This window comes from Perognathus longimembris, chromosome 28, assembly GCF_023159225.1.
Source record: "Perognathus longimembris pacificus isolate PPM17 chromosome 28, ASM2315922v1, whole genome shotgun sequence".
NCBI classification, from domain to species: Eukaryota; Metazoa; Chordata; class Mammalia; order Rodentia; family Heteromyidae; genus Perognathus; species Perognathus longimembris.
This window is the reverse complement of record NC_063188.1, coordinates 104976539-105032791: the sequence shown is the minus strand read 5'-3', so window position 1 is coordinate 105032791 and position 56253 is coordinate 104976539. Positions and strand designations below refer to the sequence as shown.

The following is a 56253-nucleotide window of genomic DNA, read 5'->3' as shown; positions in this document are numbered from 1 at the left end:
AAACAAAAACAACAAAAATAAAACACAAATTTTATTGTTGTATTTTTAAGAACATTCCTAGAATCCTCCACAAGCAAAATACTCTTGGCTATGAAAGGTGGATTCATCTCTAAGCCAGAGAAACAGAGAAATTTAGGTGAATAATTCCCCTGATACTTACCTCAATTACTCTGATAACCTTTCTCAGTTTTCAGCTTTTGTAAAGTGTGTCTTCTGACCAAATAAAGGCTTCTTTGGAGATTAAAATAAGTATTAGAATTAATGAGAGAACTAACTTGAAGTAACTTCTAGTTAATATAATGCCTGTGGTATATGATATCAGCCTATGAATGACATATGCATTGAAACTGCCAAAAACAGCAGTAAGAGTTAGGTGACAGTGGTTCAAGCATACAGTCTTAGTTACTTTGGAGGCTGAGATTGAGGATCACAGTGTCAGAAAAGCCTAGGACTGTCAGCCACTGTGGAAAACAAATAGGAGGATGATAGTCTAGACCTGTCTTGGCAAAAGCAAGAGCCTATGCTAAAAATAACCAGAGCAGCTAGTGGTTCACATTCTAGCTATTTTGAAGCCAGAAAAGTCCATGGGACTCCATCTCTAATTAAACCACCAGAAAGCTTAGCTAGAGACCCAGAATGTATGACTAAAAGTGTCTGACGAGCAAGCATGAAGCCTTCAGTTCGAACTCCAGTATGGCCCAAACCAATAAAAATGAAAACAATGCCATCAATAACAGTAGTAACAGTTAAGTGAACTGATGATTAATAGGTACATGACAAACAAAATATAGTAAAATGTTAGATAATTTATACAGTGGTCTATGAGTCCTTCAACTTCTTTTTAGTTTTCCTAAATGTGGAGTTTCCATAATAAAATTTGGGGAAATATCATTTAAATCCAGTGAGAATTAAGGTTGGAGAACATCCATTAAAAAGTAGCATCTTGCAACTTTTTGCTTCCAATTCAGTGAATACCTATGGAATACAACTGTTAAGCTTAATTCCAAGCTCCTAGGTCACTTCCATAGCTGGCAGAAATCTTGCCCTGGGACATTTTTTGCACCATAGGCCATTTGAATATTATAACATAATTCACAGGCCATGCAAAATCATCAATACAGGCAGATAGGCTGTGGGAAGCTGACAAGACAAATACGTCTGTTTCATCATGTATCAAGTGACTTCGTGAGCCTTATATGACCCACCAACCAGACAGGTATTCCTCACCCCTCTTAACTGAAAATTAGTAGATTTTTTTCTGTTAAGATCAGACAGTAAATATTTGAGTCTCTGCAGGCATACAGTCTCTGTCACAGCTCCTCAACTTTGCCACTGTAGAGTGAAGACAGCCCGATAAGACAAACAAAGGGTGGCTCCATTCCAATAAATGCTATTTACAAAAACAGTTGACACTTAACAGTTTTCCAATCCCTTCTAAACCCCAAATCTTTACTTCCCACTCAAATCTGGGAGAAAAATTGACTTACTGTCCATAGTCTATGCAAAGATTTCATAGATGTCAGGAAAGGTGACAACAAAATGAACCAACAAACCTTTTGGTGTAGCCTTTTACCTCCTCCCTGCTTACCTCTTTCTCGTCCTAAGATGAAGGTCACTACTGAACTAGGTTTGATAAGCAAGCATCCTCAGGACAATTGATACATTAACCAGGAAGTATGCACGTTTCCTATCAGATCCCAACCTCTATGCAGATGATTTTAGCACCAGAAGAAGTGAGTGCAGGAGGTGGTAGACCAAGAAAACCAGAAGCTCAGGCTGTAGAGAAGCCATTGGAGCTCTTGTAGGCTCTTTTGGACGTAGGCAATAAATAATAAGTAAGGCACATATTGTGTTATAAATTGATAGTTACTATGGTGAAAAGATAAAGTAGAGGAGGAAGGAAGATTGGGTGTGCTGGCTAAGGGTGAGGTTGTAATATTTAATCAAATGGTCTGGGCAGTCCATTTGAAGCAGAGCCTAGAAATCGGTAAATGAACTAGGCAGATTTCTGGCACAGTTAAGCAAAGGATACTACCAATGCAAAGGCCCTCAGAGTGTTGAAGAAGTCACAAGAATCCAGTTTTAGGAGTAATAAGGTGAAATAAAATAATCATGGGAACATTTTCTTACTGTACTAGGGAATCAGAAGAGCAGAGACTACTGGAGAATTCAGAGTGCAGAAGTGGTCAGATTTAGCTTACTATTTTCCCTCCCTCCCTCCCTCCCTCCCTCCCTCCCTCCCTCCCTCCCTCCCTCCCTTCCTCCCTCCCTCCCTCCCTTCTTTCCTTTGTTTTATTTGTTTTCCAGTGCTAGGAATCAAACTGAGGGGTTTCAAACATACTAGACAAATGGCTACCACTGAGCAATACCACCAGTCCAGCCTTTGGAGTTTGGGGATATGATCTGTTTATGTAGCCCAATCTGGCTTAGAATACTCTATACAGGCCAGGGAAGTCTTCAATTAGAGATCTTTCTGCCTCAGACTGGGTTTTAGGTCTGTGCTACCATGCCCAGCTTGACTTACATTTCAAAGAACCACTCTGACTACTTAGTGGAACTAGACAGAGGGGGATCAGGACAGAATGAAGGCAAACAGTCAGGTGCTTGGTGCAAAACTTCAGGAGAGGGTTTGTGACCATTTAGAGCAGGAGGTAGAAGTAGAGGAAGTAAAAATTGGCCACATTTTGAAAACAGAACTAACCCTGAAGGACTGAACACTTTAATCAAGAAGCTGAGATCTGAAGATTCGAGTTCAAAATCAGCTTGGGCAGGAAAGCCTGTGAGACTCTTATCTTCACTTAACCAAACAATAAAAGCTGTACTGGAGACTTGGCTCAAGTGGAAGAATGCCAGTCATGGGTGGAAAAACTGAGCAAGAGTGTGAGGCCCTGAGTTCAAAGGGTAAGTTATTCTTTGGCCTGAACAACTGTAAGGATGGAGTAGCTATTAGCTGGGAAAAAGAGAGTTATAGGAGGGTTAATGGGAGATCGTTTTTGGACAGTTCAATCTGACTCATTAGATATTCCAAACAGAAATAGGTAAATTGCCAGTGTGTTGAGTCTGGAATTCAGAGTTGAGGTCCTGGCTGCAATTTGGAATCATAAGCATATAGATATTGTTTAAACCCAAGAGTCAAATGAAATTTGTAAATGACAAAAATAGATATCAAGCACAAAGAGAGAGATGCTGTCTACCTAAAACAGATAGTGGCAGACAGCTTCTTTCTTATTCTCAAACTAAAAGCACAAGAGAACAAGCTTGTTCATGTAATAAAGTCACATGATCCCATGATGTGTCCCTTTGACTTCTGCTTGCTGAAGGCTTGCGGGAACAAGTTTTAAAGAAAATGTTTCAAGTGTCTCACTGGTGGAAGCTGACAATGCAGTCTATAATTCCAGTGAATTAAATCATGCAACTGAAATGGTAGGTTGCCAAAAAGTTAGAAATTAACTAAATACATGGAAAATACAGAGCCAAAGAAAGAGGCTTGGGAGAAGTAACAGGAAGTGAATGAACAGAACAAAGCAATAAATCAGTGACATTCTGACTTAGAGGAAACCACTCCTCCCCACTGCTGTGGAAGTGTTTTAAGCCCCAAGAAGGCATGAAAATCCCAAGCGATTGTACCCAGGTGTTTCCACACTTATACCACCCTGTCCCTTCTCAAGTTTATTTTTTATTTTCAAGTTGATATCTTACTATGCTACCATATATAAGCAGTGGAGTAAATACAAATCATCATATGAGAAAGGAAGATAATTAACAGATGATTGCATGGTTTTCTTTGCCTAAATTTAAGTAGTTGTACAAAGACTTGCCATTTAACACAGCACTTTATAAATACAATATGTCTTGATTATTGTCATCCCTTTCAATTCTTACAAATCCCTCCTCTATCTACCCCTGCCCTTGTTTTTCTTAATTTTGTAGGTATATATTAGATTCTTAGTGGCATTCTCCCCCTCTTCTCTTCATTCATCTACCCCTCTCCCCTTGATCCCACCAGATCCCTTTCAAATACCCAATTCCTGGTGTTTTATTTTGCTAAACTTGCCTTTGCCTTTCTAAGGAATTATACTATTTGAATTTGCCATATTTCAATTAATATATTGTATATACTTTCATACCACCCACCATATTTACTTGTAAGTTTATAGCTGAATCTAGCTTCCACATATAAGGGATGACATGCATCCTTTGTCTCTCTGGGCCTGACTTATTTCACTTAATTTTTTCTGGGTCTCTCCAGTTCTTTATCATAGTACAGTATCATACTCTGGATGAGTAGAATTCCATTGTGTATATAAACCACATTTTCTTGATCCATTCGTCCACTGAGGAGCATCTGGGCAGATTCCACACCTTGGTTATAGTGACTAGTTCTGCAATAAATATGGTTGTACTGTGGTTTTCCTGAAACCTGGGTTATAATTTCTTTGGGTAAATACTCAAGAATGGAATTGCTGGATTATAGGGTATTTCTATGTTTAGCTTTTTGAGGAACCTCCACGCTGCTTTCCAGAGTGGTTGAACAAGTTTATATTCCCACTAACACTGTATTAGGATTCCTTTTGGCTGCATCCTTACCAGTATCTGTTATCATTTGGATTTTTGATAATGACCATCCTAATTTGGGTAAGGTAGAATCTCAGTGTTGTTTTGATTTGCATTTCCTTTATGGTCAGAGATGTTGTTCATGTGTTTATTGGCCATTTTTACTTCTTTTGAGAAGATTTATTCCTAGCAGATAGACAGCTGTTCGGAATTGATCAGTGACTTTGATTTGCTATTAAGGTATAATCTATACTCCCAAATTCTTCTGAAGACCCTCTGCCCTCCTCCGAATTCCATTTTCGTTTTAAATTTAATTTTATTGTCAAGGTGATGTATAGAGGAGTTACAGAGTGATTACATTTCTTGTCACCCTCTCCCTCAGTTTTCTTCCACTTTCCCTCCCACCCAACACATTCCATTTTCTAAATAGAAATATTTTAAGAAAATACACTTTGGGTAGTTTTCACACACTATTATAATTAAGTCTTTACTTGGGCTTTTCCCTCTTTAGACATAAGTCTCCTGAAAATGCAGGCTGCTGCTGTCATGTATTCTGTTTTGTACCCGGTGCCTAACAGAATGGTCAGTACATGGCAGGCTCTAAATAAGACTTGATCATCTGAATGAAAAGAAATGTCAGTAATCCCAGGTGTCCTTTCAAAATAATAGCTCTTTAAAGGTCAGGAACATCACTATTCTCTGCCAACCCAAATCTTCATCAAACATTAGGTGCTGAGGAATGAATCAAAGTATATAATAATTCATACATTAATTCAATGTGTCAATGCATGCCCCCAAATGAATGATGGGTGATATATCCAGAGAAGAGCAAAAATGAATCCTGACATTCAGTATATATGACTAACCAGTTTGCACCAGAAAAAATGGTGAATGTTTAAAGCTAATTGGTGGGATGTTGTCATAGCAATGTAAAGAGACAATCACACTTTTTCACTGTAATCTTGGCCTATATATTTCCATTTCTGGATTCTTAACCACTGAAGCTGTGGAAATGTGCTCTTTTTGTGTCATATTCACTGTTTTCTCATGCATCCCTCTTTGGGTTCCTTTTGTCCAAGTGTTGAGTTGATGTTTTCATTGCTTCTTTTCTGTGCACTTTGGTGTTACCTAATGGTTTCCTGAGTCTGCCTCCTCTGAGAGAAGTCAACGTCAGCGGCTGAGTTTTGCCTATTTTCTTGTCCTTTCCAGAACACAGCTCTATAAACAAAAGCAGGGTTATCACATGTACCCATGAGTGGCCTGGAAAAGGCAGGAGTTGCAGTTATCAAAGTTGGAACCTTTATGAAATATGCTTTTGTCTCTGTTCTTGTTGCATTCAATCAGATCAACAAGTGTTGGCTAAGTGCAGAGCGTGGTTTCCTGTGGGATTGCGTAAGGCCCTACAGGACAATAAAGCATGGGGGGGGGGCACTGAGTAATGTAGCCATTTCTGACCCAATAGCTGAGAAAATGTAAAACAATTGGCTGGGACTGGAAAGAGGACAACTGAGACTGAGAAAGAACAGAATAGATTGACTTCGCTGCAGAGGCCCCCAGTGATGGAACAAGCCAAAATGGTACGTGTGAGTGGCAGGTGGCTATGGAGTGGATATTATACCCTACAGGAACTAAGTTCAGGTCCAGGGGTTGTGGGGCTTGAAGTTTTCAAAGTGTGGAGAAGCCATCCTAAGAAATATATGTACTCAATTCTGAACAATTCTGAAATTGTTGGGGCATCCTTGAGGCATTTTGAAGGCATTGTGTCATTTGGAAACCAGAAATGTAAGCTGCCGTGGTTTGTCAGTTCACCCCCTTGCTTGAAAACCTCACTCCAGACTGTATGTATATCATCACCAGCGTCATCTAACTGTTTCTTCTGCTGCCTTTTGTCCATGCTATTCTTTGGGCACTGTCCTTGTGTGGTGTTTTCATATTACTTTGGTGACTGTTTCTCAAAAGACAAAGACATTTTAGTTGTGCCTTCTTCATTATATATTATTTTAGCTACAAACATTTGTTCACAAGTTCCTGAAATCTCCTTAAGTTGGAGACTTGGAGCTATTTTAGATGGATATTGAAAGATGAGAGGGAGATAAACTATATAGTAGTACCCAAGTCTATGTGATTTGAATGTTCTTATGGACCGTGATGATTTCATTGGACTTAAAAATATTCCAACTATATTTTTGTCTACATCCGTGATTCTCAAGCTCTCGTGTGTTCCAGTACCTGGGGATCCTCCTGAAGTGCACATCAGGTGTACAGTGTCTGGGTGAGAGCTGAACCCACGTGCTGCTAGTACTCCCAGACCGTGGACCACACCTCGGTAACGCACATGCATTCTTTCTTCTTTTTTCTCTTTGTGCCAGTCCTGGGGCTTGAACTCTGAGACCTTCAGCTTTTTTGTTCAAAACTAGTGCTCTACCACCTGAGCCACAGCTCCACTTCTGGCTTTTTAGTGATTAAAGTCCCACAGACTTTACTGCCCAGGCTGGCTTCGAACCATCTTCAGGTCTCAGTCTCCTAAATAGCTAAGATTATAGGCATAGAGCCATTGGCATCTGGTGCATGTGTTCTTTTGTAAGACATATGGTGGCACAAATGCAGTCAATAAAGGGTTGGCTCATTCCAATTGTAAGATGTCCTTATGCATTCTCAAAGTTAACTTGTCTTCTGTCTTTTAACTTTGCTGTGGTTTATTTTAAGCTTTACCTAAGAGGATGAGAAGTGACATTATGTCTTTGAGGATGGTTTCATTGTCTTCAGTCTTAGAACATTCCCCATAGCTTATTGGAAGCTTTACTTGGGGGGATGAGGAGAAAGAGCATGTTTCCAGCACATCTACTAGTGTGCTGGGCCCTGCATATTTTTCTTGATTCCTCATGATATATGTGGGTTTTGTTTGTTTGTTGGGATTGGTTTTTGTTGGGTTTGTTCTCTCTCATTATAGATGAGGAAGCTGCGGTTTTGTAAGTTTAAGTAACATACATGCCCAGTTGCGTAGGAACAGAGCAAGGATTTGAACACACTGAAATATGGCATTTTCTTCCACACTAGCCTGTAAAGCTGAAGCAGTATTCTATACTTAACTAATTCTCCGAGATTTATTACTTTTTTTGCTTTTCTTCTAAGAAAGGTAATGCCCTGAGCAGAGGGAAGGGAGCAGAAGAAAGAGGCTCCTCAAAATACTGAAGTTCCTCCACTGGTATTGTACTAGCCAGTGAGCGAAAGTGGCAGCTACCAAGTTTGAGTACTGGTCTCAGACCAAAAAAACAAAACACAGGGAATTAAAGGCTAGTTTTCATCCCAACAGGAATAGCATTGGAATTCTGTCTTCTCCCTTTGGAAGAAAGTGATCTTTCCCAAATGTCTTGTTTTTTTGGTACATTCCTTTTGAAACAATTAAGGTACCGTGTTCCCAAATACCAAGGATATGAGCATTCATGTTAAAAGATTTCTGTTCAGGACAGAGCCAAGATCAAATGTAACTCTCTCTGGCCTGCATAACATCATGTGAAACAAAGGTTTATCAGAGTCTGCGGAGTTGGTATTTGTCATTGCCAACATCTTAAGGCATTATAATCCACTTTACCTGATTCTGAGTTGAGCTTTTTGTTCCTGTTTAAACTACCCATCATATTTTGTTCTGTTGTTTAGCGGGATGATAAGCAGGCCTGGCTTTGGGTGGATGTCTGAAGATTAAGTTTGTCAGAGTCCTCCAGTTTCCCTTTCAGACCCATAGCCAGCCTGTGCTTGAAGCATCTACTTCCTCTTCCCGTCCCTCCCCCTCCACTGCCTGCCCAGCACATGGATTATTTCACTCTCTTGGCACCAATCCAAATTTTTAGCTAAATGACATGTAAAATGTAAAAGAAGATAACTGAACTGAGAAAAGGGGTAAAGAATTGCTGCCCTCGCCTCTCAAGACACAGCTTTAACAAGACCAACATCTTTTACCAGTCAGGAAATAATTATTTTGGTTGAGAGAACTCTGCAATGGCTTCTTTTTTTTTTCTCAAATTTTTATTATCAAACTGATATACAGAGAGTTTACAGTATCATACGTTGGGCATTGGATACATTTCTTGTACTGTTTGTTGCCTTGTCCCTCATGCCCTCTGCAATGGCTTCTTTTAGCTGTCAATACCTTTCTTCCTTTCCTGCCTTCTGCTTCTCCTCTGTACTAATGAAAATTGACCCCAGCTTTTCAAGTTGCAAGTTCTCACCAGGTTTCAAAATGTGGGTTCAAGTTTTGCTATCTTTCGGTGAGTGTAGTACTAGGGATTGAATCCAGGGTTTTGCACATGTTGTAGGCTGCACCTCCAACCCAGAGGTTTGCTACTTAAAGCTGCCTTAACGGGTCCTTTGAAACATTAATTACCAGTGATACATGTCTTGAAGCCCTATCAAAAGGTCCTTTGCACAGGACTGAGAAGACCCAAATTTAGGCCTTGTTTTATCTATGGTATGCTTTACTTAGTGTCTTATTGCCACTGAGTGGACAATGTACCAATCAGGACACCATAATCTAGTTCCTTGCACTATGTCTCTTCATTCACCGGTTCATGGTCCTAATTCATAGGCCATAGGTTCAACATCCCACTTTCCACAGGCTGCTGGGGCTCAAAGCTGCGTATGTGAGAGGATTCCAAGGGTTCCTGCCAACTTTAACATGCTATGGCTGCCTTCTTGTAAATAAAAGATAGCGTCTTCTCTGGTTTGAGAGATATGCTTGTTCCTCTCTACACTGGTGTCATAATCAAGAATGTGAGCTACGGAATTAAATTGCCAGGATTGAAATTCCAACTCTATCACATTTACCATAATGTGACTTTTGTTGGTGATGCTGGTCGTGGGCCTTGTACACAGGCCTTGGGTGCTGTCCCTGAGCATTTTCACTCAAGGCTAGTGCTCTACACTTTTAACCACAGTGCCACTTCCAGTTTTCCAGTGATTGATTGAACAAAAACTTCCCACAGACTTTCCTGCCCAGGCTGGCTTTGAACCGTGATCTTCAACATCTCAGCCTTTTGAGTAGGAACCACTAGCACCCACCTATGTGACTTTTTTTCAGCATTATCAGGTATAGGCAGAGAATGAAGGTACAGCCTACTGTATAGTGTGACTCTGTTACAACCTATTCATAGGATGGGAATATCACATATTACCCAACAGGATGGCTGTGTTATGGTATGCCTCCTAAAAGAGGGGGACTTGGCTTTACCTCATAATGTGGAAGGTGTTATAAACTTCCTCATAGGATACTTGTGACTAGTAAGCAAATTGACATTTGTTAAGTGTTCTAAATAATGTCCAGTTTGTGGTGATTTTTCCATAAATTTGTCTAAGGTTATTATTTCTAAAATCATTTTGTCATCCTTCAAAGTCCAATGATCATGTCCTCCCTCACATAATACCTTTTGTGTTTTTTTTTTAAAGGAAACAAACAAAACTTTTATCTGGGAACTGTAAATCATGCCAGTAATCAGAGATTAAGGAGCTTGTGGTCATTTTTTAAGACCAGCCTAGGCAAAAAGTTCACAAGAACCCATTTCAACCAATAAAAAGCTAAGTAGATTTTTTTTTTTTTTTTTTTTTTTTTTTGGCCAGTCCTGGGGCTAGGACTCAGGGCCTGAGCTCTGTCCCTGGCTTCTTTTTGCTCAAGGCCAGCACTCTGCCACTTGAGCCACAGCGCCACTTCTGGCCATTTTCTGTCTATGTGGTGCTGGGGAATTGAACTCAGGGCCTCATGTATACGAGGCAAGCACTCTTGCCACTAGGCCATATCCCCAGCCCCTAAGTAGATTCTTACACAGGAAGTGTAAATAGAAAGATTGTGATCTAGGCTATCCCCAGCCAAAAAAAACACCCCAAAAATAATTGGAGGCATGGCTCAAGTGGAAGACCACTTAGCTGGCAAGTACTTCAAACCCTGAGCTCAAACCTCAGTAATAGCCTCCCAATCAAAAAACAGAAAAATTAGTTTTCCTCAGATAGCTCACAGTAAAGCAAACAAGTTCCACTGTAGCATTTGAGTTGATTCTTATCACGTTTTACCCCCACCCAGGACTAGTGCTCTAGTGCTTGAGCCATATTTCCACCCCACTTATAGGTTTTTCCTGGTTAATTAGAGAGAAAAGTCTCATGGACTTTCTTGCCCAGGCTGGCTTTGAACTCCAATCCTTAAGATCTCAGCCTCCTGAGTAGCTAGGATTACAGGCATGAGCCACTGGTGCCCAGCTATTTCTGTGCCAAGTATTTTCCCATAAGGTTTTTCATTTGTTATGAACTTTAGAGTAGAAAAGGAACTTAGTCAGGATAATCAGGCTGACAAATAAAAGTCCTGCAATATCCTTTAAGCCTCTGAGTCTACCACTCCACAGCAGTCTTCCATATTGATTAGTTATGAAACCCACTTTAAACTTGTTTGTTGACACTCAGGGCTATGGAAATCTAATCTTTATTTCTGGAAGCAACATTGGATATCAGGCATACTGAAAGTTTAAAGTCAAGTGTGCAAAATAGAACTTCTAAACTGACCTGCATATTTTTATGATGTTTCTCTTATACAGTCTAAATGACCTTAGTGATTATGAGTCATTTTAATTTATATGGATGGTATAGGTTATATTATGGCTATCAGCTTCCTTGTACAAAATTCAATATTGATTTCTGTTAGGTATAGATTTTGGGGTTTTGTTTTGCCTCCCCTGTGTTTTAATCTCTCTCTAGTTTCATGTTCTATGGAAATAGGCAGTGTGGCTATTTGGTAAGCAAATTGATGTTTCTATTCTTTGTACTTGTCAATATGAGAGTCCAGCCCAATCCTACCAGCTCCTCTATGGAAATACATTTTTGCTTAATACTGACTAGGTTTAGGAACTCGTTTTATTTTAAAAGAGATTATTTTTTCATCTATCTTCCCAATTGAACTTTCCTTAAATATGGGTGGACAGAGCAAGAGTCTTCTAGTCTCTTGGCAAGCATTTGAGCAGATGATTGTACCTGAGCTCCTTTTGGTATCACCATAATGAAAGCAAAGAAATATAATGTTTTGACATAGAAAGCATCACCAATTCTATTCTCTCATACCAAATGAGACCATAGAAATACCTTCAAGTTGCCATCAAGACTATATGGAGGAGAAAGGAGACATAAAGAACAGGAACAACTAGAAGGAGAAAGCAAGTCCAAGCCTAGTTTGACTTAGAAGAAACTGATCTAGTGGTGACAAAAGTATGAATCCTCAAAACGGGGCTCATCCAATTTGTAAAGAAAGCCTCAGAGCACACCTTAGCGAGTGGAGCTTTGATGATCTGGCTCTCCTGGGTAGAACTTTGAAGCATGTGGCTACAGGCATTTGTCACTTGACAACCAGAGATTGCAGGTGTGTGCTAGCACACTACTTTAAGGAATTGGGTTTTAACTAGTTATACACCCAAATTTGGCAAGAGATTTTTACAATTTTTAAAATGTACAAGCATAACAATAGAACAGTGTTCTAGCCAGATACTTGTAGCTCAGGCCTGTAATCCTAGCTACTCAGGAGGTTGAGATCTGCAGATCATGGTTCAAAGCCACCTTAGGCAGGCAAATCCATGAGGATCTTATCTCTTATTAACCACCAGAAAACTGGAAGTGGGACTGTGACTCTAAATGATAGGTTGCTATCCTTCAGTGAAAGAGCTTGGGGACAGCACCCAGGCTCAGAGATCAAGCCCCACAACTGACCAAAAAAAAAGTATTCTGTAACTTTGTCTAGTGTTCAGCTCCCCACAAAGAGTCTTTAAGTCACAAAAAGTATAGCTTCGTAGTTTTCAAGCTAATTATCTCATCATAGATTTTTTTTTTTTTTTTTTTTGGCCAGTCCTGGGCCTTGGACTCAGGGCCTGAGCACTGTCCCTGGCTTCTTCCCGCTCAAGGCTAGCACTCTGCCACTTGAGCCACAGCGCCGCTTCTGGCCGTTTTCTGTATATGTGGTGCTGGGGAATCGAACCTAGGGCCTCGTGTATCCGAGGCAGGCACTCTTGCCACTAGGCTATATCCCCAGCCCCTCATCATAGATTTTGCATGTAGAAAATATGCTTATCTGGGCAAGCATTTGTGTGAAATTTCCAGTGAAGGCAGAGGTAAAAGATAGGTCTGATACTTACTTCCTCCAGTCCTGCTGGCTCCACTGTACCCTGATTTTACCCTGTTTTCTAGACCCAAGCAAAAAATAATAATAAAACGATGCAGTGGGCACAGTAATTAACACCCATTGCGCTAAAAAAGGACCCCACTGTATGTGGTTACCTTTATAACAAAATTATCCCATTTTTAAAAAATCAATAAAAACAATATGCAGAGAAAAAATGACCAAGATTTCATTATATGAAATGGTTAAGATTTCTACTACTTCTGTCCATAAATCAAAACTACTCTTACAGGATACTTGGGGTATTCTAATACTCTTTTGACCTATGTAGATTTCAAAATTCTTGCTTTTAGAGTTGCACAGCTTATATTAAGAAGGAAGGAGCTGAGACTTGTGGTGGTTTATTCAACTGTCTTTGGTAGTCTCCTTCTCATTCTACCCTGATGCCACAGTGGACACATCATGATGCTGGGCCATTAAGAAATGCCCTCTAGTAATTGGATGGGTTCCCTTGGCACCTGCCTTGATCTAGAGAGAGCAGTCTGTGTGGGTACTTCCTGATCAACGGTGCTAAATAGGATGCAAATACCTTTTCTTTAAATGCATGACCTGGTGTAGCCAGAGGCAATACGAGTGATGGTGCTTCAGAGCAGTGACTTTTTTCTTTGAGTTTGAGACTTGAAATTAAGGACACCCATCAACTTTGGCTGCAGAGTGCCTAAGGTGAGCGAAGTTACTTATGTTCAGATCATCAACCAACAGGTTTAGGTATTGGGCTTCAAACTGCAAATAAAAATGCAGTTTCACAAGCCCACTCTTTACCATTGTGATTTTTCATTATCAGACTGACACTGATACTAAAACTCAGTGGAACCAGGAATATCAAGGATAAAGAAAGAGTTAAGATAAAATCAGGATAAACAAATTAAAAATATTAGTTAACTGCCAAAGTGAATTAAACCTCAATTGAAGAAAATGAAGGCATTTATTATTGCAGAAATGTTTTAAAATAAAAATTAAGAGTGTTTTTACTTTGCTTAAATGTACTCATTTTTGTAGTTCTTTTATATTGCTTGAGTATTCATTTTGATTTCAAATTCTGTTCGTTGTGTTTAACATTTGGTCATGATCAGGGATTGGGTTGTTGCATGATGACTTGGATAATTTGGTCAGTCTACTGACCACAGTAACAGAGGAAAGTTTCAGATGATTAATACCTTCATACCTGGTGAGCTACCTAAAGTATAATTTTTAGAGTCTTATTCTATCCTATTCAGATCAACAAAAACATTTAGAATGTTAGAGTAAAGAACATTTTGTTGAGGCAGTCCAGAGGATGGTATAAAGATGCTAAATCCAGACTAGAAGGTGACTGAATGTATGAAATACTCTCGTAAATCAATGGCATTATAGAACCCCAGAACAACACCCTTAGGGAAAAAATAAGTGTAGGTATGTATATATTTTGTTAAATAATCCTAAGTAATCATATTTATAAAAGTTAGGATTTATACTATCCTAAAAGTTAGGATTTATAATATCCCTGAATGAAAAACAGTTGAGTAAGATATAGGGAGGCTAAAGCTGAAAACCCAGGTAGATATCACAATCAATTTAATTCTTTGGTTTGATTTGATTTAGGACGATAGTATGAACACAAAATCTATTCTTGAAGAACTTCTTCTCAAAAGGTCACAGCAAAAGAAGAAAATGTCACCAAATAATTACAAAGAGCGCCTTTTTGTTCTGACCAAAACAAACCTTTCCTACTATGAATATGACAAAATGGTGAGTCTCTACTTACTCCATTGTCTTCGTAGTATTTATTATCATTCCTAAGTATCTACAAAGTCTTTGATCATAATGAAAAATATCAAATTTCTCAGTTTCTGCAATGAAGATGACCTGCATCTAAATATTACACTGCTTTTTTTACCCAAAGTATAATAAATTCAAGATAAAGGATTTTGTGATATTAGTTAACTTCAATAAAATGTATTACGCCTAAATGGAAGCATATTTTTGTGTCCTCAGGGACATTGGTCAATGGCTGGAGCCATTTTTGGTTGCCACAACTGCTGATGGGGGAAGGGATGAAAACTAGTGGGGTCCAGTGGGTAGATTGTAGCAATGTGAACAAAGATCCTACAATAGAAGAACTGCTCCCACAGCAAAGATTTTTCCAGCCCCAAGTGTTACTAACACTAAGGATCCAAAATGATGCCAGAAACTAAAACAGTATTGGAAAGAAGATGATCTCATTACAGTTGAAAATTCTATCATAGTAGAAACACTGAAATACTCCCATAAAACTGAATCAAAGCAGGTTCCTTGCACAATTAAATATTGACTTTCCTGACTATATTTGCTTCATGGAAAGTGACAAGACACATTTTCTGATTCTCAAGCAAGTTATTAACTCTTCCTTAAACACTTGCTTTTGGAGGACTATGTTTGTGGTCACACTTGAGAAAATATTCTGTGCTTAGACTTTGTTTTACTATTATGGGGTAATTGGAAGCAATTCTCTCCTGACCACCCCAAGCTGCAGACTCCCTTCTGGGCAAAACTTTAGCTTTATGATTTTCCTTGCTCACTAAAGTGTGTCATATGACATAACTTATATTTGGTAAAGAGAGTGACTTTTTTCAGTATTGGCACTTTGCACTTACAAGGGAGATGTTGGGGTTTTTAGCCTCCCGCGCTCTCCTGACCTGCGGGAGAGATGGGAAAAGACGCCCCAACGGGGGGAGCCAAGAAGAGGAAAAAAGGGCAGACAGACTGCCACCCAAGCCCCCCTTTCGTTGGGGTACAAACAGACAGTCCGGGAGCCAAGTCAGCGCTAAGACTCAGTTTAATGGTGGAAATGAGCTGCTTTTTAAACAGGTCAGAGAGTGTCGGAAGGGGAGGGGTACGTGCACCTACGTAGGGGCTGTGAATGGATGCCTGAGCTGTCGGTCAAGGGCAGAGAGCCGAGGGACCACCCTAAGGGTGGCCTAATTCTACGTCACAGCCCACAGGACCGCCACTGGGTTCACCACCAGGCACCATCTTGGCTACACGTGGTCCCAAGGCTGGGAGGCAGGGCCAGCTAGAACCGCCTTTCCCATTCTGCGGATCCCGGAAGGCAGGCGGGGGCTATCCACGTGGCCCCAGGGCTGGGAAAACAGGTGGTGCCAGCTAGAATCGCCTCTTAATGATGCAAGGTGTCCGGGCAGGCGTGCCACACAGGGAGAGACTACCACTTGAGTCACACCCCAGCCCTTCTTGTTTTAAGGGTTTTCTTTTTGATAGTTTCACTTTTTCCCCCTGGGCCAGCCTAGCGTGTGCTCTTCCTACATAGCTGTGGTTTAAGATGAGGTCTCAACTGCTTTTTGCCCAACCTGACTTCAAATAGTGATTTTTTTTTTCCTCTCTGTGCATCCCAAGTAGCTGAAATTATTGGAATTGTAGGTGGGAGCCCTCATATCCAGCCTCCCCCCTTTATGTCTCTATCTAATATTTATTATATTATTTTTATAATTATGTTATTTATTTTTATTTTATTATTACTACTGTATTATTTTATATTGTTTATAATATATTCTTATTATATTTTATATTTGTTTTATTGTATATATATATGACAGAAAAGAGGCAGCAGAAAAGGATCAATTGAAATTAAGAAAATCAGATGTGTGGAGAAAGTCAATCTAGAGGAGCAAACTCCTGTGGAAAGACAATACCCATTTCAGGTAAAGAAGTGATATTGCATTGGATTGGTGATTCTCCCTTTAATATTTTGTATTATGAATTTAATGTAGCTATGAAAAAATAATGATACTTCAAAATGATCCATGAAGACAATGATAAGACTGAAGCTCCAGTAACTCACACCTGGAATCAGAACTACTCAGGTGGCTAAGATCCAGAGGATCAAGTCCAGCCTGGCCATAAAAGTTTGCCAAACTCCAACTCCAAAAATAACCAGCAAAATACACTCTACAAGTGGTAGTGCACCAGGCTAGTGAGCATAAGGACTTCTGTTCAAACCCCAAAGCCACCAACACAGATACACACACACACACACACACACACACACACACACACAGAGCAAGAGAGAGAGAGAGAGAGAGAGAGAGAGAGAGAGAGAGAGAATGATAAAACTTGAAATATTCCCAAATGCGAGCTGGACTTTTTGCCAAAAATTATTTCTATCTGCCTTCCCCGAAGAGAGGAAAGCAAAATGAATGTATAAACTGACACATTCTTGTGGTCTAACTTGTCTTGGCTCTGACAAACATGGTTGAGTATTCTGTAGTAGGAACACCACACAGAAGAAAATCCAGACCCTTCCCAAAGGGATTTGCATTACATGACAAAACAGACTAAGAAATAGACTATTATAATGAAGCAAGGGTGTGTTAAGAGAGAGGTTGCCCCAGGAAGCAGAACCTTTGCTCATTACAGTGTGATGGGGAAAACAAATGAGTTTAGCTCGGCAGGAGAGGTAACAGGACAAAGACAGCAGGTCTCAAAGTACTGATGGGTAAAAATAATGCCCCCCAAAGAAAGCCGATCTATGAGGAGAAAGCAATGGGCTGGACTAGACCATGAAGGAGTTTGCACTCCCTGCCAAGGAATTTTAATTTTACTCTGCAGTGTCTTAAACAGTGGCATATTATGGAGTATACAATACCTTTTGGAATTGTCTTAATCTAAATCATGTCCTACTTGTATCTTTCTGATTTAAAAGCAGATAGGTTGTCTTTAAATGGCCAGACTACCTTGTGCTAGAATTAGAGAACTATGGCAAAAAAAAAGAGGAGATAACAATGACTCTGTTGAGTAACAGCCAGTACCTCCCACTATAAAAATATTTTCCAATTGGGAGAAGATAGGGAAGAATGTACTCAGGGAAGAGAATGCAAACTCACAGAAAGGAGATATGGGCTTCTTAAAAGCACACAGGTTATGGAACACTGCAGAGACTTAATCCCACCATTGTTCTTTGTATAGCCATAAATAGATATTTATCTTTTCTCTGAGTGCTTCCTCATTTGTGAAAAGGCATACCCATAGATATTTTATAAATTAAAATATGAAAGTAGCTAAGAGGGAGCCCAGCAACTAATAGTTCTTCAATAAATGAGATGGAGTATTTGTCAACAGTAGACTAAGATAGAGATCTGAGAAGAACATTGCAATCTTCAAATATTTAAACAATGGTCCTGAAGAATAGGATTCTAGGGATTCTTGAATGCCCTGTGGCACAACAGACCAAAGGAACGAGCAGGCATAGTTTTACTCCATGCAAACATGATCAGAGGATATTAGAACTGACAAACCTGGCCTAGAAAAGTAAAGGACACTCCATCCCTGGAGATATTTTAAGGGCAGAACACTTAAAAGATTTTTACAATGGGCTATAACTGTCCACTGGTTAAGCAAACCAACCTGAACACTCGGAAGCCATATGTAATGCCTCGCATGGAGAGAATCATAATTCACGATGGTCCAGAACATCCCTATAGAGATCTCAGTATTCATCTCCGTCATTATTGCTATTGCTGTGAGTTCCCAATTGTACTGAAGTCTGGGATAAAATGAATTGAGGGATGGGAGGTTCAAAAACTGAACTGTTTTTATCTAGTCCCAAAGTATGTATATATGTATGTATATTCCAAATATATATGCTTTGGAATTAGATAATATGAATAATATATATCCATATATATATTGCTTTGGAATATATGACAAATATATGTGAATCTAAAATTAATATAATGAATGATATATAAATATAATGAATATATTCCAAAACATGGAATTTATATATCAATATATTTGCTTTAGAATATATGAGTGTGTTAGAATACATAAGAAATGTATATATATATTTGGGATATGCAAAAGTGCCTGAGTGACATTTGATGTTATTACATCAAAGTGCATTACATCTCTTCTTTTCCTTTGCAGATTGTCTATAAAGATGGACTTCTCTATGTCTATGCATCCAATGAAGAGAGCAGAAGTCAGTGGCTGAAAGCATTACAAAAAGGTAATTCGAAACTCAGAAAAAGAGAGTGCTAGATTAACTTGTGGAGAAAAGAGAGCAGTAAAAGGACCCCAGATTTTCCTACCAACCTTAAAGAATGTACCAGATGCATCTACATTTTGTATTCTCATTATTATCCACAGGAAGCCTGTGGATCGGATTCCCAGTGCTGCTTAGCACAGAGCTGGCTATTATGTGTTCCCCGCAGGTCTGGGGAAAGCACTTTGCCTACTCTCTACCGCTGGGCTCACCTGCACCAGTGTGAAGTCTAAATCTTCTTGGAACTGTGTCAAGTCCTGCGCTGTTTAGAGAAAACTATGTCTAACGTTTAACTAAGCACTTCATCACTTACTTGCTAGAATTTTTATTACTAATTCTAAAGGATTTTGTTAGATAAACTTCTTGACAACTATATAGGAAGGGGAAATGTTATTGTGTACTTTTAAGAGGAGTGAAGTTAATGGCAACCAAGAAACAGCCAATATCATAAATCTAACAATGAGTCTCACAACTCAAGTACCCAAACTCCATTTTAACCAGTACATTGTAAAACAAAAGCAAAATCAGCCATTAGACAAAACTAGAGATTGAAAGCAGCTTGTATTCAGTGATCTTTTTAGGCTGCCATGATAACAATCTTTGGAAAAGAAAGAAAAATTGTCATTAATAATTTGGCACTGAGAAATTTCCTTCTTCAATGTTTTTATTTTGAAAGTGGATAATGATGTGGGGAAAATACCCCAGATGAATTCTTATGTTTGTAAAGGAAGATTTTATTTTTAGTTTACTTTATTAAAATTTAAATTATGGGGCTGGGAATATGGCCTAGTGGCAAGAGTGCTTGCTTCGTAAAATTTAAATTATGGCTCTTTCTCAGTATGCCTGAAATTACATACATATATTCTACTTTAATACAAAAATATCTTTGTTCTCATATAAAGCTTAGTTTTTCCTTTTCCTGAAAGGATTTAATGAATAATTCTGTAGTGATAGTCAAGTGATCCATTTGGGGAAGAAATTTCTCTTTGCCTACTACCACTTCAATGAAGTGGGAGAGGTCTTGCACTCTCACTTGGTTTTTTTTACTCAAGACTGCCTCTCTTACACTTGAGCCACACCTCCACTTCTGGATTTTTATTGTTTCACTGGACATAAATCTCATGGACTTTTCTACACAGACTGGCTTGGAACCAAGATCCTCAGATCTCAACCTCCTGAGTAGCTAGGATTACAGACATGAGCCACGAATGCCCAGATCAATTAGAATTTTTCACTAGCATCTAGTCCTACCATCCAACATCCTTTTGTCACAAGACAGTGCCATGTGCTATAACCCATTACTTATTTTTATGGATATAGTTCTAAAATCTAACAGCAACATGAACAGTATATGCATGTTTCCTAACTTTTAAAAACATTTATGGGTGATAAGTGGCTATGGTTTTCTCACTGGATATGTGGTAAGATTATCCTTTTTGGTTTATTAACTTTGGGGTGAATAAATTATATACTTGGGAACCATTGGCTCTTACCCTGGCTGTAGACAGACAGAGGTTTGTATTGTTGTGTAATGGCTGTATTTTCCGAATGTGTATCTTCTCTTTGGCGAATGTGTACTTATGTCTTGCATCCTTCCTGTTCCTCAGAGATAAGAGGAAACCCCCACCTGCTCATCAAGTACCACAGTGGCTTCTTTGTGGACGGGAAGTTCCTGTGCTGCCAGCAGAGTTGCAAAGCAGCCCCTGGATGCACCCTCTGGGAAGCATGTAATGTGTGACCCCTTGTTGGGCTGGGTCATTCAACCCAGTCTGCCAGATACCAAAATAACTTGTCAGGCAACCAAATGGACCATGCTGGTTGGTTTGAAAATCCAGCCTTGAAGATGCTGGATTGTGAATGAAGTCTAATGCTAGGGTCAATGAAAAGAATGACATTAGTATATGCCTTTTAGGAGAAATATTTTTAACATTGGAAACATGAACAAGCCATGGCCTTTTACTTTCTTACATAATGAGTTCTAGTTTAAAATAAGCTCTAAGGACATAAAAGGTGGTGAATATACCACGATGGTTCAAACAACTAAATTTTGCACTTGATAAGAAAATCAGAGCTGGGCATGGTGGTGAACACATGTAATCCCAATAGATAGGAAGCTACGACAGAGAAATCTGAAGTTTGAGGCCAACCTGGGGTGCAGAGTGAGAACCTATAAAAAAAACTCAACTCTTTGTTCTCATTATAAACTTAAATTTAAAAAACCATAAGCAAAAAAAACAGCCATTTTTTCAAATATGTGAAGATTTAAATAATACTGTTAACTTCTGTATGTACAAACATACTGTCTAAAATTTTAAAAGATATACTTAGAGTGACTTGTCATTCTAAACAAGTGTGTTGATTTTTTTTGCTGGTCCTGGGGCTTGAACTCAGGGCCAGGGTGGTGTCCCTAAGCTTTTGTGCTCAAAACTGGCAGTCCACCACTTAAGCTACAGCTTCACTTAGGATTTTTTTTGAAAGTTCATTGAAGATAAAGAGTCTCATAAACTTTCTTGCCTGTGGTGGCTTGGAATTGCAATCCTCAGATCTCAGCCTCCTGAGTAACTAGGATTACAGGCGTGAGCCACCAGCGCCTGGTGGTCTGTTAATTTTTAAATAACATCAGACAACTGTTTTTATAAAGGTACAATCAGATTCTGATATTCAGTGTTATATTGTTAGGGAAATGAGGGCCTTATATGATGTAATAGATTATAAATTTTAAAGATTTAGAATTGTTTAATGGCATGATGTTGATACATTGAAAAGGAACAACTATTTTAGTAGCAGTTTCTCCAGTCTGGACAAAATATGCCTGGATTATGATGGGATGGATGTAAAGTATTGATATCAGCAAATGGTATGAAATGGCAGTATTTCATCAACTAGAAGGTACATATTTACATGAATTATTCAAATTCAGCCCATAACAGTTTTGTTAACCAACAGTGGTGTGCATATTACTACTGGTAATTTTACCAAAAACATCAATCAATAAATATTCTTTTTTTCTGCCTCAATTAGACTAGGAAATGAATACTTCTTTATCTCAATTAGATCACATTGCCCTTTATACTGGTGAATGATAGCCATTACTTGAACTCTACAAATTTTAGTTCATGTAGGTCCTTTTGCCACTGTGCAGGGCTAAGGAATAATGGCTTCTTACAATATTAATCATTTTCCCCAGTGTTTCTATCTGTGATCTGGCAATCTTAGCTGTCTGGACAGATGACAGCTCTGACCTTGCCCTACCTCACCGGGAAAGAGCAGAAAAAAGTGGAGAAGGTATTTCCTTAGGATTCGTGTCCTAGACTCCATGTTCAAGGCATTCCCCACAAGTCCTGGGCGCTACAGTTTCTTTGCCAGACTCTGAGGATAACTGTGAAATGTAGACATATTGTGACTCATGAGCAGCTGTGATGTTTTCTATCTGCCCAAATAGAATGCTCTCTCTCAGCTTCCTCTGTTGTGCGACTGGACACAGGGACTAGAAAAGAAACACAGTGCTGCTTTATGATGCCTTCAGGATGCTCTTGTTCACCCTCTTCACAAGATACATAGCCTATGAGTAGATTGGCCATAGACCCCAGGTGCTTTAGAACATTTTGATTTTGTGTTTGAGCATCTGGCATAATTATTCATGTGTGACCTTTCTACTAGGGATTCAAGCTGGACCAGTACACCATATGACCACCTCACCAATAAGGCAAATATAATTACTTTAGGGCTTGTATTTATTCCCATGTGAGAGTGGAAAGAAGAATCAACAATTATCATAAGAATATGAAAAGCATATAATACAGTTATTGTTATATTTAGCAATTACAAATTGATTTTAAATAATTATCAAAGTAGATTGTATGAGCCAATCAAAGATGAATCAGGCATGGATACTGAACCCTATGATCATCTATACTGCTCAATAAGATTAGATATTAGTAACTCAAACACAAGGTTTGAATGAGGTATAAATGAATAGCTTATAGGATTTAGAGAAAGTTAAATTTTCAATCCAGATTTGAGGAATTATCAGATGATGAAGTTGGTGTTAGAGCATTCTAAAAAGAAAGCTATATAACCACTTCAAATATGTCTAAATTCTCTGCATCTAGAATGTTGCTTGTATAAGCTGGTTTGCTCTTTTAATTCTTAGCATTGGGTATTCTTTTCCTACATTTTATTTAAAGTCCTTTCTAACATTATTTGGCTTTACTTTTCAGATGCTGATTTGAATGTTGCGGCCAATGAAGAGAAACACAGAACTCCCATATGTCCAGATAGAGTGGTAAGTCAACATTTAAAAGTGTTTTTGTAGTCTTCATGGATTAGATAAACCAAGAGATGGCAGATTCAAAACTAGAAAATAAAATGCACTTGTGACTCAAGTTGTATAGTGCTATCTTGAGCCACAAATCTCAGGGACAGTGCTCAATTCCTGAGTTCAAGCCCCAGAATTGAGACACCCTCCCCCAACATGGGATGCAGATTGTTCAACAAAGAAAAAATTACTATGGTTTTCATTAATAGTAGGTGCATGTGAGACAAGACTTTAACATGATATCATACATAACAAGTAAGGGCAATTAGCTGTCATTCTTTCCCTACCACCAGCATGGCCAAGACTGCCTCATGGAAGTATCTTGGTAATGGAATAGAATGGGATTCTATGGGCCAGAGTCATTTGTTTAAAATGTAATTCTTTAGCACCATTATTTCTTCAAAGCCACTCAGTGAGATTTGTTTTTTGTCTCCAGAAAAAGTCTTAGGTAGATTATAGAGTTTTCCAATGGCTCTCAGAAGATAAAAATGTTTCCAGTGACTAATAGACATGAGAACAACCTCTAAATTGTCCTATCCAATGACTCTGAACATTCTATGTTATGGTCTCTCCTTTTGACCTTGCTTGGGTCTGTATCAGCTGCCACCCTGTTTTGGGGGACATGTCATGGAGAAACTGGGATTGCTTACTCTTTCAGGGTTAGAATCAAGGAATAAAGTGTAAGGACAAAGAGATCATAGATAGCTGGTCCTATCATGATTTGGTAATGGTGGCTTGTGAGTGAGTTTTCCAATGGGTATCTGGGAGAATTGTGTGAGTTTCCCAGAAGAGTGAGTTATTAACAATTAGCTCTAGGGTTTTATTCAGCCCTCAGTCTTTCCACTGAGTTGATTCACTCATCTTGGGCAGAGTTCCTTGAAAGATGGCTCTTAGCCAACTCTCTTAAGGATAAAGTTAGTCAATAGGAAGACAAAACTTTAATTGTTCTTGTTAATTCAACTATGTGCAGCTTGTTCTCCCAGTCCTGTTGTACTATATGGGCTCTGCTTTCTTCAAATTAGAGCTACAACATTCTGCTTTTTGGCTTCGCAGGCAGGTAGGTGTCAGCCTCTTCAAATGACAGGAAGCACTTTCAGTGGTTTTCTGAAGGCACATCTGAAGTAATGGGACCTTTCCACATGCACACAAATCTGGTCTATGATAACTTGGGTACTGATTTTTTCAGCCACACACATTTACCTATACTTTCTTCTCTCTAAATAAAAACCATTTTTTCACAAAATTTTTGTGAACCATTTTTGAAAGGAAAAATAATCCACTATTGTATTAGATTAAAGAGCATCTCAAGTTTCATGTTCACAGAGAACATAAAAAACTTGACCTTAGGGGCTGGGAATGTGGCTTAGCAGTAGAGTGTTTGCCTAGCATGCACAAAGCCCTGGGTTTGATTCCTCAGCATCACATAAACAGAAAAGGCCAGAAGTGGTGCTGTGGCTCAAGTGGTAGATTGCTAGCCTTGAGCAAAAAGAAGTCAGGAACAGTGCTCAGGCTCTGAGTTCAAGCCGGAGGACTAGCAAAAAAAAAAAAAACACACTAAAAACAAAAACCTTGACTTTAGGCTGGGCACTGGTGGCTTACACCTATAATCCTAGCAGCTCAGATGGCTGAGATCTGCAATTCCAGTTCAAAGCCAGCCCGGGCAGGAAAGTGCATGAGACTCTTATATCCCTATCTCCATTTAACCACCAGAAACTGGAAGTAGCACTGTGGCTCAAAGTGGTAGAGCACCAGCCTTGAGGGAAGGAGCTCAGGGACAGTGTCTTGGTGCTGAATTCAAGCCCCACGACTGACCCAAAACAAAAGAACAAAACGAAAAGGAACCCTTGAATTTATTTGGAAACAGATTTTTTTTGGATTGTACTGGGATTCTTGTTTTTTGAATATGGCAACAGGTTTTTGTAGACATAATTTATACCTAATGAAATCATACAGGATAAGAAAAGGCCATAAATCCCAAGACTGGTGTCCTTGTCAGAAGATGAGGAGACATAGAGATAACTAGAGAAGAGGACCATGCAAAGACCTAGGCAGAGTGTGGATTTATGATCCTACAACTGATGAACCTCTACATCCACCAGAAACCAGAAGAGGAAAGGGAATATTGTACCCGAGAGCCTTCAAAAAGGAATCCTTGATTTTGTGCTTTTAGCCTTTCCACTAAATGTGTGGTAATTTGTTATGGGAACCCTACAAAACAATTCTGATGGTTTAGAACTTTTACTTCACGGTTAGTGACATTGTTCTTTGGGTTTTGATACTTATTCCAGTCCTAAAGCTTATAATTATAGCCTGTGGGCTGTAATGTAGCTCAGTGGTAGACAACTTGTCTAGAATAGAAAAGCCCTAGATTTTATCCCCAGCATAGAAGCATGCGTGAGCATGTGTGCGCTCGAACACACACACACACACACACACACACACACACACACACACACACACAAAACAGTGTGTAGAATAGAAAATCTACAGAGATGGATGCTTTCTTAGTAGTTGCTTGGGGCCAAAATAGGAATGAGGTCTTATTGGGGTGATGGATTGTGGTCCTGATCACACAACTTGATACAATTAGTAAGGATTACATAATCCTACAGTTAAGTGTATGAACTCCCAATACAGTTTGCTTTAAACAAATCTACGTGCAAAGGATAATTTAGGAGTTAGAACCCATTGTATCTCATCTTTGACAAGGAATTCTTTGGGAAATATTTCGAAAATTATCACTCAAGCCAGTCAGTGACCAAGACTTCCTAAGCTTGTTTTGATTATCAGCTACCTAATTGAGCCGGGAATCAGAGAGGATATTGTAAAAAGCATATTTCCTTATGTTTTGTTAGAACCAGAGCACTCCAAAGAGAACTTATTATGTAGTTTACTAGCCATTCTGTTCAGATTTCCATTGAAGGAACTTTTCAATGTGTTTTCCTTACATCACTCACATTTCTAGAAAGTGGAAGCCTCAACTCTAAATAATGAAATTCCTGGAAAAAAATAAAACACAATGTGGAAAAATATAGTTAGATCATGCTTACACACAAAGTGAATTTCAAATAAAATATGGCATACACTTAGAAATCTTGTGTTCATATTGATAAATTTTCACAAACGAAACACATCTGTATAAGACAGAATCATCTTAACAAACAGAACATGACAACACCCCTAAGGCACCCTTATAGTCTCTTCTAGTCATGGCAACCTGCCAAGAATAATTGATAGCCTGACTTAGAACATCATAGGTTGTATCCCTTCCTTTGACCTTTGTATAAATAAGATATAGTCATGCATTGCCTGTCTTCTTTGTTTAGCCTATAATATACTTAGATTTTAATATTTAGTCCTGTTTTTTTATTGTTCATAGAATTCTATTGTATGAACATACCACTGTATCATTTCCTTATTGTTGTTCTAACAAATTGCCTCAAATCAATGGCTTAATAAACATAAATGTATCCCCTGATAGTTCCAAAGAATCTGGTTACTTGTTTTTCCCAGCCTCTGTAGCCTGCCTGCAATCCTGCACTCCTAGTCCCCATCCTTCACCTTCAGAGTCTGAAGGGTAGCAGCGTCTCCTCCACTCTCCGACCCCTGTTTCTATCCAGATGTCACCTCCCTAATTCTTCACCAACTCACTTCCCTTTACATTGCACCCTTCTGATTATATCAGAAGCATCTCTGAAATCCAGAATTATCTTCCCATTTCAGATGTCTTAATGTGATCAGAATCTGCAAAGTCCTTTTTTGGTAGGTTCTGAGAACCTGGACACGAACATCCTTGGGCAGCGATTATTCCTCTTATTGCAATTGTACTATATGTATTCTTCTATCTTCTTAAGGAATACTTGGTTCCGATTTGATCTAATTCAAATGATTCTGCTATGAACATTGTTTCACACATTTTTAGGTTGCACTGTTGAGCATCTGTACATATAATTTCAGAGTCATGAAGTATATATACATCCAGCTTTTAGTTCTTCTATAAATGAGTTTCCAATGTGGTTTTAACACTTTATACTCCAATGAACAAAAGTATGATTACAGGTGTTCAGAAAGCCTTGGAAATACTTACTATTGCCTCTTTTCTTCCTTCTTTATTTTCTAGTCAAGACTCAATATGCTTCAGTTGTCTGTTTCCAGTTTCTGAATCTGTGCCTCACTCTGATATACTTACATCTCTTGTCCTTCCAAGCTGAAGATTCCACGGGCAGTTCCTATTCTTCAAATGAATGCACCATCTTCAAGTGCCATTCTACCACTGCATGATATGGACTCAAAGAGAAGCTATGGTTCCCAGCCAAATGTCAACATGCGTTATATTCCACGGGAAGACTGTCCTGACTGGTGGCAATTAAGAAAGCTGAAAAGGTAAACCTCCGCCTCCAAACCCAGTAAGAGGAAGAGAATAACTGCTGTGGACCCCAACCTCAAAGCTGTTGATACAGCACTTAGCTTCCATGGGATTACCCTCTTGGAAATTGTTTAGTAATTAAGCTTAAGACAGGGGTCAGCAAATGGCCTCTCTGGGATTGAGTGGCATAGACTTTCTATATAGACTGTTCAGTCGAATGTCCTGAATAATACTTAGGTGCCCCATTCTCTCACCATAATTCCTCCACTTCCCCGCTTAACTACACACTCCAGAACACAGAATCTTTAAAATCTATCCTTTCCATGAAAAAATAGAGGTTCAGGGTGCTTGATTAGCCCTTCCAAGTTTTTCAGCCTCAACTAAAGCCAGAATTTAAAACACCTTGAAGGCAGTATATTCGATGTGCAGATCCCTGGAGTGGGATGCTGATTCTGCCCCATACTTGATACTCAGTAAATATGGAATTCAATTGCAGGATGGTCATATAGAAATGGTCACGTATCTGCTATTTGTTCATTGCTGCCTTAGACGTCTTCCCTATCATGGGCTGTCACTGTCTGCCATTCTCACCAAGGTGTCAGCCTCCCTACAGGAAATGCGGAGTATCTCCTTGACTCAGCCTCTTTTGCCCTCTTATTCCTTTATTCTTTCCATCTTCATTATTTTTATCTGAAGCAAATGCTTCACTGTGCCAATGATACAACCACAAAGCATTATGGAACTTGAAAGAATGTAAGTGCATCCTTCCAGATTCTTTTCTTTTTCAAATATAACAAGCTGTGGTGGTCCCTTTCATTCAGCTAGAATCATGTGTACAGGATGTCTAAGGGAGAAAGTTGCATTTATTTACCTATAGCTTGGCCTTCTTTTTATTTATTTGTTTCTTTAGCTAGTTGATTGTTTGGTTTCTTTTGTTTTAAAATATTTCTCAGAGTATATTAATTGTACAAAATAATAGGCCTCATCATGACATTTTCATGAACGTATATAATGTACTTTGAACATATAGCAAGAGATAAGCCCAGACCAAGGAGTCTGTCTTGTTGAGTCTGTAACCAGTCCCTTCCCTGAGAGAAAGCCTAGTGATTCATTGGAAATCATCAGTTTCTAAATAACTAGGAAAAGCCCTTGATTTACATGTGCTTGTTGTAGAGCTGCCAATTCATATTTAGCAAGAACTTTTTGCATTAATCTCAGTTTGAAGAATATTTCATAAAGAACTATTCATCTCAATTACTGAGCTTTTGACACACCCTTACATTTTTTGTGGTCCCTTAAGTTTAGTCCTGGCTCTGAATTTCATACCAGAACTTTAGAAAGCTATTTGTACAACATTTTTTGTATAAGTTACCTGTACAATAGATTCATCACTAAGTTCACGGTATCAGCAGTATAGCATCAGTAGGTGAATTGTAGCTATTGCCACATGGTTTTTATTGGGCTAGTATTTTTAATAGGCATAATTCTTATTAATAGATTAGATGAGTTTTATCAAATTGGTCATTTTAATACCTTCTTCAGAGATACTTTACAATTTCCCTGGTTTTTGTGATTACTAAAGTACTACTGTTCCCATTAAAAACAATCAAGTATTGTGGAATATTTGTGCATTCCTCACTGCACAATCTTCTTGGCTCTTTGTTCTTTTCAGTTGATATCTTTGACAGGTTTCCCATTTAAATATATGAGGTTCAATTTTTTTATTTTTATTTCTATTATGGTAAAATAGACTTGACACTTGCCATCTTAATAATTTTAAATGTGAGGTTCAGTGGTATTACAGCAATTCACATTGTTGTGTAACCTACCTAGTTCTTTTTAATGTTTATAGAGTAGTCTATTATGTGGATATATGGATAAACATGACACACTATTGATAGCCATTCTTCATGATCTCTTAAATAAAAGGCTTGCCATGCACATGATTCATACCTATAATCCTAGCTATTCAGGAAGCTGACATCTGAGGATCACAGTTCAAAGCCAGCCTGATCAGGAAAGCCTATGAGATTCTTATCTCCAATTAAACCACTAAAAAGTCAGAAGTGGAGCTGTGGCTCAAGTGGTAGAGCAAAAAAGCTCAAGGACAGTGCCCAGGCACTGAGTTCAAGCCCCATAACTGGCACAAAAATGAACAGACAAAGAAGAAATCCCAAAAGGCTAAATAAATTGTGTAGTCTTTATAAATAAGAGTTCTCTTTTGATGCGAGGAAGCCAAAAGTCTACTGTAGGAGGCCAGGCTCTTCAGGAAGGCATGGATTAAGACACTCCACAGTTTAAGGGCTTTCTCTGGGCATTCCTTGAAATGGAGCCAAAGGAACACTTCCTTGCCAGAGAAGAGTGTTCCCATGAACTGTGGCAAACAGGAAATTGGCTCTACATTCCACATCAAACAGCCTGTGGACTTTGGAAGGTAGACACTTCCTTATGTGCTTAATATCCAGAATGAAAGACATAGTTGGCCAAGGAGAAAGCAAATCCAGCTGGTCTGTGTGTGTCTAGGTAGAGTTCAAAGTTCAAGATTTTCACGATTTTTAACTGTAATCATTCAAGGAAAAGAACCTATTTTAAAATCAATATGTGACAGAATGCTTGTGGATCTATATAAAGATCTATGTAGATCTATTCAAGACTATGCACGAATCTGGGTTTGCTCTTGTTTGGGGCCATGATAAGCCATCTTTAACAATTCTCTCTCATCAGGAATAGTGATGAGCTCAAATGAAGTAAAATGTGGAGATCTGAATGTTAAATAAAGATAAGATCTATCTGAACTAAATTGCGTTTGTTATTTAACATTCGTGAGTAAATGCATTTAAAAATTATGAACTATATATCTTTATTTGTAGCAATGAAGATGTAGCATGCAGTAACCCAGTGGAAAGAAACATTGTAAATCACAGCCCTTCAAAGATATCATGGTAAGTAAAATCCAGATACTACTTTACATTCCAGATTAAAGAAAACTAATCAAATTGACCATAATTTTGCAACCAGGTTTTACATGTAAAGCAAATACACACCAAGAGTGTTCATGTAGCTTACCTCTCCGAATTGATTGATTGTAGATTATCGTTTTGCTAACACTGATATTTCCTAGTTATCACTTATGACATATTTTTGTGTTGTAATATATATGGCTCAGACATCTTGAGCCGGAGGGAAAGCAACTCAAGGTTGAATAACTCTTCCCTAAAACTATCTCTGTATACAACCCTAAACATGTTTAACTTTATACTTTAGCTACCCCTGATGAGATCTTCATGTATTACATGAGCTCTCTTGAAAGAATCAAAGAATATCCAGTTCTTGGAGTCTTCTGTATTAAAGAGCCATTTTTTCATTAGACTGAGAGTGAACCCAACTTTTTGGGTGACTGTAACTGGATTTTGCTGATACCTCTCAATGTACAAAAGTGGAAATTTAACATTCTGGATTTTATTTATGTGGATAAAAGAAGGATAAGAGTTTTGTATTTCACCACTAGATATCGGGACTGTTTCTTGGTGTTTTCTTTTTTCTTTTTTCTTTTTTTTTGAAGAATAGATATCTGCACTTTATTGGAAATTTAAAAAAAAATGTTTGGCAAATGACAGTGTCCCGAGAATAAAAAGATAGTCACAAATTAAGAGAATTGCCAAAACTTATTCAATAGACTATTCTTTTTTCTTAAAATTCATGTTGTTTTCTCAACTCTTCTTCAGGGGGATTCCTGAGTCAAGTTCCTCTGAAGAAGAGGAAAACCTGGATGATTTTGAGTGAGTGTTCAAAGTCCTCTCTGCTCCTCTCAAATGGGACATGGCTGATTCTATTCTGCTCCCCAAAGACAATGGGGATGTCCCCCAACACACATGACTCAGACTTTCTCAGGAGGATATAAACTCGTGTGAGGTTTGGGGCTATTCATCTGAATGATAGGTGGCAAGGAAATGAGTTATTACCGGTGAAGATATTTCCACCAATTTGGACTGTATAAATTAGCTGTATATAGTCATTGAATTTAATGCATATTCAGTTTCTCTTCATTTCACTTTGTATTCATAGATATAGTTTATGATGCTCCTGCCCATGATTTATTACTTGCATGCCTCTCATCAGGGTAATATTTGAAAGCTCTTATTAACATTGAGTTAAATTTTGGAGGACATTATTTATGATGCAGTACTTTTTCAAGGTAGCACAGTGAGACTTTGAAGATGGTAATATTTATGCTGAAAGATTCCTATTCTTAGGAATATCATTTAGATCCAAACTAGGATATGTTAGACAGGGGTAATAATTCACTGGACATCTGGAATAAACTGAAATGTTCTGGACCTCTGTACCCCTCTCTTCTTATTTCAGATCATCTCTTTTTTTTTTTCTATCCCACATAGATATATATATCCCAGATCACATTTCCTAAGTGATATTTGGACTAGCTAGTACTACCTTAAAATGTTAATTAACAAAAAAAATCTATCAGAGAGTATCTCAAGAGTTAGTTATATGCTGTGTCAAATTCAAAGAGACTTTCAAACTACCATGAACAGCCCTTTCCTTAATTTTACAGATGGGGGAGTCCAACAGCAAAAGAGGCCAAGACACTTGTGTAAAGTCACATAACTGCATATGGGGAAGTTATTTCTAGAACCTAGATCTACTTCCATGCTGACTGGTCTAAGGTTCTTTCCACTTTATTATACTATCCACCAGCTGAAATCTTCTTCAACTATACAAAGACTAGTTCTAAAAGCCTTCTGCAATTCTTCTCTTCGGCCCTCAGTGTCCTGGTTCTATTTCCCTCTGCCTCACTTGTTATCCTCTAGCCAAGAGTTCCCCCTGCTCTCCCAAAGCCATGCCCCATTCTATCTCATACTCTTGTGTCTTTATTATGATATTTTAGGTAAAGGCACAAGACCACAAACATTGTTGACCTCACCTAAGAACGAGCTTCTGACTGTGTAGCTCCACACACAAAATAAGGCACTATGTTCTTGGCTAAGTTAGTTAAAAGGTAATATTTAAAGGTTATTTTAAAATAATTGTTCTTGGCTTTCCCGCATCATCTTTTCCTCAGTTCAAATTAACTTCTCTTGGCCTAATATTAATCTTTATCTGTTGTGGTCATGAAAAACATTTGCAAATTCAAAACTGGCTTTGAAAGTAGTTGATAGAAAGTACGCTTCTATCAGGTTTAAAACAATTCAGGGCTCATAGAGTGACTCAAGTTGGTAGAACACTTGCCTAGAGAGCATGAGTTTAAACACCAACATCACCAAAAAAGAAAAAAATGATAGAGTTCAAAAATAAGAATGTTTATTCTTGGCAACCTTAATGTGCCAGTTAGAATAGTCTTCATTGTCCAATCTGTAGCCTTCATTCAAAATAGTGAAATGTAGGATAACTTACAGATCACCTAGAAAGAAGCTAGAGGCTCCTAAATACCAGCCAACTTCATATTCAAGCCCTGGTCCAGAAGCAGAATTAGCTGGTACAGACTCAAAAACCTATATTAAAAATTTATCCTCAGGCAATTCTCTGGAACAGTCAGGTTTAAACTTCCCTGATTTAGGCCAATGATTTATTTTATGGATTAAAGGTGTACATGTTTAGTTATGCAATTTTAGAAGTATTGATTCTTAAATCCAGAATTCTCTTTTAGCTGGTTTGCAGGTAACATCTCCAGGTCACAATCTGAGCAGTTACTGAGACAAAAGGTAAATAGTCTTCTTTTATATAGTCTCTTACTCTCTCTCTCTCTTTCGTCACCCACTCCATGATAAGCTGCACCCTACCACTAAGATGTTGCCACAGCCTAAGAATCTCTTTCCATGATGTAGCCCAGAAGTGAATGAAACTTTTAATGCAATACTATTGCTAATTATCCAATCAATTTGTCATGGTGTTAATTGTTCAACCTTTGAGTTATTAGGTCCCTCATGGCTATCCAGTTCTTCTGTGTCCATTGTCTATTCCTACATAAGAAATCATCCCAAAATTTAGTGACTTGGAATAAGATATATATGGTGTCTTGCAATTCGGTGAGTCAGTTATGCCAACTACATGTGTTATGTAGGCTCACACCTCTGTCTACATCTGGCTAATGCATTAACTGAGGGCCACAGTTCTGCAAGCAGCCTCTCCATATTTGTAACTTAGGCTGCTTTACAGATTAACAGCGGTCAAAGAAGATAATTCCTGTAAGGAATCTGTGCTTTTGTCATTTGCTAATGTCCCTTGCAAAGTCAACATGGGAGGAGACTACCTAGTGCCACAATTAAGATGGATGCTTTGTTTTATTTTTGCCATGCTAGGGATTGGAAGCCAAGGTTTCAAGCATATACTCTCCCAGTGAGCTCCACCCCCAGCCCAAGAAAGATGATTTATTGAGAGTCATCAATGTAGCTGTGTACCTCCACTCTGTCACTGCCTTTAGCACCATAATCTGAGGCTTTAAACGCATAAAGGAAGGAAGAGAGAAAGAGAGAGAGAGAGAGAGAAGAAAGAAAGAAAGAAAGAAAAGAAAGAAAGAAAGAAAGAAAGAAAGAAAGAAAGAAAGAAAGAAAGAAAGAAAGAAAGAAAGAAAGAAAGATAGGAAGGAAGGAAGGAAGGAAGGAAGGAAGGAAGAAAGAAAGAAAGAAAGAAAGAAGAAAGAAAGAAAGAAAGAAAGAAAGAAAGAAAGAAAGAGGGGAGGATTGGAGGGTGGGAGGAAGGAAGGAAGGAAAGAAGAAAGGAAAGAAGGAAGGAAAAAGGAAAAAGGGGAATTCTGGAAGGAAGGAAAGAAAACCTGGGTGAGAAAAGGAGAGCTAAACCATAGGCCCCCTTTTGTGCCTACTGTTGGGTAAGCTATGTCCTCCATGACTTTTAGACTAAGTCAAGATTATTTCCTTTCCCATTGCCTACATGAAAAATGAGTTTCAAAAGTAATGAAAATGATCTTCCTTTTCAGGGAAAAGAAGGAGCATTTATGGTTAGAAATTCCAGCCAGGTGGGAATGTACACTGTGTCCTTATTTAGTAAGGCTGTAAAGTAAGTATAATGTGGATGTATTTTTTCAGTCCTCCTCTCCATATTTTATGAATATGCTGATCACTTAGTCACTTTGAGATAAGATACCATCTTTATACTCTGGAGTTTGGGATCAAAGTATTTCCGTGGGGTGTGGTTTTTTACCTCCTCTACTTTCAAGAGGCTATTCTCCTGCTACCAACCCCACACAATGGTAAAGAGCACAAAATATAACACAACTCAGTTGGCATTTAGTAGCATTCATAGGTAATTCCCTGCCAGTCAGGCCTACATATACAAAGAAAACAATTAGGGGCCGGGAATATGGCCTAGTGGTAGAGTGCTTGCCTTGTATACATGAAGCCCTGGGTTTGATTCCTCAGCACCACATATATAGAAAAGGCCAGAAGTAGAGTGCTAGCCTTGAGCAAAAAGAAGCCAGGGACAGTGCTCAGGCCCTGAGTTCAAGCCCCAGGACTGGCAGGAAAGGAAGGAAGGAAGGAGGGAAGGAAGGAAGGAAGGAAGGAAGGAAGGAAGGAAGGAAGGAAGGAACGAAGGAAGGAAGGAAGGAAGGAACGAAGGAAGGAAAGAAAGAAAGAAAGAAAAAAAATGAAAGAAAACAATTGCAAGGGAGCCTTATAGATTTGAATCCTGGTTCTACCTTTCAGAGCTTTATGACATTTAAAATGGAGACATAATAATACCATATCCTATGGATGAAATGAATTAATACATATATTGTATCTAAACACTGCCTGGCACATAGTAAACACTTAACAAAATAATAGCAGTCTTTTATAAAAAATAGTATTGATTTTGTTGATGCTTCTATGATGGAGTCACTCTACCTGCTCTACTGCCCACACACCAGCACATGTACTCTCTCTCTCTCTCTCTCTCTCTCTCTCTCTCTCTCTCTCTCTCTCTCTCTCATACACATAATCTCATCAAACTTTATTATAACTGAAAGAATTAGATAGAAAGTAGTAGAACTGTACTGAAAGCCCAGTTCTTTTTTTTAAAATTTCTGGTACTGGAGCTTGAAGTCAGGGCCTCACTCTTGCCTGACTGGATCTCCATTATTTGACCCACCCCTCCAGCCCAGCTTTTTGCTAGGTAATTGGACTTTCCAGGACTTCTCTGCCCTAACTAGCTTAGAAATTCAATCCTCCAGGTCTCAGCCTCCTAGGTAGCTAGGATTACAGGCGTGAATCACTGACACCCAGCTCAAAACCCAGTTCTTGACCACCATACCATACTCAACTTTAAGACAAGGTTGAAGTAAAACCCCTTGTACAACTTAAAGATAATTATAAAAAAAATTTTAAACCTAAAACAATTGGATTCTAACTATTCCTGAAGAGCATAAATCCATGTACACCATTTCACCCTATTTTCTACAAGTAGAAGGTAAAAAGAAATGTTTTCTACAGAAAAGGTACAATTTCATGTGAGTTATTAAAAGACATGCCCACCCATTTTGCCCTGCATGAGAATTCCCACTGCCTAGTCACATCTGCCTTCCTCATTTTTATATCTATTATTAACCTAAAAGAGAGCTTATTTGTTCAAACACAAATGACTCTGAAAACATTAATGTTCTCAATCATCAAAAGAAAATTCTATATTATACTTGCTAAGGAAAGAGGAGTCCAAAAGTTGGAATTTGATTAAGCATGTATTTTGTGCATGCCAAAGGGTATGCTTTGGAGCTTGGGAGCTTGGGATAACTACTGGTTATCATGGATACTTCCAGCAAAACACCAGATGGCAAGACTGAGAAACCTTCCTGAGTTTTCTCTCTAAACTTTGCAGATGCAGCCCAAATAATTCTTGAATCAATTACTTAATCAAATTTCAATTGTTTATTAAAAGATATTCTTTCCCTAGATAACTATTCAACCAATTGTTTAATCAAGTTTCAATTGCTTATTAAAATATTCGAATATTCTTTTTCCTTACTAGTGATAAAAAAGGAACTGTCAAACATTACCATGTGCATACCAATGCTGAAAATAAACTATACCTGGCAGAAAACTATTGTTTTGATTCGATTCCAAAGCTTATTCACTACCATCAACACAATTCAGCAGGTAACTAATTCCAGTTATTCCTTTATGAGCACTTGCTAATAAATATCAATTTTCTTTATTACTAATTTATTACAAATTTCTTTATTACTAAGGCTCTTGATATTTTTAATTATATGGGGAACAAGAAAGTAGGAAACATGTTCCTCAGCATTTTCCTTGCTGTAACTTTTATATTCATTTAAATACAGCACCACACTTCATAATGTCAGAAAGAAGTGGCGTGAGTAATGTGACTGAAAAGGCTTGATTCTCTTTTTTTAAATTGTTATAGTTTTCCCACCTATAGTTTTCCCACCTATAGAAGCACGTTGATTATAAAATTAACATATAGAAAAAATGTATTATTGGATTGAGAAGCTCCTTGAACAAGCTGGTGTCAATTATGGAAGATTTTTGTATACCTATACTGCCATTTATTAATCAATGTTTGTAAATAAACATATATTTACTATGTTACATTTTTATGGAAATAAACTCATTCTGCATACACTGTTCAGCTTACTTTAGTCAAAGTGCTTAGATGTCTTTCTATGTGAATATGCATATCTTACTTTTTTAAACAGCCACATAGACTTCTACTGTAGAGTTAGCCCATCATTTATCTCCTTAGCACTGTATTGATTAACAGTTGGATCATGTCTGAGATCTTCCCATTACAATGTGTTGTTGCACATTACTGCATCTATAGCTTTGCAGGTCTAGTTGACTGCTTCCTAGATGTGGTATCCACAAGATAAAAGCTAAGAATATTTAAAAGTTAGAAATTGCCAAATAGCTTTCTTTCATCTCATCTCATCGATAGTACCAATACTGGTACTATTATTCTTTTTTAAATTTTACCATATTGGCTGGTAAAAATATAGAAAAAATAAGCATAGAACTACTCTATAATTCAGCAATCCATTCCTGGGAATTTATCCAATAGAAAACAAAGTTACAATATAAGCTGTCAGCACAACCATGTTCATTGCAGCCCTTTTCACCATAGGCAAGATATGGAATCAGCCCAGATGCTCCTCAGTAGACAAATGGATCAAGAAACTGTGTGATTTTTTTTCTCACATAAAATGAGTTTTTCTTTTCTTTTTTTCATGCTGGTACGGGGGTTTGAACTCATGGCCTCACACTCAGCTTGCTTGTTCATGGCTGGTGCTCCACCAGTCTTTCAGTCTATTGTTTATTTTGGGGATAGAAACTCCTGGACTGGCTTCAAACTGTGATCCTCCAGGTTTGAGCCTCCTCGGTAGCTAGGGTTACAGGTGTGAGCCACCAGGAACCATGGCTACTAAGTGATTTACTCTTGACTTTCACTTTGCATTGACCTAATTAGACAAGTCAATCAAAATAACACAACTACAGGACAAATATAATCTGAATGGTTCTCCTTCTGCATCACAGCATCCAAAACCTGGCCTTCCCAACTGCTCTGAAGAGAGAATGGTTGCAGCTATGTAGTGTGATGTGAGATGACAAATGATGTGTTGCTAATATCCTGATTCCATTGCAGGCATGATCACACGACTCCGCCATCCTGTGTCAACTAAGGCCAACAAGGTTCCAGTCTCTGTGTCCCTGGGAAGTGGTATGGACACATATTTGGGCTCTTAAACTCCATAATCTCACCATTTTTAATTTAAATACATATGGTTAACTGGTTACCAGTGGCTTATACTTATAATCCTAGCTACTCAGGAGGCTGAGATCTAAGGATCACGGTTCAAAACCAGTGTGAATAGGAAAGTCTGCAAGATTCTGACCTCCAATTAAACACCAGAAAACTAGAAGTGGTTCTGTGGCTCAAAGTGATAGAATGCTAGCCTTGAGCTAAAGGAAGCTAAGGGACAGTGCCCACACCCTGAATTCAAACACCACAACTGACAAAAAACTATATATACATACACAAACAGACATACACACACACACACACACACACACACACACATATGGTTAATTAACTGACCAAATCAATATAAGTGTGAAAGGAGGTTCCTGTTCAGATTAGACCAGGGATGGCTTCAACCTTGATATATTTCTTCATTTTCTTGCAAAATGTTTACAACTGATTCTCTAATCTCCCCCAGTATTACAAAAATTATTGACTTATTAGATCCTACCATTAACCCCTAGCACCCTTTTGCTTAGCCTTTCTTTTTCCTAGGTTCTATGCCCGGTCAGTGGAGCCATTCTCAAACTTTGTGCATTTAATAAAATAGCATCGGGGCTGGGGATATGGCCTAGTGGCTAGAGAGCTTGCCTCGTATACAGGAGGCCCTAGGTTTGATTCCCCAGCACCACATATACAGAAAACGGCCAGAAGCGGCGCTGTGGCTCAAGTGGCAGAGTGCTAGCCTTGAGCGGGAAGAAGCCAGAGACAGTGCTCAGGCCCTGAGTCCAAGGCCCAGGACTGGCCAAAAAAAAAAAAAAAAATAGCATCCACCTTGATCGTGGTTTAGTTTGTTTTATAAGTGAATCTAACAGCATTTTTACCAACCTATATTTGTCCTGCATTTTCACTGAGCATATTTTGACATAGACTTTCTTTGAGATGTCTCTCCTTGACCATGTATTTTATTCTGAGCCTACTTGTTGATAAAGTAGGACTGCTTTGAAAGCAGTATTTCCTGGGTTTATATAGTCAAAAGACCACAGCATTGGTTATTTTTGTGTGTGCTTGAACCACACCTCCACTTCCTCATTGATGATTTTAAGTTATCAACTTAAAATAAAAAGGTGTGTTGCTCTTCATGTAGTCATTGTAAATATCACACTTACTTGAGAAGCGGTTAGCACTAAAGCCTTCTCTGATCATCCTTAAGAGTGGATGTGTTGCCTTACTAGGAATCTGGGAACTGAAAAGAGAAGAAATTACCCTATTGAGGGAACTGGGAAGTGGCCAGTTTGGAGTGGTCCAGCTGGGCAAGTGGAAGGGCCAGTACGATGTTGCTGTTAAGATGATCAAGGAGGGCTCCATGTCTGAAGATGAATTCTTTCAGGAAGCCCAGACCATGATGTAAGTTGTTCCTGAAGAATGGCAGTTTGAGTCTCACCATGGGAGAGCATTAGTATTAATAGGTCTGACCCTAGCATTTGTTTTTTATATAAAATCTTTTTAAAATTGTTATTGTAGAGTTCGTATACAGAGGGCTTACAGTTACATGAATCAGGTAATGAGTATAATTCATTTTGACCATGTCTCCCCTTCCATTGCTCTCTCCTGGGTTTTCCTTCCCATCCCCACTCACAAAATATTCAGTTCATTTTCCACATAGGTGTCTGATGAGTACCACTGTTGTATTTGCTCACCCTTGTTCCACCATTTCTGTGCCTTCCCTTACCCTCCTAAATACAAACTAACAAACAAGACAAAAGGAAAAGAAAACAAAAAACATCAGCAATGGCAACTAAAAATATCTCGTTTCCTTTTCTTAGAGTTCATTTCATAAAATATTATTTTATATGATCATATGTGCATAGCTACTGAGACTTTTTCAACCACTCCTATGCATATCCTCCTTTGGCCTCAGTGTGTGAATGTCTAGAGTACTATATGATTTATCATGGCCGTGTGTGTGTGTGTGTGTGTGTGTGTGTGTGTGTGTGTGAGTGTGTGTAGCATTTGTAAGACCTGAATTAAGAGCCCACATATCACAGGTATTTAGGAGTTGTAAGTTAAGGGACTAAACCATTAAATGAAAGTAATTCTATGTTCCTACTTTGACCATTGTAACTTGATAATGACACCAAAAGGCATATTCCAATTTACAATTCTCACAACTCTATTGAGAAATCAGCCTGTAGTCTATGATCCTCCAGACTCTGCCCTTGCCCCTTCTCTTCCCACACATTACTTCATCCTGTAATGTGAGGCTCTTTAGTAGTTATATGCAGTTGTATTCAACACATCCAAGTTTCCTCCACGTCTCCCACAAATGGTTAGATGATGGTTCCTGCTAGATAGGGAGGATTTACCCTTGAAGGGATAGACCCAGAGGCCCTGGAAGAGGACTCAGTAGTATATGGACGCAGGGTTCCAGATTTTCTGTGTGTATGTACATATGTCTGTGTTTTATACATATATGTCTTATCTAAGTAGTTCGCCCTCTTCTGGCCAGTGTGTGTGTGTGTGTGTGTGTGTGTGTGTGTGTGTGTGATGTTTATGAGTTCACCCTCTTCTGGTCAACATGGTGAATTACACATTACATGGTGATCAACCACCCAGCAGGTATGCCTGGGACTTTCCTGGTTTTACTGCTAAAAGTGCTGCACGCTTGGAAACTCCTCAGGCTCACACGCATTTGGGGAAGCAGTCAGCATAGCAATAATGGAAAGCAGTGTCAGAGCAGGACTTCATTCAGAGAGTTATGAAGATCAAAGGTGTCAGGAACTGAGAGCAATCTTTTTTTTTTTCTATAATTGCAGAAGTATTTGAAAGTAGAGACTGTTATGTGACGGGGCTGGTTTCACAGGCATGCAAGCTGCACCTTTTGAGAAGGGCTCTGTGCTTTGTTTTAGTCCCCTGCTGTTGCCATTTTGAAATACCTAATTGTTTTTTAGACAATCATAAAATTAGAGTGGGGACACCTTGGTGACCTTCTTTTCCAGGACAGAAAATCTGGCAAAATTTTTCTTGGCTATGTGGGATAACCTGTAAGTCGTGGCAGAATCACCTAAGTCACATACTTGTGGGAAAAACCTGTCAAACCATACCCAGATGAGAATACTTTAAGTCCCAAAGGAAATTGTCAAACCACGTCTGTGATGTGGGGAGCACCACAGCCACCGTGCTCCCACAAAATCATGCTCCACGAGGAGCTTCCTAGGAAGTGACTGCATTTGTTCAAGGAATCATTTTGATTGGATAACACGAGCCTTCCTGCCACAAGCTTTCCACTCAAAGAGAATAGTGCTGCATGACATATATTTTAAAACAATGTAAAATGTTATTTTGTAAGACAGAAAGCAAAATCATTCCTTGCTTCATTTCCATAAAATGGCAACTATTTTCATTTTACCTACTTCCTCCCAATTCTAGCATAGTTTTTGCAATGATGCTACCTGGTTCTCTGTAGGAAAGGTGAACCTACTGTTCACAACTACTAAATTCCTGCTTCTAGAGTTACAAATGTCTAATATGATGTAGGGGCCTTGTTTTTTTGCTTCCAAAAGGTATTGTTTTCCCAACATAAGATCCTAAACATTTAACTCTCTTTCTCTATTTAAATATCTGAAAATCCAAGAGTCTTTCCTTTCCAGGGTATCTGAAAAATGGATCGCACAGTATCAAACTTTGAAAATATGTTCTTTCCAGGAAACTCAACCATCCCAAGCTGGTAAAATTCTATGGAGTGTGTTCCAAGAAATACCCCATATACATAGTGACTGAATATATAACCAATGGCTGCTTACTTAACTACTTGAAGAGTCATGGAAAAGGACTAGACCCCTCCCAGCTCTTAGAAATGTGTTATGATGTCTGTGAAGGCATGGCTTTCTTGGAGAGTCACCAGTTCATACACCGGGACTTGGTAAGCCACAGCATTAGAAGTTCAAGGAAAAGGCAGGAAAGACCCTCAGTTGCTGTATACAGGGATGATACCAATAGGAAGATGGGCAAGGCTGGCACCTTTGCTTTTGTTTACTCATTTGTGATTAGTGTAAAATAATCCATCAAGACCGGCAGCACTAGTGGTGTTTTTGGTGTGACAAATAGATGGAAAGGAAAGACTATGAACAATTTAGTGTTTCTCAAACCTTTTTTGTTTTGTCAGTCCTGGGGCTTGAACTCAGGGCCTGAGCACTGTCCCTGGCTTCTTTTTGCTCAAGGCTAGCACTCTACCACTTGAGCCACAGCGCCACTTCTGGCCGTTTTCTGTATATGTGGTGCTGGGGAATTGAATGCAGGGCTTCATGTATGCGAGGCACGAATTCTACCACTAGGCCATATTGCCTACCCCAAGGCCATCTTCCCAGCACCTCAAAACTTTATTAAAAAAGCAAACTGATGGTAACTTTGGGGAAGGGCTTGGTGTTAAAGCAATCATTTGGTACAATAACTGAAAATACAAAAAGGAAGGAAATGGTATTTGTGTATGTGTTTGGGGTGTTGTATGTTGGAGGCAGTATTGCATGTGGAATTCATTGGGATCTGTCTCAGGAGATTTGTTTGAGCCCGATACTGGTGGCTCAAACCTGTAACCCTAGCTACTCATGAGGCTGAGATCTGAGGATTGTGGTTCAAAGCCAGCCCGGGGAAGGAAAGTTTGCATGACTCTTATCTCCAATTAACCACCAGGGAAACAGAAGTGGCACTGTGGCTTAAGTGGTAGAGCACTAGCCTTGAACTGAAGAACTCAGAGACAACGCCCTGGTCCAGAGTTTAAGCCCCATGACAGAGAGAGAGAGAGAGAGAGAGAGAGAGAGAGAGAGAGACAGAGACAGAGACAGAGACAGAGACAGAGACAGAGACAGAGAGACAGAGACAGAGAGAGACAGAGAGACAGAGATTTACTTGTATTGAACAATAAACATATCACACACACTAGACAAATACATTCCATAAATCACTGGAACAGCATTTCTGCTCTCAGAGCATTTGCCAGTGCACAGGGTCTAATGGCGGACAGATAACCTCTGGACAGTCTCCCAGTCTTCTGTTCTTCAAGTTAATCTGTCCAATTCTTTGACAAGAATGGATGCTTGGGTGAAAATATTGATGGGAACACTTTTCATTTTGAAACCATGAAAATTTCAGGAGACAACATCAGAGCAGATAGTGTGATAGGCAACCTTAGATTTAGCTGAGAAATCTGCTGAAAGAAAAGTGGAAATATCTGACTCTAATATCAGGAGATTCTTGGTCACTTTTACTACTTGATAATTTTGTTTGTCTCCAAAGGCTGCTCGGAACTGCTTGGTGGACAGCGATCTCTCTGTGAAAGTCTCTGACTTTGGAATGACAAGGTAAATCAATAATCCTCCCTGACAGTTTATTTTTCCTGTTTTAAAGAAAATTATAGGAAGGGCTGGGAGGTAGCTCAGTGGCTACGAGCTTGCCTTGCAAGTGCAACATCCTGGGTTCGATCCCAAGTACCAAAAAAAAAAAAAAAAAAGAAAATTATAAGAAGTGAGAGAGTACTTACTAGCTTATAGTAAAAAGAGCACAGGGGCAGCGCCCAGGCTCCGGGTTCAAGCCCTACTACTGACAAAAAAAAATTATAGTAGCGATCTCTAACACATTTTAGTCTGCAGTTTTCCTATTTAAAATTTTGATTTCAAACATTTTCATGTTCTTATTCTTTAGTACTTTTGTAGATAAGTATGTGTTTCTCCCCTCTAATATCAATAATGTGTACATGTTATAAGGAGGATAGCAGTAGTACATAAGGTAAAAAGAACAATTTTCCCCTGACTCCTTCCCATCATTTTCAGTACTAAGAACAACTGAATGTATTTGCTGGTACCCAACTACATACATCACACACACACACACACACACACACACACACACACACACACACACACACACACACCCCTCCAAAAAATGAACTACATTAAACATATTTGTTTTTACATATAACCATATACCATAAACAGCTTTTTATTTTGGTAAACATAGAGCTATCTCATTTCTAATACTTGCTTAGTACTGTATATATTTACTCCTTAATATGGTGATATTGGCATTGCTTCCATTTTATTATTGCTACAAATAAAGGTTTAGTGAACATCCTTGAAATTATTTTGTTATTGCCTTATTATATCCCTAAGGTATTTTTCATCCTAATTTATGCCAGCATATTAGAAATAATTTAGATGATTATAGAAATTACGTTAATCCATAATAAGGAATATTCATCATTAAATATAATGCTGTAGTAGAAAATAGAACTGCTTGAGAAAAGTTTTCATTTTCTATTAAACCAAAAATGAAAGCAAATCTCAGTACAACAGAAACCCAATTTTGCCCAAACTACATATATAGGAAAAAAAAAAAAAAACAGAAAGTACAACAGATGAGAAAGTAGAACTTTGGCCTAACACGTGCAAGGCCCTGGATCCCATGCCAAGCACCACAAAAAGAAAAATAAAGTACAAGAAAAGATGCATCTTTTCTTCTAGGCTGATAGTGAAGCTTGAACTCAGAGCCTGGGAACTATCCTCTAACTAGTTCACCCAAGACTCACACTTTTCCAGTTGAGCCACAGCTCCACTTCTGGCTTTGTGGTAGTTAATTGAAAATAAGACTCTCATAGGCTTTCCTTCCTGGGCTGGTTTCAAACCCTGATTCTTGTATGTCAGCCTCCTGAGTTGCTTAGATTACAGATGTGAGCCACTTCTACCCAGTTTTCAGTTACTTTTCCTAAATGCTTAAAAATCATAAGCAGTCTATGGCTCATCTGAGACAATGAGAAGAAAGCAAAAGATGCAGAAAAGCAAAGCAGTTAGCGACGACTCTGGATGGCTGTTTGTGCTTCATCAGTCTTTACCACCAACAGCGGCAATAATGGTCAGCACTTCCGCATGGCCATGTAGCTTAATGTCTGTGTCTATGCTTTCCCCCACAGATACGTTCTTGATGACCAGTATGTCAGCTCAGTAGGAACCAAGTTTCCAGTCAAATGGTCAGCTCCAGAAGTGTTTCATTACTTCAAATACAGCAGCAAGTCAGACGTATGGGCATTCGGTAAGGAAGTGACCACACAGGTCCCAGCACTGTTTCATAACCTGCCTTCCACAACAGGAAACCACCAGAGCAGCAACACCCGTGGTTGTTATTATTCAGTAGTTGTACAAAGAAGTTTCAATTCCGTAACTCGGGTGCAGAGTTCAATGCATCTTAATCAATACCACCCATTTTGAAAAAAGACCTTGATCATTTACAAAATTATACATCTGATAGAAGTCAAAATGGTTTACTTTCTTTGATCAAGTGTTAGGATATCTTCCATTCATTGTGGAATTTATACCCTGCTAGCATTTTCTCATAGTATCAAAGCTTTGCCACATGAAGATGTCAAACAAGAATTCTTTTTTTTTTTTTTTTGGCCAGTCATGGGCCTTGAACTCAGGCCCTGAGCACTGTCCCTGGCTTCCTTTTGCTCAAAGCTAGCACTCTGCCACTTGAGCCACAGTGCCACTTCTGGCCGTTTTCTGTATATGAGGTGCTGGGGAATTGAACCCAGGGCCTCATGTATACGAGGCAAGCTCTCTTGCCACTAGACCATATCCCCAGCCCTCAAATAAGAATTCTTAATGTACTGTAGTCTAGGCTCATCCTGAACTCTTTCTTGATCCTCCTGCCTCGGCCTCCCAAGGGCTTGGACTAGAGTTTGTATACTACCACACTCAGTCTCAGGTACTTTTGTTTTTTGGTTTTGTTTTGCCTGTCCTGGGGCTTGAACTCAGGGCCTGGGGGCTGTCCCTGAGCCTCTTTATGCTCAAGGCTAGCACTCAAGCCGCAGAGCCACTTCAGGCTCTTCTAAGTAGTTTATTGTAGATAAGAGTCTCACAGAGACTTTTGTGCCTGGGCTGGCTTCAAACCACAATCCTGAGATCTCAGCCCCCTGAGTAACTAGGATTACAGGCGTGAGCCACCAGCACCTGTTTTTATTTTTATTTTTTGAGAACTAAATCTACACTTGCTTGAAATTTAAAAATCTGAAGGAATGCAAATTAAGGCATTCATTTTTTTGTGTAAAGTAACTCTTACAGTCATTTCTTTCTGAATGGACCAGTTCTTTGGGTATTCCTAATAGAACCATGAGACATGAATTAGTATTTTCTTTTTTTGTCATACTGGGACTTAAACTCAGGGAAAGCACTCTACCTCTTGAGCCACACCCTGCCCCTTTTCTGCTTTCTTTTTTCAAATAGGGTCTCACATTTTTGCCAGAGACAGCCTAGGACCGTGTGCCTCTACCTCTACTTCCCAAGTAGCAAGGATTATAAATGTAAGCCACTTTGTTCAGTCCCCCATTACATATTTTAAGCTCTGTGCTTGTCAGCTTTCCATAACTACAAGAAGAAATTGAGATAATCAACTTATAAAGAGGAAAGGGGTTCTTTTGATTCATAGCGTGGAAAAGGGAAACAATTCTTAAATTGTAGGTCTGCAGATTTTAAGTTTTTATGTGATGAAACTTTCAAGACTATTTCCAATCACTGTCTGATAGGTCTAGGAGAAGTAATTCAAATTATCAACATGCAAAATGTGTTTAAAATGGCAGATACCTATTTCATGCTTGTCTTAGTTTGTAAGTACAGTTTGATTTACTGCTTGACAACTGCAAGATAGCTTGAAAAAAAGGAAAATTTAGTTAGCCATTTATTCTTCTATGCAACACAATTTTTAAAAATAGCTATTCTTTTTGGAAAAGCATCATCATTCATTGTAACAAAAAAGAAATGTTCACAGAAAAGGAAATTCAAAAAATAACATTTGTGTGACTAACATCATTTTGCATAAATTAAATTGTGTACCTTGTTGTCAAAGGTACTCTTTTTTTTGGGGGGGGGGTGTTGTGGGGCTTGAACACAGGGCCTGGGCACTGTCCCTGAGCCTCTTTGTGATCAACACTAGCACCCTACCATTTGAACTACAACATCACTTCAGGTTTTTGAGTGGTTAATTGGAGATAAGAGTCTCACAGGTACTTTTCTACCTGGGCTGGTTTCAAACTGCAATCCTCAGATCTCAGCCTCCTAAGTACCTAGGATTACAGGCATGAGCTACCAGCACCTGGGTTTTTAAAAAACTGAATACAAAGTTACTCTTAATATTCATGTGTCAGGGGCTGGGAATATGGCCTAGTGGTAGAGTGCTTGCCTTGTACACATGAAGCTCTTGGTTCCATTCCCCAGCACCACATATACAGAAAACGGCCAGAAGTGGCGCTGTGGCTCAAGTGGTAGAGTGCTAGCCTTGAGCAAAAAGAAGCCAGGGACAGTGCTCAGGCCCTGAGTTCAAGGCCCAGGACTGGCAAAAAATATTCATGTGTCAATTGATAGCCTTAATGAATGATATTTTTAAAACTCAGTGCTCTCATTCAGTAGTTACTGTTACTTTTGATGAAATAACAGTATTACACAACTTGATTATTCATCTTATGCAACAGAGCCTGGTTCTAGGTATTTTTCTGGCTGTTTGCAGTCAATCCATTCTTGTCTGATTTGTCTCCAGTGAGGGTATTGAAGGGACTCTGAAAGCAATTCCCAAACAAGAGCGTTATGGTTATTTCAAACAGGAATATTAACATTAGAATGAGTGCGCAGCCTTCCAAAGGGAACATGTGAAAGCAATATGGTTTTGGATAGTTGTTTTGGAATACGTGTTTTCTAAAAAAATTAAAGGAGCCATAGAACTTGTAAGATTGCTTTATTATAGGAGCTGGAGGCATGGTTCCGAGGGAACAGCTCCTACCTAGCAAGCACAAGGCCAAAAACTAAAATTGTGTTGTCATTATAAAAATTTTTACCAAAAATATGTAATTTTTTTGGCCAGTCCTAGGGCTTGAACTCAGGGCCTGAGCACTGTCCCTGACTTCTTTTTGCTCAAGGCTAGCACTCTACCACTTGAGCCACAGCACCACTTCTGGCATTTTCTGTTTATGTGGCCCTGAGGAATCGAACCTAGGGCTTCATGTATACAAGGCAAGCACTCTACCACTAGGCCATATTCCCAGCTCCTTTTGCCTGAAATATATAACCTTAAAATCAGAGAAAGTTTGAAGCTATGATTCTGGAACAGTTTTCTTCCTTGTACATTTCAGATTATGCAAGATTTGAAATGTGATCATTGAAATTATCCTTCCTTGTACAGAACAGCACCACTCAGATAGCACTTAAAACATCCTGGCACGCTTTCAAAAATTGTTTGTGTCTATTAATCGTATGAAGAGGTGTCGTTGTGATCTTTCCATTCATGCATAGGATGTGCTTTGATCACAATGACCCTGTTCTTCTTTCTTAGCTTACTTCCCCAATCCAGTCCACTTAGTTTTACCATTTGGTGTGGGCTTTATGATGCTATTGGCATGCATGCAAAGAATGCACTTGGACCATCTTGACCCCATTGCCCTCTGCTCTCCTCACCCACCACCCACTGATCCCCCAGGCACTCTTTCATGAGAAGTGCATGTTGTGTCTCACTTAATCCCCACGGCAAGTTCAGGAGGTACAAATCCCCCTTTATATACAGGGAACCTGAGAGGGAGGATGTTAAGGAATTTACTCAGCCTTTAAATAGCAGAACTCAGCTTCAAAGGCCCTATGTGACTGGTCCCAGGTGCCACTCTCTTAACCACCACAATCACAACTCAGGGGTTTCTTATTCCAGCGTCCACAATGCCCTGGATAAGCTTTGAGAGAGCTAAAAACCAAACACCAAACACAGGCATACTGTGTGTTCACTTTCCAAAGGGGACATCCAATGGCTTTTATCCAGCTGCTAAAATGGCAGCTAATCCAGAGAAGATGGTGAACCACCACAGGAACAGATCAAAGGGCAAAGTGAGCAATGACTTTATCCTTGCATGTCCATGGAACAGGACTTTGAATACACAATGATGTTGCTCATGATTGCCAAAGCAAAGCGCAAGGAGCAAAGACTTCATGGTTCATGAGTGTGGGGGGCCAGGCTCACTCGACAGGATGTTGTCACTGGGAGGTAAAACGAAGCCCCAGCTGCCTCCCTGAAGCAACCCAAGTGGATGTTGCTGTGGCTTCCCTTGTCATCCACTATTTTCCCGCAGGCATAGGATACTAGTCTTAGATGGCACAGGAAAGAGACCTTGGGCTCCAGAAGTAAGGATGCAGACTCACCCGCCAGGCCCTGACCTTTTCATCACGGTCCATTTTCTTCGGAAGCTAGGATGTAAAGGTCATCCCACAAACTCTGGAACAACAACACTTCTTCTTTCTTCTTTGTCTTTTTGTCATTGTTTCCTTCATCTCCCTCTTCTTCTTCCTCCTTCCTCTTCTTTTCTTTCTCCTTCTTCCTCCTCCTCCTTCTCCCTCTCCTTCTTCTTCCTTCTTTCTCTTCTTCCTCTTTCTCCTTCTTCTTCTTTTCTTCTTCCTTCTCTTCTCTTTTTCTTTCTCCTCCTCTTCCCCCTCTTCTTTACTCTCCTCCTCCTTCTTTCTTCTATCTCCTCCTCCTTTTTCTCCTACTTCTTAATCCTCTTCTTTTCTTCACTTTCCTTCCTTCTTTTCTTCCTCCTCTTCCTCCTCCTTTTTCTCCTTCTTCTGAATCCTCTTCTTTCCATCTTCCTTTTTCTTCCTTCTTCTCTTTCTCTTTCTCTTCCTCCCCCTCCTCCTCCTCTTCCTCTTCTTCCTCCTCCTTCTCCTCTTTCTTTTTCTTCCCTCACACTTTTGCTTGTATTTTTCACTCACAGCTAGCACTCTACCACTTGGGCCACACCTCCACCTCCTTTTGATGGTTAATTGGAGTTGAGTTTCACACATTTGTCTGCCCCAGGCTGCTTTTCAACCAAGATACTTAGATCTCAATCTCCTGAGTAGCTAGGATTACAGGCGTGAGCCACTGGACACCCAGCTAAGCCGTGGAACTTCTAACACTGACTCTCTTTCTTTTTTGTCTGCTGGCTCCCACCCCCCCCCCCACCTCTTGCGGTGCAGGCATCCTGATGTGGGAGGTGTTCAGTCTGGGGAAGCAGCCCTATGACTTGTATGACAACTCACAGGTGGTTGTAAAGGTCTCCCAGGGCCACAGACTATACCGGCCACAACTGGCATCGGACACCATCTATCAGCTAATGTACAGCTGCTGGCATGAGGCAAGTATGGCCCCTGAGTGTTCTGAAAGGATCCCAGGTACACCTATGGCAGTTACTACATCCCCACACCTTCAGCGCTTTTGTGAGGGAAAGCACCTTCTAAGAACAGGTGGAAATGTTCCTGGGTCCCTGTCTTCACACATTTGTGTTCTAAAAGAAACAAGGTACATGCCAATCATTTACTGAACGATTTATGTTCAGCACACTCTAGGAAATCTATCAACAGTAGTTCATTGGTTCATCAGAAAGCACATAGTGAGGAGGCTATGTGCTACTATCATCACGAGAAATAACAGGAGAGAGAGGCCTAGGCGGCTACGTGACTTGCTGAAGGTAACACAACTAGTAAGAAGCAGTCTGGTTAATGCCAGGGTCCCTGTTCTTTTTTTTTTTTTTTTCTTTTGGCCAGTCCTGGGGCTTGGACTCAGGGCCTGAGCACTGTCCCTGGCTTCTTTTTGCTCAAGGCACTTAACACTCTGCCACTTGAGCCACAGCGCCTCCTCTGGCCGTTTTCTGTATATGTGGTGCTGGGGAATTGAACCCAGGGCCTCATGTATATGAGGCAAGCACTCTTGCCACTAGGCCATATCCCCAGCCCCAGGGTCCCTGTTCTTAACCATGAAACTACAGAGTCTCTCCTGAAGGAGAAAATATGTGACCAAAGTTTTTAACCACATGTAGAGAACACACAAGGGACACCATCCAATCATCACCTCCCAGGCCTTCCAAACACTGAGAGACAGTGTCCAATGCAGGTAGACGCTTAGGCTTATGGAGACGACATGGAGCTAATGTCACAGCAGATTCACCTACAAAGTATCCACTGTCTTCACAGAACTCATAGGAGATATTGGGTAAGACTGAGGCTCCACTTTTGCCCTCAGTCTTCGTAACACACACACACAGAGTAACTGAAAACACCAAGCAGTTTATAATTATGTACCCAAATTAGAAGAGCCCAGGGGAAAAGATTTCTGCCTATTTTAAGCCATGTGCCTATCTTTCTTTAAAAAAAAAACACATAATTCTCCTTTTCCTATCATTTTTTTTATTGTTGGTTGTGGGGCTTGAACTCTAGGCCTGGGTGTTGTCCATGAGCAATTCAGCTTAAGGCTAGCATTCTACCACTTGAGTAGCAACACCACTTCTGATTTTCTGGTGGCTAATAAAAGATAAGAAGCTCATGGCCTTTCCTGCCCCAGCTGGCTTTGAAACATGACCCTCAGATCTCAGCCTCCTGAGTAGCTAGGATTACAGTCCTGAGCTACCAACGCCCAGCTTCATATCATATTTTCAAGATCACCTTCTGACTTGGGGATATTAATACTTCATCTGAGATATAAACTTGTTAGTATTTTCCCCCAGTTTCTCCCTTGTATTTTGATATGGTTAATGACATTTTAAATTTTTTGTTTGGGCCATGCAAAATAATGTTATATAGTTGAACATATCAAATTTGCTTTTATTGCTTCTGAAAACTATGCTTTTTGTTTTGTGCTGGCCCTGAGGTTTGAACTCAGGGCCTGGGTGGGGTCTCCGAGCTTTTGTACTCAAGGCTAGCAATCTACCATTTGAGCCATAGCTCCACACTTCTGGCCTTTTGATGCTTAATTAGAGATGAGAGTCTCACAGACTTTCCTGCCTAGGCTGGCTTTGAACTGCCATCCCCAGATCTCAGCCTCCTGAGTAACTAGGATTACAGGTGTGAGCCACTGGTGCCCTAAATAGGCTTTCTTTTTGTTATGGGGATTAAACCCAGGGCCTGTACATGCTAGCCGAGCACTTGACCATTTGAGCCACCCACTCCTTGCGTGTTAACTTTATATTCTACTTTTCTGGTGAAATGCTTCATTGTTTGGGTTAGTTCCATCATTACTGCTCTTGGGTTATTTTAGGTATACAATTGGGCCCTACACAAATAAAGACAAATTTCCTTTTCCAATTGCTTTCACTTTCTGACTGCACTGGTACCTTCTACATAATATTAAGAGCAATAGTTATAGCCACCATCCTTCCTGTGTTCCTAATCTCAGCAGAAATGTCTATTAGATTTCCACATTTCAAAGACATTATATTGGGACTGAAGTAGAAAAGTTTTAGATATGTTTATTTATAATCATGAAGATCATCATCTAAAACAATGGCTTCTTTCATTCAGCTTCCAGAAAAACGCCCCACATTTCAGCAGCTCCTGTCTTCCATTGAACCACTTAGAGAAAAAGACAAGCCTTGAAGAAGAAATTAGGAGCACAATCAGAATGATAAAAATGTTGGTCAATATTTTCATTCTTTTTAAGGAAAGTTGCAAGACCCAATATAATTATCTAGTTCTTAGTAATTTCTGTTGCATTGTTTGTTGTAGTATCTAGAAAGGAACAATGTAGGAAACAACAAAAGTGTTTGAAATTGAGGACAAATTGTTTGCAAACAAAATGTTGTCTAAAATTTAGGTCATTTTCTTTGGGTTTCTGTCAATGTAACTGTTTCTAGCCTCTAGTAAAAGGATATTTCCAGATTGCTGTGTGGTGAGGGTATAAATCATGAGCACAGATTTGAGCAGAATTAAAAGATTATTTGTTGAATACTCATACTTTTCTCTTGTCACTATCACGATAATTACACATACTATCAAATATAGAAATGTAGATATTTGCCTTCATATTCAATGCTGTCAAATGTTAGCTTGCCTGAGTATCAAATGGAGATTAATCTGTTATTAAAACATAGATACTGCTGGGCACTGGTGGTTCACGCCTCTAATGCTAGCCATTCTGGAAGCTGAGATCTGAGGATCACAGTTTGAAGCCCACTCAGAAAAGTCTGGGAGACTCTTATCTTTAATTAACCAGTAAAAACTCAGATGGCTACTATAAAAGATTTTGTTTGTTTTCAATGGTTCCTATGGCCTGGGGTTGAGTCCATAGGTTTTCATCATTTTTGGAATATTATCATATTTTCTATGTCAAGAAGAGACAGAGAAAGGTTATGTGGAAGTCACCACAATGAAGACATCCCAGTTAAGCCCTCTATTTTCAGATATAAATTAATAATCTCCCTTAAGAACCATTCACAACCTACCTTATACCACCTCTCCCTCTCCTACCAGCTAGCTCAACTGTCACTCTTGCTTATTTGTTCCTTGACATTTAATTGATTCCTTTATTTCATCAGAGATTTGTCACAAACTTGTGCTTCTATTTTTAACACAGGCCTACTGATGTCACTGTATAATGCATAGAAGCACGTGGGTATTGGTACAGTCCTTCATTTATTCTTTAGTCTTAGCTGTATGCCAGGTTATTTCTCCACCAAAGGGAAAAAGAAGGAAGGTGTGCCACAACCATCTTTCTCAATGTGTCTCAGTCAAATGGGAAAGGGAGCCTTTCCTGCTTTCTCTGATTTTATGCATTGGTAACATTTGCCACAGATTGCTAAGCCTTTCTTTCCAGTTCTCCCTTCAAGCTTGTTTTCCTTTATTTTCCTTACTTTTATATAATCTATCCTTTAGAAAAAAAACTATACTTTATTGGGTGTGTGCTTGAACTCAGGGCCTAGGAACTGTTAGCTTTCACTCAAAGCTCACACTCTACTACTTGAGCCATAGCTCTACTTCTAGCATTTTTCTGGTTAATTGGAGATAGGAGTCTCATGGACTTTCCTGCCAGGGCTGGCTTTGAACCATGAACCTCAGATCTCAGCCATCTTACAAGCTAGGATTATACATATGAGTCACTGACATCTTAGACATTCTGCTTTTATTTAAAAAAAAGTAATACAGTTGGACACTGGTGTCTCAGGTCTGTAATCCTAGCTACTCAGGAGGCTGAGATCTAAGGAATGAAGTTTGAAGACAGCTTGGGCAGAAAAGTCTATGAGCCTCTTAGCTCTAAAACTACTCAGAAAAACCCAGAATTGATACTGTGGCTCAAGTGGTAGACTGCTAGCTTTGACCACAAAAGAGGCTTAAAGACAGTGCCCAGACCCTGAGTTCAAGTCCCTGGGCCAGCAAGAAACAAAAAGTAATGCATGCTTGTTGCAAAATTTTGAAACAATACAGAACTGTTTACTATGTGAAGCCTAGCCAGAAAAATCAAATCAAGTAAGAATTTAAGGTACTGGTGGAAGTTTTATCAGCAAATAACTGCAGTGATTCCAGGAAGAGCTAAATAGAGGAAGAATAGTTGTGCTATTTTTGTGTTTTTTTTTTAAAACCAAGCATAAATGCAATGGAAATGCAATGGAACTGTGTTTCAGGGTGATATGTAGCACTTATTGCTAACATTTTAAACCAAGATCCTGCCTATGCTCTGCAGAGTGTAGCTTGAAGAAAAAGGCAGACTACATGACAAAAAACCCTTTTCCAGATGGCAAACTCAGAGCCCAACTTCACAGTGAGCACAACTAGGTAAAACCCAGCTGGCCACCCATGACTCATGCCTACAATTTAGGAGGCTGAGATCTGAGTATCACAGTCCCAACACCAACTTGGGCAAGAAAGACCATGAGACTCTTCTTTCCAATTAACCACCAAAAAGCCAGAAGTAGAGCTGTGGCTCAAGTGGTACAGTGCCAGTCTTGAGCAAAAAAATCTAAGGAACAGTGCCCAGGCCCTGAGTTCAAGCCCCAGTATAGGCACAAATGATGATGGTGATGATGATGTCAAAACAACTAGATGAAAATTAGCAGTCTTTCTGAACCTTTTCTGATCTGCCAAAAATCAAAGTCATGAAGGTCAAGCAAAATTCATATTATATCTGCTTGAGTTAATCAAAAGAATGCTTCCAGGGCTGGGAATATGGCCTAGTGGTGGAGTGCTTGCCTTGTATACATGAAGCCCTGGGTTCAATTCCCCAGCACCACATATATAGAAAAAGCCAGAAGTGATGCTGTGGCTCAAGTGGCAGAGTGCTAGCCTTGAGCAAAGAGAAGACAAGGACAGTGCTCAGGCCCTGAGTTCAAGCCTCAAGACTGGCAAAAAAAATAAAAAAAGAAAGAAAGAAAGTTTCCCACATAGATGTTAAAAAGCTGAAGTGTCTCAGTTCTGATTTTGACTTAAGAGCGGGTATGGGAAGGGGAGATATTAAGATTGAAACTCCAACTTTACCTATATGAGGACAGGCTGGACCTCAGATGAATAATAAGTCATTGGGAGACACCAGAAAGAGGAAGGTAGCACCTACCTTTTCTGGCCTGATTCTTTCTCCTATCAACCTTGGGCCTTTCTTCCCAGGAAGGAAATACTCAGTGAGCAGCTTTAGATTGCATAAACAAATGTACCTCGGGTGTCTGAGCTCAACAATGGTTTATTTTCCACATTCATAATTTCACCTAATACTTGCTTCCTGATAGCCCAGGAGTCAGTGAAGTCTACGTGCAAAAAGGTTCTGTGGGCCACGTCATCCCGTATGAAGTATTCCACTGTGCTATGTAGCACAAAAGCAGTCTTAGACAATATGAAAATGAATGGGTATGGCTGTATTCCAATGAAATACTACTTCTCAACATTGAATTTGAATTCTATATCATTTTTGTGTGTTGTGAAATGTTCTACTTTTTTCCCCAACCATGAAAAAAAATACAAAAATCTTTCTTAACCCACAGGCCGTACAAAAATAGGTGATGGGAGGAATTTGGCCCAAACAACATAGTTTTGCAACTCTCACCCTATGCCCAGGTACTGGACTCTCTCTGTGGAATCTCCATTCTCTCAGAGGATGCTATTGCCTTAGTAGTAGGACCACAAGCTTCTCCTGGTGGGACAGTGATGAGGACTACACTGTTTTGTGTAGGGTGTGTGTGTGTGTGTGTGTGTGTGTGTGTGTGTGTGTGTGTGTGTTAGGAGAACCAGCATGTTTTTCTAATTCCTGTGTTACAATTGGAGACTGTCATTGTCATGGGCCCACTGACC

The 56253-nt window shown here is 39.3% G+C and overlaps 1 protein-coding gene across 2 annotated transcripts; it reads left to right on the top strand.

The window, feature by feature from the left end:
* The first annotated feature begins 6020 nt into the window (after positions 1-6020).
* Bmx (BMX non-receptor tyrosine kinase) lies at positions 6021-55814 on the top strand. 2 transcript variants are annotated; one of them, XM_048336684.1, is made up of 20 exons: positions 6021-6131; positions 14333-14479; positions 16321-16425; positions 18650-18731; positions 20375-20494; positions 22988-23052; positions 27293-27468; positions 30322-30393; positions 31177-31230; positions 33117-33171; positions 34404-34483; positions 36428-36555; positions 38063-38137; positions 39394-39565; positions 41864-42080; positions 43451-43515; positions 45120-45238; positions 50188-50345; positions 52504-52618; positions 55695-55814. In XM_048336684.1, exons 1-19 carry the CDS (start codon positions 6114-6116, stop codon positions 52576-52578), a joined length of 1983 nt encoding a protein of 660 aa, XP_048192641.1. In that variant the 5' UTR covers positions 6021-6113; the 3' UTR covers positions 52579-52618; positions 55695-55814. The 2 variants fall into 2 exon arrangements, with proteins under 2 accessions (XP_048192641.1, XP_048192640.1); XM_048336683.1 differs by lacking the exon at positions 55695-55814 and having other exon boundaries at positions 52504-53111.
* The last annotated feature ends 439 nt before the right edge of the window (positions 55815-56253 follow it).

Coding starts and splice junctions, on each gene's coding strand:
- Bmx (XM_048336684.1), top strand. Junction 31,231..33,116: donor GAAAACCTGGATGATTTTGA/GTGAGTGTTCAA, acceptor ATTCTCTTTTAG/CTGGTTTGCAGGTAACATCT. Junction 33,172..34,403: donor AGCAGTTACTGAGACAAAAG/GTAAATAGTCTT, acceptor CTTCCTTTTCAG/GGAAAAGAAGGAGCATTTAT.